Genomic DNA, 72,089 nt, shown 5'->3' on the forward strand with positions numbered 1-72,089 from the left:
CAAAGTGAGCCATTCTATTTCGAAAATATTATCTATAAATTGGCGACTCTATTTATGAATATAGAAGACATATAAGAGTTACATATTTTTAAACATTCTTATATTTCTATAAAAAATTTTTTAAATCTTAATTATCTATATATTATTAAAGTATGATAATAATTATAATAATTCTTAAGTTAAAATCATCAATTCTAGAAAGATTAATATAAATTCTAAAATTCTAGAAAGATTAATATAAATTAAAAATAATTACAAATGAATACTTATCAATCTTTCGCATAATTATTCTATTTTAATTTCAAAAATAACATAAAGCTTGAAAATTTATTTATTACATTTACATAAAAATATGAATATAAAATCCTAAAAAAATAAAAATTTTTAAAATAAATATATATACTTCAACATTAAAATTTTGCTAATAATGAAAATTAAGTTTGTACCTCGTACCTTTAGTCTTACTTCGTTGCCATACCAACAATAAACAAAAATTTGTGTGAGCATGCAACCCATGAATAATGCTAATCGAATACATCTTGCATCCAATTTTGATAGACTTATTACATAAAGATTGAAACATACGACAAGCATACTCATTAGAAATTGAATAGTAATAACCATTCTAAAATTCGCATTAACAAGAAAAGCCAATCTGAAACAAAATTCACAATAAGCACTATCTATAATACATAATAAGAAATTAGTTTTATTACATCAAAATATTAATAAAGAGTGAAAGTAAATATATATTATTTTCTAAATATATTCACATATTTTATACATATTTTATTTAAATAGAACATATTTAAATAGGATATTGAATCATATCATATATTATAAAAGTTAACCTAAAGATTTTACAATGTTGTTGGACGCAATTACGAAGACCATCTGAATGAAGCATGATTCTCTTCAAACGATATGTCAAAATTTCATATTGACAGCAAACATGAACTAATAATCCACAGATGAGACTGTCACAAGCGACGTTTACTAAAGCACCCATAGTTAAACCTATCAATTGATGAATGTATAATATGCAAAATAAAGTCATAGATGAATATTCGAATGGCACCCACGCTCTATATGTCAACTTTTTTTGACCAAAATTTGTTAATAAAGATGTAATCGTAATAATGACGCACGTTACCATACACATAGCTGTATAATGGAAAGTGTTAAGCCTGTAATATAACTTTAAACATATTTTTTTTCTTTTCCAAATATTTTTTCTTTAGAGATTAAAAAACCTTATAATTATTCGCTTAAAAATATGAATAAATCTAATTAAGAAAAATTTATTTAAAACAATGTAAAGTCAAGAATAAATTGATGTCGAATAAATTTAAAGGATTTATAACAAGAAAAATTTTATTTAAAATAATTAAAAAATTAAATTAAATATAAATTGATGTCAAACAAATTTAGAAAACTTACAGAAAATGTAATAAAGCCATACGTTAACGTACTTTAAAATAATTTTGTAATGATATCATGTTAATTATTGTTTGCTAAATACTTACTGTATGCTATTATCAAATTTGTAATAAATCTCTATTTCATTCAGTTTCAATGGTTTGCAAGGTTCTTTCGTCAGAATATCAATCAATTTAATAATATTTTTGCGATTTGCCAATAAACTGAATAATTTAAAGCAAGTTATAATCATAGGAAGTAATATGCAAAAGTTGTCACAGAAATCGTCCGTATTATCCACAATGAGAATTATATCCATGAATTGCGATAATGTAAAACTATTTACTATCAAAATTATTAGAATTGTGTACATTCGATACATTATACGTTTATATATCGATGTCCATGATTGTGGCTGCCAACAACCACATATTGTCAGCACTTTAAAAGGAAATTCCAACACATTCATTTTTAATTTTTTCTGTTCACCAATATCCGTTACATGATAGTAAAAATTGACAATAATCGAATATTGTAAATCTGTTTTCACTTTTTTTTGGAATTATTGTTTATATTTTATCTAATTTATTTTTCTCAAGTATTGCATTAAATTTATCAATATCTTGCTTTTTCAATGATCAGATATACAATACATAACAAAGCTCACTTTATTATAAATTATTTGTGCTGCGGATGCAGCTTTAGACAAAGCTTTAACATTTGAGATAACTAAAATAAAAAATTGTATAATATAAAAAATTTTTTATACACGAATCTAAAAGAAAGACATGAAGTACAATTCGTAGAACAATTGCCAAAGGTCTATAATTTCTGCCAATCTTCTATGAAATAGTGGCTTTCTTTCGTAATCGATAATCTATTTATTTCTACAACAACTGTCCCTTATAATATAGTATTCCCATGAATCGATAATGAAGCAGAGTTTGCATGGCAATCTTTGCATGTCCGCTAAAGACAGATTGAATTAAAAAGAAGAATATTTAAATATTAAAACGTCGCTTATAATACAGTTTGGCATAAATTATTTATATAGACAAATTATACTTTTGCAAGAAAACATTTAATTTAACGTTGTACGCCGTAATATCACATTACATTATATTTTCCTTTTATATATTGATGCAGTCGTTAAAATTTCTAATGGAGGAGTTCAAAACGCATGAGTATCTATATCAATAATATGGAAATAAGTGAAACATACAATATAATATAATAAAAAATATTGCAGAATATAAACTGTCATATTATTTGATTACTAATGTCATAAAAAAATATAAAAATAAACTATATTAAAGTACATAATATAATATACAAAATATAGTAAAACGTACAAAATTAAAATGCGAACTGTTTGTTTATTCATATGTACTCTTTAAAAAATTATAAAATTTGCTACCAATTTATTATTGATTTAGCTCAAATTTCACAATTGTCAGGAATCATTTTGCTTTTATACTTATCTTCCTTTTTAGGACTTTTTTCCTTTTAGACTTTTTTAGATACTGAGAACTTTCACCAACGTTAAAGTGTTTTTCCATGTTGGAAGAGTTATATATTATATAATTTTTTTTGTAATATGTAATTATATAATATTTCATTATAATTTTTTTTATAATTAAAACATTAATCTTATATTATTTCAACATAAGCAAATAAATACATTTAAGCCAAAATAAAAAATAAATATTAGGGTATTACGTTATACAAGACTATAATTAGATTTACTGATATCCTACGATAAATTTTGATTGAATAAATCTTGATAAGCAATATAAGTCGTGATGAACTATATATTAGAAAATTTAAGTGTAAAGTAAATTAATTCATTGACGTAGCAATATATTACGATGCAATACGATTAAATTTGATTGAAAAATTCTGTTTTTTGGGAATTTCAAATTAATTATTAATTAAATAACGAATAATTAGTTATCGCGCGCCTCGGATTATTTAATATTCTGTAATACACACATTTAGGCTAAATATTTTGCATTCTGCCGCATTTTAAATCAAGATGGTAATCAATTCATGTAGTCATTATTGCATATAAAATCTAATATTTATGTAAAAAATAATTTACATTAATTTGGTCAGAATAACTATTTATATTTAAATTAAATTAATATTATTATTTTACGCCAAATTTTCGAGAAGAAAATTTCTTTTCTTAAATTTGAAAATTTTTTATTGTAGTTTATTATGTAATATATAGTTTAAGGAAACAACGCGTATATAGCGCGTGCTTTGTAATATTCTAATAAGCTAACAATATAAATATTGTAATATGAATATATAAATATAATCTAACTCTTTTACCCAAATTAGTTGTACTGCTATTCCTTCATTTGTTGAAGCAAATTGTAAGTCGAATATGATGTCTTAAGAACCTACAAATAAATATATGTATATATATATATATATATAAAACTCTTACATTTATGTACTGGTATATTAGATAATTTTGTCAATAATGAAATATAACAAAAAAACATTTAAAATACAACACCTAAAAAATGTTTTAATCTTTATAATCTTTAGCTCTGTCTTTTAATGTAATTAAGTAAAATTGTACTGAACTAAAGCTATGTTAAATTTGATATTATTAATGCAAATATTTTAAATGTAATGAATATAATATTGCATTTTTTTAAATTGATTAACACATCCATTAAAACATAAAGCCATTGCTTATGTAAACTAAAAACTTGAAATTTCGTTCCAAAATCAACTTCAGTCACACATTTGATATTTTTATACTTACATTCATAAAAGAATCAAGATTTAGAGAGATAGTATAGGCGCTGGTAATTTCAATAGGCATTACTGTACGCTTCATCATTATTATTAAAGATTTTTTTAAATTTTTATCCAAAGTGAGCCATTCTATTTCGAAAATATTATCTATAAATTGGCGACTCTATTTATGAATATAGAAGACATATAAGAGTTACATATTTTTAAACATTCTTATATTTCTATAAAAAATTTTTTAAATCTTAATTATCTATATATTATTAAAGTATGATAATAATTATAATAATTCTTAAGTTAAAATCATCAATTCTAGAAAGATTAATATAAATTCTAAAATTCTAGAAAGATTAATATAAATTAAAAATAATTACAAATGAATACTTATCAATCTTTCGCATAATTATTCTATTTTAATTTCAAAAATAACATAAGGCTTGAAAATTTATTTGTTACATTTACATAAAAATATGAATATAAAATCCTAAAAAAATAAAAATTTGAAAATAAATATAACTTCAACATTAAAATTTTGCTAATAATGAAAATTAAGTTTGTACCTCGTACCTTTAGTCTTACTTCGTTGCCAAACCAACAATAAACAAAAATTTGTGTGAGCATGCAACCCATGAATAATGCTAATCGAATACATCTTGCATCCAATTTTGATAGACTTATTACATAAAGATTGAAACATACGACAAGCATACTCATTAGAAATTGAATAGTAATAACCATTCTAAAATTCGTATTAACAAGAAAAGCCAATCTGAAACAAAATTCACAATAAGCACTATCTATAATACATAATAAGAAGTTAGTTTTATTACATCAAAATATTAATAAAGAGTGAAAGTAAATATATATTATTTTCTAAATATATTCACATATTTTATACATATTTTATTTAAATAGAACATATTTAAATGGGATATTGAATCATATCATATATTATAAAAGTTAACCTAAAGATTTTACAATGTTGTTGGACGCAATTACGAAGACCATCTGAATGAAGCATGATTCTCTTCAAACGATATGTCAAAATTTCATATTGACAGCAAACATGAACTAATAATCCACAGATGAGACTGTCACAAGCGACATTTACTAAAGCACCCATAGTCAAACCTATCAATTGATGAATGTATAATATGCAAAATAAAGTCATAGATGAATATTCGAATGGCACCCACGCTCTATATGTCAACTTTTTTTGACCAAAATTTGTTAATAAAGATGTAATCGTAATAATGACGCATGTTACCATACACATAGCTGTATAATGGAAAGTATTAATCCTATAAAAATATATAAACATATTCACTTAATATTTTTATTATATATTTAATATTTCATTTATTATTTTTTTCCTTAGTATTTATTTTTTATTAGTTTCTTATTTAAAGAATAGATAAAAATGATCTTATACAATAATTATATATAATAAGAAAATTGTATATAATGAAGGAGATAACGAATCAAATCGTGAAATAAATTTCAATAAAATTGAAATAACATAAAGCTAAAATGTTAAATTTAAATTAAATCCAAAGAATATTTACAAGACATACATGTTAAAATGATTATTAGTGAAATCAATAATAAATAGTGACAATTATTGATTGTTAATACTTACTGCATGCCTTTATCAAATTTATAATAAATTTTTATTTCATTCGGTTTCAATGGTTTGCACGGTTTTTTCATTAGAATATCGGTTAATTTAATAATGTTTTTGTGACTGCCCAGTAAGCTAAACAATTTGTAGCAAACTATGATCATAGGAAGTAATACGCAAAAGTTATCGCAAAAATCATCTGTGTTGTCCACGATTAGAATTATATCCATGAATTGCGACAATACGAAACTATTTATTAGTAAAATTACTAGAAATGTATACACTCGATATATTATACGTTTATGTACCGATGTCCAAGATTCCGGCTGCCAGCAACCACATATTGTTAACACTTTAAAAGTAAGTTCCAATATATGCATCTTGAATTTTTTTCTTTCGGTCATCATCCATCACATATGAATAACAATAGAAAAAACTTGATTTTTTTATTGTACTAATGTAATGCTTTCAAATTTGCTTTCAAATTTGCTTTTCAAATTTGTTTTTAATTATTTTTTTATTATATAATTATTACCTGATTAATTATATTATATCTTGTTTGCCTTATTAATATATTGTTAATTTTATATTGTTTCTAACAATATATTTCACGATTTATATTTTTTCACAAATATTTAACTATATGTTGTATATTATAACTGAAAATATATTTTTTCTTTCCTTGTGTAAACTACTTGTGCTTTAAATTAATTTTTAACAAAAAGATCAATTAAAATTGATATAAATAAAATAAAGAGAGAATGATTCAAATAACATTATCTTAAAATTTTTTACACACAAATATACAAAAACAATGTGTAATTCTTCAGCGACTAACGAAAACCTATAAATGTGCCGTTCTTTTCAGAGATAATATTTCTCAGAGAAATTTCTTCTTCAATCATTAGTCTTGTTCTTTGCAATAATCAATAGTCTTATTCTCTCTCTTTGTGTGCAATAATCCCTTACAACATAATATTTTCATGAATTTAAAATGCAGTATATAGATGCAGAGTTAGCATGGTTTCTAAGCGCATGTCTCTTAAAGACGGAAAGTAAAAGAAATAAAAAGAGGAACAATTGAACAGTCACTTATAATACATCTCTATACATATTTTACATAGATTAATTATATTCTTGTCTGCAAGGAAACGTTTTATTTTTCGATATATGATAGTTGTATCACATTGAATTTTTCTTTCATATATATATTGATTCTCAATATACAATTCTCAATATACTGGATACAATTTCTAATAGAAGATATCTAAAATATGACATTAATAATATCGAGTGAAAGATAGATATGTATAGCATGATAAAAAAATTCTCCAGGATATTAAACCATATAATTTGATTACCATAAAAGATAAATAGAGAATGTATTAAAATATAAGTATTTGTGTGCATATGTGTGTTTAAGATGAAAGATATATGTGTGTGAATATAAAAAGATATATTTACTTAAATTCCTTTTATTAATTTAAAATTGCGACAAAGAATCAACACTAATTATAATATTTTTCTATTTATATTTTTACGAATAATAACACAAATTACGAGAATAATACAACATAAGGATATTTTTATATAAAACGCATTTTTAATATAATAAACAATAAAATTTAATAAAATCATTAAATATTGCATAGCTAACAAAAATCTATAACATATTGAAATAGACTTGGCAAAAAAATATTTAAATTAATTTTATATGTTGCAATATTATATATATGTAAATTACATATGCAAACATTAAAGAAAAAATTTTTAACAATTATGATGGCATTTTTTGATGGAATAGTTTAATGTAATGGGAAATTTAAATAGTTTAATTTGATATTTTTATTTATTTAATTACTACTATATATTATACGTGATAAAATATTGACTGTTATATTTATGATATTAACAGCTGAATAAAATAATAATATTAGTGTACCATATAAACATAAGTCAATTATTATTATTCCATTTGTTGAAGTAAATTATAAGCCGAATATGACGTTTTAAGTATCTACAACAAACATAGATGTCCGTAATCCTAATTTATATTTATATATTGATATATTTAGTGATTTAACCAAAATAAATAATAATTAGTTAATGATAAAATATGATATAGACAAATATAAAATGCAATATTTCAATTTTTATTGGTTTAACATAATTAAATTTTAAATTTAAATTAATTAGATTTTATTAGATTTGACACAATTAATGCAAATATTTTAAATATAATAAATTTTCCTTTTCTTCCAAATTGATTAACAGTTTTATTTAAATACTGACTATCATTCTTATGCAAAATTAAAGAGCGTTTGCAAAAATCAATTTCTATCGTATATTTAATATTTTTTATACTTACACCTACAAAGGAATCAAGATTCATGGAGATAGTGTAAGCACTGGTAATCTCAATAGGCATTGTTGTACGCTTCATTATTATTATTAATGACTGTTTTAGATTTTCATCCACCTCTAACCATTCAGTTTGAAAAATATTATCGACGAATTGGCGACTCTACTTAAGTATGTAGAAAACATTTTGCTTATATATATATATATGTATATATATATATATATATATATATATATATTGTATATATGTATATATTGTATATTAGGTAATTATTCGGAAAATGGTACACCTCATCGATTTTATTGCTCTTTGGATATGTTGTGGAGAAAATTATTCTGAGTAAATCTCTGCAAAAATCAAGTGGGGGACGACATTGGTTTAGGAGATATAACATGTTAAAGTTTCAAAATTTTAATGCTTGTTGCCGCAATATCTCACCATTATACGACTCTATTTAAAAATGTAAACATGTTTAGTTTTGTGTGATATCGGTGTTATACATTTGCAAAATTCACTTCTATCATCCTCTGCTTTCGGTACTAAGCGAGGTCCACCTTTACCATCCCCTGCTTTCGGTACGAAGCGAGGTCTATAATTGTACTTTTCACGCGAAGCAAGGTTCACCCCTACAAGTACACGCCCAGACTGCACACCCCCCCCACCCCCCCCGTTGCAAACTCCATGCAAAGGAAGATTTCACATGGGTTCGCAACGGGGGGGTGGGAGGTGGGGGTGGGGTGGGGGGGTGGGGGGTGTGCAGTCTGGGCGTGTACTTTGTAACGCAAACATGTGCTTTTGAGAACGTAAACATGTTTACATTTTTGAATAGAGTCGTATAATGGTGAGATATTGCGGCAAGAAGCATTAAAATTTTGAAACTTCAACTTGTTATATCTCCTAAACCAATGTCGTCCCCCACTTGATTTTTGCGGAGGTTTACTCAAAATAACTTCCTCTACAACATATCCAAAGAGCGATGAAATCGGTGAGGTGTACCATTTTCCGAATATTTACCATAATAAATATTGATTTTTCTAAATCATTCTATATTAATTTTAAAAAGTGCTGAAGAGTTTAAATATTTCTTTTTTATATTTATATTCAATATGTTACATAAATATAAATATAAATATAAAAAAATAGAAATATTTTTAAAAATAAATAACAATTTTAATATTAAAATATTAAAATATTATACTAATAATAGAAATTAAGTGCTTGCACCTTTATTTTGACTTCGTTACCATACCAGCAATAGACGAAAATTTGTGTTAACATGCAACACATGAACATTGCTAATCGAATATATCTTGCACCTATTCTCAATTGAGTTAATTGATAGAGATTAAAACATACTACCAACATACTCATTAAAAACTGAATAGTAATAACCATTCTAAACGTCGCATTTACAATAAAAGCAAATCTGAAGAAAAAAAATATATAATACATCATTTTTATATTTATATTTATAAGATAGAGGAGTAAATAAAATATGTTCTATATATATATATATATATATATATATATATATTCTATATATATTATATATATTCTATATATATATATATATATATATATATATATATATTTACTTATTTTTACATAAATCATATTTAAAATAAAATAATTCAGTTTTATGGTTCTTCCATTATTATTTTTTTCATTAATTCATAATGCGTTTTATTTATTATTAATGTATAAATAATTTTTCTAATAAAAATAATATATATGTACGTACGTATAGGGCATTATATTACATTGAAATTAATTATTACGTATTGTTTTCTATATACTTTGGCATATCATATTTATATTAAATGAAAGATTGTTAAGTTTGTAAAATATAATATAAATATTGTATTACACTAACCTGAAGATATTGCAATGTTGTCGCACGCAATTACGAAGAGTGCCTGAATAAAGCACGATTTTTCTTAAACGATATGCCAAGATTTCAAATTGACAGCAAATGTGCACTAATAATCCGCAAATAAGACCATCACAAGCAACGTTCAACAAAGCACCCATAATCAAACATATCAATTGGTGAGCGTATAATATGCAAAATACGATCGTAGATGAATATTCGAACGGTACCCATGCTCTGTACGTTAATTTTCCTTCACCGAAATCCGTTAATAAAGATATGAACGCAATACTTGTGCATGTCACTAAGCCCAGAGTTGCATAATGCAAAGTGTTAACTCTATAAAATGACTGCACATTTATGTTTCCCCGTACTTTTTTGTTTAAGAGGTGCAGCAATTTAATATTATATCTTAGCATATATTATATATTTGCAAACTTAAGAAACAGATATTAAATTTAAATTTAAATTTAAATCAAGAAAAAAAATTATTAATAATGAGAAAAGACTAATAAATGTAAAAAAAATTAAAAGTTGGTATTTACAATTTCAGAGAATTTTTATAACTTGAAATATGTTACGATAATTATTTTCAGTGAACAATTAATAATATAGTTATTGTAATATAATTATTGTTGGTTAAATAGAACTTACTGTATGCCTTTATCGAATTTATAGTGAATTTCTATCTCATTCGGTTTCGATGGTCTGCATGGTTCCCTTGTTAAAATGTCAGTCAATTTAACAATGTTTTTATGATTTACCAATAAACTAAGCATTTTATAACAAGAAATAAACATAGGAAGCATAATACAAAAATTATCAGAAAGATCATCAGGATTGTCTACGATAAGAATTATATCCATAAATTGCGACAATGTGAAACTGTTTACTAACAAAATTACTAAAACTGTATACACTCGATATATTATGCGTTTATATATCGACGTCCAAGACTTCGGTCTCCAACAACCGCATATTGTTAATACTTTAAAGGTAAATTCCAACACTTGCATTTTGTAAAATCTATTTGTGTTTTCTGTTTAATTGATGTTATTATTAATTATATTAAATGCAGTAATATAATTTACTTGCGAAATACAATCAAATTGATTGTCTATAACATGTTTACATATTATATTAATAAAAATTTTTTCATATATTTTTATTTTATTTTTTTAATTAATTGTAAACTATATAGTTATATATATATATATATATATATATATATATATAATTATATATATTAATTTTTATCAGGAGGATATTAATTAAGTAATAAATAAAAGAGTAATATGAATGTCATTATAATTAAAATTCTTTATACTATATGCAGAAGAGAATAACGCGCAACACAATTCACATAGAACGACTGAAACTTTATAACTTCGTAGCTCTTTTCCAAAGTAGTATTTGCACTTAGTTTTTCCCCTCGTAATCAATGGTTTTAATATTTATTGTGCAACAATGTCTGTTACATAGTATTTCATTGAATCAAAAATGCAGGATACAGCTGCTATGTCCCTATAACGATTTCTGAGCGCATGTCACTTGAAGGCGGAACGTAGAGGAAATAAAAGAGGAAACGTTTAAATATTAAACAGCACTTATGTAAGCCATTCTAACGTAATAATCATATAAGTAAAATATACTCTCTCTTTTGAATGAAAACATTTTATTAACGGTTATACGCCGAAATGCCACATTGTATTAATCTTTCTTTCTTGTATGTTGATTCCTATAATAGAAGAATTTAAAGCATATGGATATATATAATCGATAAAATATCGAATGTACATTAATATAACATGATAAAATAATTTTGCAAAATATTAAGCTATTAAACAACTATTCGATTATTACTATTATAACGCATAAATAAAAAAATGTGCTTAAAGTATATAACACATAGTAAAAAAAGAATAAAAGAAACAGAGAAAGATCTAAAAAATGTATTTAATTACCTTTTATTCTTTCATCCATCAAAACTACATGATACAAGAATTATCGCTAATTATAATAATTCATTATGCTGGGTTATATTAAAAATTTAATATTACTTAAATGTAAGCAACGTAAGATTAAATTTATGTAATTACCCAATATATTGTCTTTCCTATACTTGCTGCAATATGTTGAAAGCTGAATATGAAGTTTTAAGTAACTGCAAACAAAAATATTATATATATTATAATAATTAAATATATTATAAGATCTCTCTTTGCTCGAATTATTAAAATGAAATCAATAAACGTTTCATATAATAATTTATTAAATTTTTGTATAATATATATGTTGTATATATATATATATATATATATATATAAATATATATGCAATTATTTTGATTGTATATATTTATTGCTAAAAGAATTGATTTTATTTTTTTTATATCCAGATTTATATATGCATTAAATATTAAATATAAATTTTTTGCGCTCGCCCGTTAATCTTGTGCGATAATAAGAAACATTTTATACTAACACCTACGAAAGAATCAAGATTCATAGAGATGATGTAAGCGCTGGTGAATTCGATTGGCATTGTACTACGTCTCATAATCAATAACAAAGCTTTCTTTACATTCTGGTCCAACATATACCATTTTATTTCAAAAATATTATGGATGAGTTGTCGGCTCTATATTTATTATAATATTATATAACATTTGCTTATTCACATATTAATTGTATATTTTTTTAACATATAAATAAATTATATATTTAATTATTATTAAAATACATAAAATTATGAGAATTCTATAAATATATAGATTAAATTATTAATTTATTTATTACAATTATTATAATTAATTGTTTTCTATGTGATTTAATAATCGTATACCTTTAATTTTACTTCATTTCCATACCAGCAATAAAAAAAGATTTGCGTCAGCATACTACACATGTACAATGCCAATTGAATATACTTTGCTTTCGTTGTTGTCGTTCTGGTTAATTGATATAGATTAAAGCACACCACCAATGTGCTTACTACAAACTGAATAGTAATAGTGAATCTGAACTTCTCATTGACCGCAAAAGCAAGACTGTAATTAAACGCGATCATTTCTTTTAATGCCTACAAGTCGAGAAATGGAATCGATATTTTTGCATCGATATTTTTATCGATGCAACAATAATAATATGTATAAATAGTGTTCTTGTAATATTAATTATATTATATATAAATATATGTACAAACTCGAAAATACGATTATGTTGCAGGATACAATCGTGTAAGATATCAGGCTCGCGTGCTATTCTTCTCAATCGAGATTCTAGTATCTTGATCTGACAACAAATGTGCACCAATAGTCCACAAATAAGACCATCGCAAGCGACATGAAGAACGGATCCCATTATCAAACTTATCAACTGATGAGCATACGTAATATAATATAAAAATGGCAATGAATAATCATATGGTAGCCAGGCTCTAAATGTCAGCATTCGTTTCCTGAAGTCCGTTAATAATGATGTCAATGTGATGCATACACAAGTTGTCTCAACCAGAATAGCGTAATGTATCGTGTTTGCCCTGAAAAATAACTGTAGACATTGTTGCATATCATTTGTTATTAGTGTTTTGTTTAATATTATAATTTTCTATTTTTTTAATATGTAAATTTATTATTAAAATTTTAATACGTGATATTTTTTTAATATATTATAGAACGATATAAAAAAAATTAGTAGCAGCATTAGTCAGAAATATTTAAATCTCAACTTTGCGTTTTAAAATCATGTCATACATTTTTCGTACCTGGATATTAATTTTAATATAACATTTATTATAAAAATTTTCATTTTTAAAATACTTACTGCACACCCTTATCAAATTTGTGATATATTTCCATTTCATTTGATTCCAATGGCTTACAGGGCTTTTCCGTGAGAATGTTGGTCAATATTGCGATATTTTTGCGATTCATCAACATACTAAGCATCTTACAACAAGAAACGATCATCGCGAGTAACATGTAAAAATTATCGGTGAAGTCGTCAGGATTATCCACGGTAAGAATAATATCCAATAATTGTGATAGGGTAAAGGTATTTATTAACACAAGTATGAAAACTGTATGCATATGGTATATTACGCGTTTACATGATGACGTCCAAGAATCCGGCCGCCAACAACCGCAAATAATTAAGAATTTAAAAGTGGAATCTAATATGTGCATGTTGTGAATTTTATATCTTTTCTTTGATATTCCATTTACACAGCATAAAAATTAAAAAATGTAGAAATTTACATAAAAATTCTAATATGTAATCTATATATATTCTTATATATTCTTATATATAATATATCTATATATTTTTTTCTATAATTCTTTTTTATAATCAGGTAAAGATTTAAATATATATATTAAAGATATATATAATTTGCTTATTCAATTTTCTCACACAGACATCTATACTAAAAATGAAATATATGAAAAGATTATCGATACAATTTTTTCAAGTGAAATTCTAAATGCGATGTTATAATCAAATTGCTCGCTCGAATAATAATCGAATGTACAATAAATTGTCTAGAAGAACAATCTTGAAATGCCTATAGAGCCACGATTTCTTAACGAACTCTTCGACTTTTACATATAATTTTTCCCTCCATATATGATTATCTTTATTATTAAAAATACAACTGTGTCCCTTGTATGAAATAACATTGTGAAATAATCGTGCAACACGGATATTCAATATAAAACTTTGTCTTATTGAGGAGAGCGAGAGTGTGTGTATCAATACAAATTTAAAACAAATTACATGTTAGCAAGAGTTGTCAAAGAAAAAATAACTCTCAAATGTCACATACACACGGTCCGTATACTTATGTTGTAAAATATTAATATTGGTAACTCCCATGCTTCTCTCTCTATCCCTCTCTTGGAAATATTTAATAAAGTTGTAAATTTACCATATCGAACAGATTTTCTTTCCCATATTGATTCATGTCTATAATTTCTAATTTAACACTCACATGTATATGCAGTCTCCAAATGATATAATCATAATCGTACTATTAACGTGCAATGTGTAAATAAAACTTATATTTTAACGTAAACAATAAAATATATGATACATATAATAATTTTTTAATTATAATTTTTCTTGTATAGAATTAGTGATATATATAATATATGATATGATAAATTATAATATCGGTATAAAATATTTTACTCTACGATGCTTATAAGCATATATTCATGACATAGATTTATATTATATTAAAAGATGCCACTATTTTTTTTTAATTGGTATCTAATATTATGAATCTTGCGTTTGCTGAAGTATATTGTAAGCAGAATACGATGTTTTGAGTAACTGCAATTAAAATTATTAATATTGTAATTTACAATCAGTTGCAGGTGTGTACATGATTAAATTTGATTACGCAATATAACAAAATGTTCGAAAATTTCGTAAAAAAATATTTAAAATATTCTTAATACGAAAAAAATTTTATTTTTAATAGATTACTTCTTATTAGTTACTTTTTTTATTGATTACTTCTTTTTATTAAAAGAGGCTGAATTAATATTTTCGATATTATAATTTTGAATACGATCTCTACTATTATTTATAGAACGACAATTAATTTTGATACTAACACCCACAAATGAATCAAGATTCATAGAAATAACAGAGGCACTGGTAAATTCTATTGGTACTATACCGCGTCTCATGATCAATAATAAAATTTTTTTGGCATTTTCATTCAGTTCGAACCACTCCATCTCAAACACATTATTCACCAATTGCCGACTCTGTATATTTAATGAGCCAAGAATTTTATTATTTATTTGTTCCACATATATATGTACTAAATATACTAAATGTTCATGTAAAAGAGATAGCACGTACTCTTAATTTAACTTCATTCCCGCACCAGCAATAAAAAAATATTTGCGATAGCATGGAGCACATATACAGTATTAATTGCATATACTTTGCTCTTAATGCGGTTGACTTAGTAAATTGATACAAATTGAAACACACTACTAGCGTACTTACAATAAATTGAATAAATATAGTTATTCTGAATTTATCATTTACCATATGAGCGAACCTAGAATTAATCGCAAACGTAACTCTCGAAAATTGAGATGATATATAAATGCGTATAAAAAATGTGCAGTATATCAGTAGAAAATATTTGACAAAAAGAATTTCATATTGCCGAAAAAATAATATACAAATTTATTTTCTCCTAACTTATATAATATAAAAAAATCACTTAACTGTGCTATAAAGTTATTACGCAAATATTAATGATGAAAAAATATTTTTATTTGTAACGTTAGTTATGGAAACGAACTTGAATATATGATTGTGCTGAAGAGCACAGTCTTGAAGAATTTTCGGATTACGTGTGCCTTTTCTTATACGACATTCCAATATCTCTAGTTGAGAGCAAATATGCACTAATAATCCGCATATAAGACTGTCGCAAGCAACATGATGAACAGATCCGACTGTAAAACTTATTAATTGATGAGCGTATACAAAGAGAAATAGTAGAGGTGACGAGTAATCGAATGGCAGCCATGCCCGAAATGTCAATTTGCCTTTTTTAAATTCTGTCAATATCGACGTTATGGTAACACACAGACACGTTGTCTCGACCAAAATAACGTAGTAAAATGTATTTGATCTGTAAAACGACTATGAACATTTTCACATTGCACTTTTTATTTAATATTTTTTTCGCAGAAAGCATTACATCTTATTATATGTATTCGCATAAATTAAAAGAGGAAATTGAATTATTTTGGTAGATAATTTTGCTCTAAATTTAAATGCTACATATTAAAATTATGCAAAAATCACCGAATATTATCAAATAAAGCAATAAGATTTTCACAATACTTACTGTATTAATCTCTCATATCTTTGTCGAATTTCCATTTCATCAGATTCAATCGGCTGAAGCGGTTTTCTCATAAGAGTATCAATTAACATATCAATGTTGTTGCGATTTATTAATAGAGCAAACATCTTGCAGCAAGAAACAATCATGGCAAGTAGTACGTAGAAATTATCGGTAAAATCATCGGAATTGTCCACAGTCATAATCAAATCCATCAGTTGCGATAACATAAACGTATGTATTAGCAGCAATATGAAAATTGTGTATACGTAATAGACTAACCGTTTGTACGGTGTTGTCCAGGAGTCCGGTCGTCCGCAGCCGCAGATCGTCAATATTTTAAATGTAAAGTCTAATATACGCATTATTATAACGTATCTTTCTTAACGTTATTTATTAGTGCTTTCCTTTCGAGAAAAATTATGTCAGATTTTACATTATATACCTATGTTTTATATATATATACATGTACATCAGTCTTAAAAATTGTGTATATAAGAATATATATAAAGATACTGTCAAAAATTTTTAAAAAAAATCTTGAATAAATATATCTTGAATAAATATATCTTGAATAAATCTTGAATATATATATATATATATATATATATATATATTTTTCTTTTCTAATTAATTGAAAAAAATGTTAAGCATTTAGTAATATAGCATAATTATTTAACTAATTTTTCAAAAATCTGTACAACAATTTAGACTGGTAGTCAAATTACATCTCAAACAATAATTTTCTGAAATTACTGTATCAAATAGTAATATTATGAAAATAAAAATATTTTTCGTAAAACAAATTGATGCGCTTAGATAAAATCTTATGGCAAACTGACCATAGAATGTCTATAGCTTCACTATATCTTCCATACAATAATACATTCCAACTTCCTCCTTTGACATCTTTTATTATTCAGATTGTGCAATTATGTTCCTCGAATAGATATTATTTTTATGCAATCGTCTAAACACATACTTGATATTGCGATATTATAACATAATAATGCTTCACTAGAATTTTGCTTGATATTACATGTCATGAGGAATAAAAAAATAATAACTCTTGAATATCGAAGCTCTATGTACTTATTGTTAAAATATTAATGATTTATACTTCAGCTATATACTTAATTCATATAGGTGTGACACTTCCACAGTAAACTACATATTTTTCTTTCTTATAATTTTTTAACGGATGCTAGAAAAATTTTTAAATGATACGAATATAACTGAATTAGCGTGCAAAATATGTAAGTAAAAATATCACATTACCAAAGATTATAATATTGTATATAATCATTATTATATTAAGTATATAATCAAAGTGACGCGATAGCGTTGTGACGCCTGGTATATAAAAATTTCTTTCTGGCTTGTCAACTGTTTTGCCTATGTACAGGAATATGTACACGATGCTATCAAGTAGCTTATTTGAAATATAACATAATTTATATATATTTATATATAATAATAATAATAAAACAAGAGAACCAAAAACAAGTGTACATATATATACACACTAATATTGGTTAAAGTAATATAAAAACATGTATTTTAACTTCTTTAAAAATTTCTTTCTTTTTCTTTTCTCTTTTTCTCTTTATACGTGCATGATATAAATTCATATTAGTCTTATGACAAAATATAAATTATAATATTTTTTTAAAATTTTATCTTTAATATTAAAATTTTTACATTTGCTGAAGTATGTTATAAGCTGAGTATGATGTTTTAAGTAACTGCAATTAAAATTATTAATAATGTTATTTAAAATAAGTTAAATATATATAAAAATACCAATCTTTTTTTGTAATTATATTATATTAAAGTTGTTTTAAAAAGTATAGAAAAATTAATTCTTACGTTCAATATATAATAGAAAGTTTCTTTCATCAATACATATTAAACTCTTCTTATTTTATTCTTAATTGAATAATTTTTTTTCTTTAAAAAGTTAAACAAATAATGATAAATAAATTTTTATATATATATATATATATATATATATATATATATATGGCATTATAATATTATTTTATATTTTAGATTTTGACTGTTAATTATGTCATTTTAATACTAACATGCACAAATGAGTCGAGATTCATAGAGATAACATAGGCACTAGTAAGCTCAATTGGTATTGTACCACGTGTCATAATCATTAATAAAGATTGTTTAGTATAATTATCGAGTTCAAACCATTCCATTTCAAATATGTTATTGACCAATTGTCGACTCTGCGTTTAACAATATTTACATTTTATTATTTACTTAATTTATGCACAGTATATCATACAAAATTTTCAAATAACAAATATATATTGTCTGTTTCAAAATATATGTTTGTTTCATATATATATATATTTCTTTCAAAAATACAAACCTTCAACTTAACTTCGTTTCCATACCAGCAATATAAGAAAATTTGCGACAGCATGCAACCCATATACATTATTAATTGCATATATTTTGCTCTTGATGCAGTTGATTTAGTAAATTGATATAGATTAAAGCACATTACCAATGTACTCACAATAAACTGTATAACGATAGTCAATCTAAATTTTTCATTTATTAAGCGAGCAAGCCTGAAATATAACTACATGATTTTAAAATATAATATAATTATGAAAATAATCACATTAATCGCATAACAAAGTTAAAAGTTTAAAAATATTTCAAAATTCATAATAATTTATTAATTAGAATTATAGGAACAATATATTAAGTTCAAAGAAGTACAAGGTCATGAATAAATAAATTAATCGAAAATTCTGTAATTAATTTAAAATTCTCTAGTACGCAAAGTATATTTTTATATTTGATATTGTTGAAACTATTCTCTCAATCTTTTTTCTTTTGAATAATATAAACACAATTATAATATATTGATAACGAATATATTGGTAATCAAATGCTTGCAAAATATTTTTATACATATAATATTAGCTGCAAAATACCAACTTGAATACAGTATTGTGCTGAAGAACGGATTTGCGAAGATTATCTCGATTGCTTCCGATTTTTCTCAAACGGCATTCCATTATTTCAATTTGACAGCAAACATGCACCAGCAGACCACATATCAGACCATCACAACCTACATGGAGAACAGAGCCGGCAGTTAAACCTATCAGCTGGTGTATATATACTATGCGAAACAGTAACGGCGACGTATAGTTGAATGGTAACCATGCTCTGAATGTCAATCTTCCTTTACTGAACTCTGTCAGCAACGATGTCACGGCAATGCATATACACGTTGTCTCGACCAGGATTGCATAGTAAAGTGTATTTGTCCTGTAAAATGACTGTAGAGATTTTTCTGTTTCATTTTTCATTCAATTCTTGCTTCGACGTTAGCTTTGTTATTTATATCTCTCTTCAATCAAATACTTGTTATATCAAAAACAGCTTAATGTAGTAATCAACCAATTTTTAAAATATAATTTATTTATAATTTTAAAAAAAATTACATATTTTGATGTCATAAATATTATCATATATTAAAAATTATTGTAACTATAATAACACATATAATTAGCTCTTATTATATAAATATACTCACTGTATAAGTCTATCAAATTTCTGCTGAATCTCGATTTCGTCAGAATAATCTGGTCTACATGGTTTTCTTGTGAGAATATCGATTAACATTGTAATATTACTGCGGTTCATCAGCAAGGTGAACATCTTACAACAGGAAACAATCATGGCGAGAAGCATGTAGAAATTATCAGTAAAATCCTCAGCATTGTCCACGGTTAAAATTAGATCCATCAGTTGCGATAGCATAAACGTATGTATGAGTAGCATTATAAAAATTGTGTACACATGATAAACTAATCGTTTGTACGGTGTTGTCCAGGAATCCGGTATCCAACACCCGCAAATCATTAATATCTTAAACGTAAAATCTAACAGGCCCATATTTAAATTCTAATTTACTTTTCTGTCAAGATTATTTTAATATCCGTTCTCTAGAAAAAGCATCGATCATTAATCATTGTTTCAAAGATATTACAGCATTTTTTAATTTTCTTCTTTTAATTAATAATTAAATGTGAGATTCACAATATTACATGATACAATAATTATTCATATACTTGAAAACTTAACTGATAGTTAAATTATATTTCATCGGCGATTTTTTCCAGTCACGCAAGCTCAGATAGAATAAAATAATGAAAATGTTTTTCTGAAAAATATTATGAAGAAATCTTGAAAAAGACTGACAATCATAGAATAGTCTCGCGATCGTCCCATAATAATACGTTTATACAACTTTTCCCCTACTTTCCCCCTTCATATACGATAACTTTTATTATTTAGATTGCAATCTATATCCTTCCCATACCTCAACAACCCTTTATAGAATGCAGTCATTAAATATAGACTCAATCATAGATTACGATGTCATGATATAAAATGATATCTGAAAATAATAATAAATCATTAAATTATATATTAGAAGCTATATAAAGAATAGAAAATAGAATATTTAAAAGTTCTTGATAACATGATTGTTCTGCACTAATATAAAATATTTAATTTATTGCTTCTTTTTATTTTTGCAATATCTGTAATCAAACATTTTAACATTATATGGAATCTCACATATGTATTAACATAGAAACATAAATGGAAAATGTAAGTAAAGGAATTTGTGCATACATATTAACAAATATAAGCAATAAATTACATAATTTCTTATATATATATATATATATATATATATATATATATAATATATTAGAAATATATATTGAATTATAATATTAATAATACATAATATTAATATTAATAAAACAGTTCATCTCAATATTCTTAATTTTACATATATATTGTTAAAGGAATTATATAAAATAAAATAACATCGTTTTATTTGTCTTTATTATTTGGATCTTGCATTTGTTGAAGTATATTGTAAGTCGAATATGATGTCTTGAGCAACTGTAATAAATAAAATTTTCTTATTTTTTGTTTTAAAGATCTTTATAAAATATAATCATAGCATAAAGCTAATAAAACAATAACATTATATATATATATATATAAATTAATAATGACTATTTATATGATAAAATATAATCCTGACATAAAAATAATATTTTGCACTAACACCCACGAATGAATCCAGATTCATAGGTATAACATAAGCACTGCTAAATTCAATAGGCACTTTACTACATATTATAATTGTTAATAAATCCTTTTGTATGTTTTGTTCTAGCGTAAACCACTCTATTTGATATAGATTATTGATTAGTTGTAGACTCTATGTTCAAAAATCGAAAGTACATTTTAATCATTAATTGTAATTAAATAGAAAAATTAATTATGATATGATTAATTTTGATATTACTTATGTATATTACTTTGATGTAGGCATTTTATATAATTTTATGATCTAAAATTTCATACTTCTATATAAAAAAAGCTATATATTTGATATTTAAATGTGTTTTATTTATATGCAATGCAGAAAAAAATATTTATGTTAAATAAAAGAAATATTTTTACTTATTACATGAACTATATAATTAAACACATAAAAATATTGCAAGTGATAACATTTGTTTCAAAAGCACATACCTTCAGTTTAACTTCATTCCCATACCAACAATACAAAAAAATTTGTGTCAGCATGCACGACATATACATTCCTAATTCGACGAATTTCCCACTCGTTTTCGTCAATTGATATAAAGTGAAACATACTACCAATGTACTTACAAGGAACTGAAAGCTGATAGTAAACCTAAATTTTTTATTCAATAAGAAGGCACATCTAAAATCAATTAGAGGTATTTTTTAATATATTTAATTATCGATAAAAATATTAAATAAGTATAATAGTGATATAGAAGAATATAATGATAATAATTACAAAATCGAGTTAGCATTTCTGATTCACATATAAATATATATATATACAAAATAAAAAAATTAATGGAAAATATAAATTTAGACTACAAGTAATTATTCGCATGTAACATCATTTTGTCAATTTATTTATATAAAATTTAATTAAAAATTGTGACATATAATTATACAAGAAAATGTAAAAAAATATAGCTTCTTATCATAATATTAATAATAAAAACGAACTTAATTATATGATTGTGCTGAATGACGCAATCACGAAGCATTCTCGGATTATGTGCGATTTTGTTCAAACGATAACTTAATATTTCTATTTGACAGCATATATGCAATAGTAGTCCGCAAATAAGACCATCACAAGCAACATGTAAGACAGATCCAACTGTCAAACTTATTAATTGATGAAAATAAGTAAAATGAAAAATCGTTGCCGAGGAATAATAATCAAATGGTAACCAGGCTCTGAAAGTTAACTTTTCTTTCTTGTAGTCCGTAAGTAATGACGCTACCGCCGTAGATGCGCATGTCAATTCTACCAGAATCATATAATGTAAGGTATTCGTCCTGTAAAATAGCTGCAGATGGTTTTGCGTTTCATTAATAATTCGTTCTTTTCTTTAATATTAATTTTTCTTCAACATGAAACAATTTCAATTAAAAAACAACTTGTTCTAATAATACCTCCTAAATGTTACCTTTTTAGTACATATAATTCTGGGTAACAAAATATTTTAAATATTAACTCATTGCAAAGAAATATTACCATTTATTAAAAGTACATAGTAAAGTATTTAAAAATTTGAGCATCAAGAATTATAATGCTGCATTTAAAAAAAATTAAGTCAATCTTCAAATTATAAAGAATATAAATGATTTAATTTTTAGGTAACAATTAAAACGCTATTACTTTGGAATATTTACTCAATGAGTTTATCGAATCTCTGTCGTATTTCTATTTCGGCTGGTTCCAGTGGTCTGCACGGTCCGCTCATTAAAATGTCTGTTAGCATTGCAATGTTGCTGCGATTTATCAACAGACTGAACATTTTAAAACAAGAAACGATCATGGCAAGTAACATATAAAAATTATCCATAAAATCGTCTGGATTGTCGACAGTCAAAATTATATCCAAAAATTGCGATAACGTAAATGTATTTATCAATAAAAGTATAAAAATTGTATATACGTGGTACATTAATCGTCTGTAGAATGAATTGGTCCAAGAATTCGGTATCCAACAACCGCAACTAGTTAAAATTTTGAATGTAAATACTAATATGCTCATTTTAATTTTCATTGTTTTTCCGTCTATATTTTTCATGCAAAAATAATAAATAAATATCCACAAAATAAATTATTAGATATATAACATTCTCTATTTTTTGATTTTGATAAGATTGCGACTATATTTTTACATAATTACTTATTATGTACATTAATTTGCTGCAAAATTTGCAATAAAATTACGTATGTCACGTTATTGTTATAAATTGAAATTAATTCAATCGATTAACAATTATTTTGAAAGTAGCTTTAGTTGTTGTAGCGAGATGATCGATTATATATCAATACAACGCACAGTGAAGTCTTGAGAGAGACTAACGATTGTCTATACCCTCGCAATCTTTCAATTTCCCCTCTTCATATCCGATGATTTTTATTATTTAAATTACGAATGTGTCTTCCGCATAATAATATTTTTATAAGTAGTACAATCATTTAATGGATTCTTGATACTATATTATGACATAATAATATCTCATAAGAAAAATATTTTATGAAATTAGATGTTAGAAAAACTTAGGTTAAAAAAGTAAAAAACATTAGATCTTTTACAATCGTCTATAAAATGCAGTATTTTATCTTTCTATATCTTTTTCTTTTTCTTCGCTGAATGTCACAAAAATGTGGAATTTATAATCATATTGAATTTGATTATTCTTTAATTAAATTTTTTAATATATATCGAAAGGATAAACAATATAGAATCTTGCATATATATATATATATATATATATATATATCTTGCATATATATATATAATACTACATATATATCAATCAAATCAATTCAAATACGGATATATTGTAAAATTTAAATCAAAATAATGTACAAAACCATATAATGCAGATAAAATCATCATTTAAATCATTTTCCTATAGATACATTATAGAATGTAATATTATATGAGATAATTCTCTCCCACATATTAATACACATCGTTATAATATTGTGAAAATATCATTTTAATTTCTCTAATTTTATATCACATTATTTCTACAATATATGAGATATAACAATGTTAAATAACAATTTATTTACCTTCGACCGCTTCATCTCGCATTTGCTGAAGTATATTATAAGTCGAATATGATGTCTTGAGTAACTAAAATAAACACTTTATATGTTATGTTTAAAATTTTATATATATTCATTTTATAATTTTTACATTTTAAATTTATACACAATAGTCAATAATTGTATCGTACGAAAAATTAATTATATTATGAAAATAAATTTATTATACTAACACCCACAAACGAATCGAGATTCATGGGGAAAATATAGGCGCTCGTAAATTCGATGGGAAGGATACCGCACCTTGTAATTATCAATAAATCTTTCTTTACATCTTTCTCCAATGCAAGCCATTCTATTTCAAATAAGTTATTGATCAACTGCATACTCTACATCAAAAAATGCAAAACATTTTTTCACATTAATGTAGAAAAGATAAATTAATCTAGAATGAATTAATTTTAATCTCTTCAATATGTTACTTGACATAATAGTATTTGAAAACATTTTGTGCATATGAGTATGTATATATATTTTGTATGTTTTTTGTGTGAATTAATTATATGTGTGTGTGTGTGTGTGTGTGTGTGTGTGTATTAACATATACTAAAATGAGGAAATATTAATGAATATCTCTAATTGTAAGTCATATAATATAACAAAATTAAAAGAAAAAAAAACCGAATATAAAAAGGATATAAAAAGAAAATTTTATTCTAATAGCATACCTTTAGTTTAACTTCGTTCCCATACCAACAATACAAAAAGATTTGTGTCAGCATGCACGACATATATAATACTAATTCAAGAACTTTCGCATTTGTCTTAGTTAGTTGATATAAAGTAACACACACTACCAATGTACTTACTATAAATTGAACGGTAATGATTAATCTGAACTTCTCATTCACCATAAAGGCAAACCTAAAACAAATTTTAGATGTAAATTTTAGATATTATATTGTTTAATTTTCACTATATATAAGTGTGTGTGATATTTTCTATACAAATTAAAAAATCTTTTTTTTGCAAAATTATAAATAAGATTAATATCTAAAACATATTAAACACAATATTATTTTTTTAGCATTTTCTTTATAATTTATTTTTCATACACTATTAATAAAAATACTATCACATGTGTTACATGAAAATTACAAAAGAAATATACAATTTTAACAATAAACTTCTAACTATATAAAACAAACTTGATCATGAGATTATGTTGAGCGACGTAATCACGAAGAATTTTTGGATTATGTATAACTCTTTTCATACGAGAATTCAATATTTCTATTTGACAGCATATGTGTAAAATTAATCCACATATCAGACTGTCGCAAGCAACATGCAGAAGGGCCCCTACAAGTAGGCCTATCAACTGATGAAAGTACATAAAGTGAAAAAGTACTGTTGAAGTGTAATCGAACGGTAACCAGGCTCTGAACAATAACTTTCCTTTCCAGTAGTCCGTGAACAATGATTGTATCACTGTGTATAAGCTTGACAATTCAACTAGAATCGCATAATGCAGCGTATTCACTCTGTAATTGACTATTGGCAGTTTTACATTGGTTATTTATTTACTTTTATAATTATTATTTATTTTTAATTTTTATTCTCTTCAATACCAATTATTATAATCGCTTTCTTTCTAATAATCTTGTTTAGAAGAAAGTTGCTAACAAAATTGTAAAATTTTCAGATTGAAGAATATATATTATTATTACACGTATAATAAATAAATAGATATGTACTTACTCGATAAGTCTATCAAATTTCTGTCGAATTTCTATCTCATCTGGTTCCACTGGTTTACATGGTTTTTTTGTAAGAATATCTGTTAGTATCGCGATACTGTCGCGATTTACCAATAAATTAGACATTTTAAAACAACAAACAATCATAGTAATAAGCATATAGAAATTGTCAGTAAAGTCGTCCGGATTGTCCACGATTAGTATTAGATCCAGGAATTGCGATAGTGTAGACGTATTTATTAATAGAAATATGAAAATTGCATAAACATAATACAGGAGACGTCTGTAGGAAGATATCCAAGAATCCGGTGTCCAGCAACCACAGAGTGTTAAAATTGTAAATGTAAAGTCTAATACTCGCATTATAACTTCGAATTACTCTTACTATCTATTTTTTAAATATAAAATTTTAAATATAAAAAATAAATTACTCAGCTTACGACAATTTTCTTCTCTTAAATTACAAAAGATTGTACACTTTATAATCATTTATTATATGTAAATATTATAGATAAATTAGTGTCTCACTTTGCGTAAATTAACGATTGAAACCTAGTTGCTAATCAACAATTTTATTTAATATACTTCTTTAATTGCTGCGGTGTTAAAATCTTTTTATAGTGGTCTTTTTATACTGGTATAACTTGCTATAAAATCTTTTAAGAGACTGACAAAATGTCTATAGTCTCGCGGCTTCTTGACAATAATATTCTCCGCTTAACTCTACCCTTCTTTGATAACTACTTTCATTATTCAGATTGTAATTGTGTTTCTCAGATATAATATTCTTATACATCAATCATAAAAAGCAAAGTCCTCTTAGATAATGGTTTTATATTATGACATAAACTATCGTAAAAAGAAAACCATGTAAAATGATATCTTAGTAAGTGCAGTCGAAGAAGAATAAAAATGTTTTTTCATTTTAAATACTTGCATCATTTATATAAGATTATATCCTTAATTTATCTCTTTTTCTTCTTTATGACAACTTGCACTTTTTTATTAAACCAGTTAATGACTATTATCTGTTAATAGTGAAAGTAGCATATTTCCTTATTTTTTGAGAATGTCTTTTTTTCTTTATATGGTTATATTTAGACTCTCTTACATATATACCAGTTAATTTAAATGCAATAAGATTTATTGAAGGCTACGATCCTTCAACCATAGTATTTTTTATGCACTAACTAAATAATACAATTGTTAAAAGGAGATTTAATATAATATCATGACATAATAATATCTTATTAAAAAATACTTTGTGAAATTAGATGTCAGAGAAAAACCTGAGCTGATAAAAGTAAAAAACATAAATCTTCCAAATCGTCAATAATATAATATATCTCTGTCTTTCAATCTATATCTCTTTATGTCTTTATATCTTTCTTCATTTTTTTTTGCCGAATGTCAGAAAAAAATGTGGAGTTCATAGTCATATTGCATTTGATAATTTTCCAATCAAATGTTTTAACACACACTCATATTAGGGTAAACTATGTAGAATCTTGCATATATATGTATATTAATCAAATTTATCCAAATACGAATATACTATAAGATATTGATATATTATAAATCAAGATAATATATAAAAACATATATCATCATTAAACATATAAATCATTTTGTTGTAATACTATATATGTAATATTATTTATGAAATATTAATTACATAACATATTGTTTCAATATCGAGAAAATATTATTTTAATTTCTGATTTACATCGCATTATTTCTACAATATAACAATAAGATATAACAATAACTGAATAACAATCTTCTATTTACCTTCGACATTTTCATTTCGCATTTGCTGAAGTATATTATAAGTCGAATATGACATCTTGAGCAACTAAAATATAAACAAGTTATTTTTAATAAACTTAATATTTTATTAATTTTATAATTTTTTATTTTTTTTAGAATGATATACAATAGTCAATACTGATTGTATCGTAAGAAATATAATTTCACTGTGAAAATAGATTTATTATACTAACACCCACAAATGAATCGAGATTCATGGGAAAAATGTAAGCGCTCGTAAATTCGATGGGAACTGTACCGCATCTTGTAATTGTCAATAAATCTTTCTTTACATCTTCTCTCAGCATAAACCATTCTATTTCAAATAGGTTATTGGTCAATTGCATACTCTGCATCAAATAAAATATTTCTTCATTTTAAGCTCAAATGTGAAAAGAATAAAAAGAAATTAATCTAGAACAGATTAGTGTTTTAATTTCTTTAATACTTTATCTGACATGGTATAAGTATTATTTGAAAAAGTTTTATATTTATTAGTATGTATGCATACATCTTATATGTATATTATATACATATTAAAATATTTAAAAAATATTAATTTTTAATTTAAAAAATATTAATATGTATGATATTACAAAATAAAAAAAATCTTCATGTAGAACATCAAAAGAATTTATTTTAATGCACACCTTTAGTTTAACTTCGTTTCCATACCAACAATACAAAAAGATTTGTGTCAGCATTGATGACATGTACAATCCTAATTGAATTATATTCGCATTTGTCTTGGTCAGTTGATATAAAGTAACGCACACTACCATTGTACTTACTATAAACTGAAAGGTAATGGTCAATCTAAATTTCTTATTCATCATAAAGGCAAACCTAAAATAAATGTATAAATGCATGATATAATTTTCTATGCATAAATGTGTATATGTCAATGTTTTTTATAATAATAAGATCTTTTATTTTACAAAATTATATATAAAAAATTAATATCCAAAATATATCAATGACAATATTATTTTAGAATCTTCTTTTTAATTTATTTATCATAGACTATTAATAAAATTACTATCATATTATATTTATATAGAAGTTGCAAAAGAAATAAAAATTCCAATAATAAAGTACAAATTTTATAAAACAAACTTGATCATTAGATTATGTTGGATGACGTAATCACGAAGAATTTTTGGATTACGTATGACTCTTTGCATACGATAATTCAGTATTTCTATTTGACAGCATATATGTAAAATTAATCCACATATCAAACTGTCGCAAGCAACATGTAGAAGAGCCCCTACAAGTAGGCCTATTAATTGATGAAAGTACATAAAGTGAAATAGTATTGTCGAGGAATAATCGAATGGTAACCAGGCTCTAAACGTTAACTTCCCTTTCCAATAGTCCGTGAGCAATGATTGTATCACCGAGCTTGAGCTTGAAAATTCAATTAGAATCGCATAATGCAGCGTATTCACTCTGTAATTAACTATTGACAGTTTTATATTCATTATTTATTTACCCCTACAATTGCTATTTATTTACTATTTTCTTTAATCTTAATTGTTATAATCTTTTGTTCTAATAACCATTTAGGAAAAACTTGCTAACAAAATTGTAAAATTTTCAAATCGAAGAATATTATTGTAAAGTTATGTTGTATCACATACTTACTCGATAAGTTTATCGAATTTTCGTCGAATTTCTATCTCATCTGGTTCGATTGGTATACACGGTTTTTTCATAAGAACGTCTGTTAGCATCGCAATATTGTCGCGATTTACTAACAAGCTAGACATTTTAAAACAGGAAATAATCATGGCAAGAAGCATGTAGAAATTGTCGGTAAAGTCATCCGGATTGTCCACGATTAGGATTAGATCCAGAAATTGCGATAGTGTAAACGTACTTATTAATAGAAATATGAAAATTGTATAAATATGATACAGGAGACGTTTGTAGGAAGATGTCCAAGAATCCGGTGTCCAGCAACCACAGATTGTTAAAATTGTAAATGTAAATTCTAACACGCGCATTGTTACTTTAAGTTACACTTACTGCCTATTTTTCAAAAATAAATTATTTAACTAACGATAAACACCTTCTCTTAGATTAAACAAATTTGAAAATATATACGCTCTCTTTATAGTTATTTATTAAAATTAAATTTCATAGACAAATTATATATGCCTCAATTTGTGTAAATTAATGATTGAAATACTTAGATAGTAGTCAACAATTTTATTTAATATGTGTTTAATTGCTACGATGTTAGAATTGCTTTTATAATGGTATAATTCACTGTAGAACTCTTTTAAGAGACTGACAAATGTCTATAGTCTCGCAGTTTCTTGACGAAAATATTCTTCACTTAACTTTCCCTCTTTCCTTATAACTTTCATTATTATAACTTTCATTATTCAGACTTCAATTGCGTTTTCTAGATATTCTCATATATCAATCATAAAAAATAAAGTTCTCTTACATACTGGTTTTATATTATGCATTATACATAAAATTTTTTGTGGAGATAAGACTACTTAAAATGATATCTTAGTAAGTCAGAGGAGAATAAAAATATTTGTCATTATTAAATAAGTAAATATTTATCATTTTAAATAATTGCCTCATTTATATGAGATTATATCCATAGCTTATCTCTTTTTCTTTTTTATAGGAACTTGAACTTTCTCAGAATTTATCCATAAACCAAATTAGTGACTGCTGCCTGCTAGCAATAAAAATAGTATTTATATTTCCTTTGTTTACTTTTTGTGAATATATTCTTCTTCTCTACGTGATTTTCTATATTCGGGCTCTCTTTTTATATAATACATATGACAATTAATGTTGATGCACAAAATTTTTTGGAGGCTACTGATTTCTCAACTGTGACAATAGTTCGGATTTCTTAAGCTGATATTCAAAACATGAGCTTCTAAGGGACTATAGTTTATTTGTATAGAAAAATAATATTTGAAAAGTGCTTGTATCATATTGTGTGAATCTTGTTGATGGTAGTAAATTTTTCACATTAACTTTTTTCATTATTTCTAATCAATATAAAATATCTTCAATACGTAAATAAAAAGTGATCAAATAATTTTTTAAACAATTTCTCATTAGGTTAATCATATCATTAAGATAATATATATTATTAATATGTGAATAAAAATACTTTATATCAAGAGATATCTATTGTATAAAATAATAACAAAATTGAGAGAGAGAGAGAGAGAGAGAAAGAGAGAGGGAAAGAGCATCATTTTTATATTTATCTATTAATATTATTCAATATAGAAGAACATTAATTACAATGATTTAATTCATTTCTATACATATATATTTTCATATGCCATGATTCATATAAACGTGGGGTATAGTATTTTTGTTAAATTTGTATTTTTGCTTCAATTCTGCATCTGTTGAAGTATATTATAAGCAGAATACGATGTCTTGAGCAACTGTAATAAAAGGTAAAACAAAGTAAAGTCATTTGATTTACTTTAGATGTATTTTTTTAATAAATTAATAATCTTTTCCTTAAAATACAAAATCTAACAACACAAATAATAATATGTCAAACTTTTAAATATTGAAATCTTAAATTTGTATAAATTTATAATTTATTAAATAAAAGCGTTAATAAAATTTCATGTTAATCTACTTAATAGTTCTATTTTAAATGACTTTATTATCATTATATCTACGTTGAGATATTAGAAAAATCTATAAATGAGAAATTATAAATGTGAAATCGATTGAAAGTAAAAATAAATTTTTATACTAACAGTGACAAATGATTCAAGATTCATAGAGATAACATAAGCACTGGTGAATTCAATAGGTATCATACTACGTGTCATAATTATTAACAAACTCTTTTGCACGTTATGATCCAAAGTAAGCCATTCCATTTCGAACACGTTATAGATTAGTTGTTGACTCTATACTTAAGAATATGAGAAAATTTATTAAATATTTTTTTAATTAGTAAGATAAGATAAATATTTAAATTGCATGTATTATTTTGCAGGTTAATTCTATATATCTATACAAAAAAAATGAAATAAAGATATTTAAATTGATTTTAAATAAAAATTAATACATTGATTTTAAATAAAAATTAATTAATTATGCTTTTTGGTGTATTTCTAATGCTTTTTATGTTTTGTATATTTCTTTTAGTATATATCTAATGTTACATTAAACTTTAAAATACATGCATACATGATATAAACAAATTCAAAATACCAGAAAAAATAAAACATAAGAAAAAAATATAGAAAAAAATATAAAAAAAGATATTTTTTGTTTTTTAAAAAGTGCATACCTTAAGCTTGACTTCATTTCCATACCAGCAGTAAATAGAGATTTGTGTCAGCATGCAACACATATATAACATTATTTGAATAGATTTCGCATTTATGGTCATCTGTGTCATTTGATATAGATTAAAACACACTACCAACATACTCACTACAAATTGAACAGTAATGATCGATCTAAACTTTTTGTTTACCATAAACGCGAATCTAGAATCGATCAGAGACATATAACTTTTAAACATTTTTAAAATTATTTTATACACAAACACATATATATATTTGTATTAGAAGAAAATTCTTATTAATAAAAAACTGACTTAGAGATGCATGTGTGCTGCATGATGCATTCACGAAGAAAATGCGAATTATTTACGATTTTTCTCAGATGACATTCGAATATCTCTATTTGAGAACAAATATGCATCAATAATCCGCAAATTAAACTGTCGCAGGCAATCTGGAGGACCGATCCAGCCGTCAAACTTATTGACTGATGCACATAAGCGATTTCAAATAACATCGGTGAAGAATAGTTGAATGGTAACCATGCTCTGAAAGGTAATTTATCCTTTCTGTAATCTCTAAAGAATGATGTTACTAATGCAAACGCGCATGTCAATTCAACTAAAGTTGCGTAATATAGTGTGTTTTTCCTGTAATAAATAGTTATATTTTTTAGATTTTACTATTTAATGTATTTATAATGATTGTAACTTTTTAATTAATATAAAATTAATAATCTAATTTATCATTATGTAAAAATTAATTTCATAATCTACTTTTTAAAAAGATTGCACTGTATACAGAGAGAAAATTTAATTATATAGAATTTCTGTATTTAATATCTTTTATGTATTTTATGTATTTTCTATAATATATGTAATAGTATCTTTCAAAAAATAATCCTATATAATAAGTGATTACATTAATTACTGAGCATTTTGCATAATACTTACTGTATAAGTCTGTCGAATTTCTGTCGAATTTCTATTTCATCAAGTTCGATGGGCAGACATGGTTTCTTCATCAAAATATCAATCAGCATCGCAATATTGCTGCGATTTCTCAATAAACTGAACATCTTGTAGCAACATACGATCGAGGTAAGCGTCATATAAAAATTCTCGGCAAAATCGTCGGTATTGTTGACACTCAGAATTATATCCATTAATTGTGACAACATAAATGTACTTATTAACAGAACTATACAAACTGTATATACAGCATACATAATACGTTTGTATCGTGATGTCCATGAATTCGGTGGCCAACACCCGCAAATAATAAGAATTTGAAATGTAAACGTGAGAATACTCATTCTTTTTCTTTTTTTTTTTTACTTATTTGGCAATATTATATTATAAGAAAAAATCTCATTATGCAAAAATACACTTGATAAAACACTAATAAAAAACACTTTGTATCACTTAGCTTATATTTCTTTATTTTAATGCCATTTTTGAAAAGAATGATTATTGCATTATATAATATTGCATGTTTATTTTTGCATGTTCATTTTTCACCATAATTTACGATATAATTCCCGATTAATTAGATAAATAATAGTAAAAATTATACAATTGTAAAATAATTAGATACAATAAAATTTTGAGTTAAGGAATTATCCGTGTATCGAAAAATTTGAGAAACAAAATAATGAATTTCTAACACAATATGTTATAATTATTATTATTAATTTGTAAATTATATATTAAGCGCATTATAATAATATTCAAATTATTTTTTGTAGCAATATGAAAAAGGGAGAGAACGAGAAAATTTCACTGACAAAATACAAAAAATCTACAGCCTTTTGCAATTCAACTTCTGGAATTTCTGCTTCGTGAATGCATTATATTATTACAGTGGTATAAAGCTACCGTCTCGAGGAACACAATATTTTCGCGAATGTTTTAAAATACATATCTTATATATGATCTTATGATGTGAATGTAATGCCACATTTATGTCCATATCATTTATATGACTTACAGCCCAACGTCATGTCATATAAGCTAACTATCAATTATGGTATATGAAATCTTGATGCAGACGACTTTTATATACGTACAGTTTTAAATTATATTCAATTTATTGCTGTCGTACAGAAATGCAGTTAAACGTTTCAGCACGCGTATTCTAATACTTATATATTCAATTCTTACATCATCTATTATTGCAGAAGTCAAAGAGAAAACATACAATTTATAATAACTGAAGAATTATTTATATAATTTTATTAACAAAATGCATCGAAATTAAAAGAAACATGCACATTATTAAAACAACGTAAAATAGTAAGTAATAGCAGCATATAATATCAAGTTCAATTATTGGAATAATATATTATATGTTAGATTTTATTACTATAAATTAAAATTGAATATAAGGATAAAGTTTATCAACACATATAAAGCATATTACAAAACATATAAAACATATCGAAATAAAAAAAATGCACTCTCAAATATATATATTATAACTATTATAATCATAATTATAAAAGAGATTAGATTATATATATGTCAAAAAGTTTCCGAGTATTTAATAATATTTAATTTTTTGCTTGTATATATATGTGTGTATGTGTATTATACATTTAGATATTTGCTTATTCTTCATTATTTTTTATTATACATAATACATTTATATATTATATTCTTATTCTTCAGAAATCTTCGTTATATATAATTTTGTAAAAAATTATTGGAATTGGAGTTAGCCTATCAAATAAAATTTATTAATTTCAATAATTTCAATTTTAATTTAAAATTATCTAATATACATACATTTTATTTCTTATCACTTTATGATATCAAGAAATTAACAGCCGGTTATTCATCGACCGGAGGTAACAATGTTAGTAAGAGTATTGAACCAACCTGTCGTTGACAAGATGAAAACTCAAGTAATGTTTGAAGAATAAATTTGCCAACTGATAATAATTTGTTTTATCGATAATAATAATAAAATGTTATAATTGTGAAAATTTTTAGCTATTCTTTGTTATTATCGAAAGTATAATTGTTATAAATCTATATTATTAGGCAAAACATACTACATTTTTCATATTTTTATATATATTTCTAATATTTTTTAATAATTTTTTTTATAATTATGTATTTATAATTATTTTTATTCAAATCATTAATATATATATATATATATATATATATATATATAAAATCGTGTTAATATGTATCGTGTATGCATAAAATCTATAACAATACTATCTCTTATGAGATCTGCCAACAGATGACTCCGTATTTTCAAATGCTCATAGTATTCAGGTCTCACATACTCTCTCTTATTACAATAAAATATTAATCAACACAAAAAATTAATTTTTTGATTAAATTTAATTTAATGTAAGTTAATACTATGTTAATTATGTTTAATTTATACAAAATTAATATTTACATTTTCTCAAAAATAAAATTATTTGACGTAAGAATTTTTTATGCAGATTATTATTTATTAGCTAAAAGCTATGTTAATTACTTATAGATTTTTACAAATTAATAATCGATATTGTCGATAACAACTATATCTTTGAGAGTTAATATTCTATCAAATATGGACTAAGTCAATGCCCTGGTTAAATCAAGATCTGTTATCGACCACATAAGCGGTCTCATATATCACATCTGCACGGGATGGACCGTTGCCGTGTGAAATTCCAACGAGAGGGCGAAGACAAGGCGAAAACCCAAGGGTGAAGCGGGGTGAATCTGATCGCACTGAAAGAGTCGGGGTTGTCAGTGTTACGATATAGGGTCTGTCCTTATCTGCGAAATACAGGCAATGTCTTCCCCCTCTCTTCTGGTACTCGATGTCCCTCGTGTTCGTTGTCCTAAGTCCAGGAGAGAAGAGCGAACAGTATACGCCATGATGAATCGGCCATATTGCCCTAGACCGTTTCTCGAAAGAGGGTTAATCCTGCTTGTTCACTGTTATTTTGTCAAATATATTCTCGCTTTTTTTCTCTTTGTGAATGAAAAGATTTTAGTAAATTTAACAGCAAAATATCCTTGTTTAATTGACAGTAACATTTTCGATAAAATCAAGGCTCAAATAATTATTTAAAAAAATCTATTTTTTTAGCTTTTATTTCTTTTTTAAATTATTATATATTTTATATATAAGCTTCTTTTGAAAACAAACTTGTATTGAGTAAAATAAATTATTGAAGCTTGTAGATAAAATTTGAATTAAAATTCGGAAAATAGACTTATTGCAAATATTAATTTTATTATAAAATTACATTACAGACTGCATATATCTCTTTCAACATATACAGCTTTCAAGTTTTACAGATAAAAATTTTGTAATGTTTATGATTATAATATTCCCTATGATTCCCATCGTAAAAGATGATAAAAGATGATAATCACCTTATCAGTAACACAGAACGTGACAACCTTGCGTGGAAACTGATTCTCTGAAAATATGTATCTTTTATATTCTCGAGTCATGCTTTAACATCAGTTATGACCACGAGCAACGGATTTCATATTCGTCTGCGCTGCACGGTATATACAGAGTGTCTCAAAAGTACCGTGTTTTATTTTATTCCTCTACTTAATCTTACTTTTTTTGAACAATTTTTTTTCTCGTATTTCGGATTATGCGATCGTTCGAATCTCATTCATCAATCGTGATGGAATCTCAAAGAAAAAAATAAATTTTTCGTTACTTTGTTCGTTCAGCGTTCGTGTTAATATTTAATTGAGTGTTATAACGAGACCTCAATTATTATCTCGCGTTTTTACTTTGGACTCGTTCCTCGCATTCTTCGCGAGTCGGCCACCGAGTACAATTAACGAAACCTACCGTCTGGTCAGCTCCTGTTGTCCTTAGTGTGAACTTTACAAGACTTATATAATGCATGCGTAAGAAGAATGGACCACCCATGTAGAGAGGTCTCTCTCTCTCGACTCGGCCTCGAGTGCTCTCCGGGGTTGCGCGCGCGGACGAAGCACTCCATCAGAAGAAGTAGTCGGCCGGACAGCATACCGGGTAGAAAATGACACCAGTCTCGAGATGTACGTTTCGTATCAGTCGAATCGAACTCTCGAATTTTTCTTCAACGCGAACCGCGTTTTCCCTTTTCGCATTTTTGCGATAATAGAAATTTTTTACGTAAACGACGAGCGTTGATTTTAACTGGCATTTTATAAAGATTTCATGTACTGTTTTTGTCGGGTAGGCATCTTTATCTTCTTCATTTTTCTTGTACTTATTTTGAAAGAAAAAACAAATTGTTAGTTCACAAAAACCAAACAAAAAATAAATAATAATTAATAATAATTAATAATAATTATAATAAGAAATAAATAATTACCATTGCTTTTTGTATTTTTTCGTGAGTTTTGCTGTTGAGGTGTCTTAAGAAATTATACTTGGTACGGGTTTCAAACTCATATGCATTACAATAGAAAGTCTAAAAAAAAAAATTTCTTTTCTACTTTTTTTAAATAGAGTCTTTAATTTTATACAAAAACGCGTCAATTAATCGCGCCCATTTGATCAACGAGCGACAGCATCCATACGTTGCAACGGCATGGACGCATATCCTGTGGAGAAAGCATTCACACATTTTTCAGCCCAAAGAATAATTGCTAGAAAACAATATTCGCAGACTAGAAAGATATGTGAGGCTGAATCAGGAATTGAACGCGAATTTTTCACTTTCCGGGCAACTGCTCTAGATCACTGAGCTATCCAGACCTCACACCTAATGCTGCTTTTTAACATAGTGATATGCGACTCCAGAGCGATGAGTGCAATGCTGATGCTATAGAGGATCCTTGAAAAGGTTACTGACCAAATAAGTGCCAAAAAAACATGTATTAAATATACTGTAAACTTAACATCTAATATCTTAATATCATCGGTATGATATTAATCATGATAATGATTATAAAATTTCTCGTGTATCTACATCAGCAAATCATCGTTACGATATTTTAAATATAAATTTTTTGACGCATTAAAAACAATACTTTCGCCGAAAACTAAAAACACTTTCTGAAATCAACGCTTGCGAACGTGAAGAATCCCATCGTTCTCTGTACACGATTTTCGGAACACGTTGTATAACGCAAACCTGTAGAAAGTACACCTGAATAACGAGACGCGCTGCTGTTCCTTCGAGAAGAGTGGCAGAGGTCGAAGATTTCAGGTCACTACGTCTCGAGAGCATAATGCATTGCAGCGAGGGAAAGAGTTGTGTAAACGAACTTTCATGAACTTCCGAAAGTCGTCGCTTTTTCACATCTTCACTGTCGTTCCCATCCTCGCCACGATCTTTTCGTGCGTTTGCGAAGCGTGCATAGTTTGTACAAGTTGTAACAATATCAGTAAAAGTTTATAAATTCACGCAGGCAATAAAGGAGAGAGTCCTGCCGAAAAGAAGAAGGCTTACTTTAATAAATCCAATTGTGTGAATCTTCAAACGAAATATCTTTGAGACACCTGAGATAAAATAATACCTCTATCTGTGTAATTTAACGCATAGAAAGAAAATTTGATTGTATATTCGTTAATATACTATACTATATGTATCGCTATTTCTACTATTTCTCGTCAATAAACGACAATTGTATTTGATAATACACTTTTACTCAATCTGTTCCAACCGAATCCAAATTTTTCTCCAGCGAAAACCGCTTTCTAATACGCGGAACTTGAAATGCGTGTGGTCTTCAGAAGGTGTTAATCGCCTGGCTCGCTACCGTGTTGCTTCTGACCGGCCCTTCAATTAGTACGTGCCACACATGTTTCAATCACGTGATACAGCGTTTCAGTCTCATCAGGTACACAATTTTATATCTCATCAGACATATAATTTTAAAATAAATGTTAAAAAAAAAGAAAAAATTAGAAATATACAACAATCCAATGTAACGTTCGATTTTTCCGTATTCTGGTCGGATCGCCGTCGGACAGCCGTCGATCGGGTTCGAGAATTGAAGACACCCTAGTTATGTGTACAAAAAAAACAATTTATTACGTTTAATTTACAAGTGTGCGTATTCAGGTGTGTGTGTGTGTGTGTGTGTGTGTGTGTGTGTGTGTGTGTGTGTGTGTGTGTGTGTGTATGTGTTCGGAGGCGCTTCTCGGATCTTTTTAAATCGTCGCGACATAATATAATATCTGTTCGTGTTCGCTGTATTTACACACTGAAGAAAAAATTATCTTGAAATAAAAAAATTTTAGTTAACTCAAGAAAGTTATTTATTCGGTGGGTACTAATCACGTATTTACTTGTATTTAAAACGTCTGTTTGCTTAAGTTAAGTATTTATTTACATATGGTTAAAATAGTATTTATTTACATATGGTTAAAAAAATATGTGTTGAAAGAAATATAATTTTTAATTAAATATTTTTATTTTAATTTTACAAAATATTTCTTAAAATGCATTTTTTATTCTCAAAAATTTTAAATTTTTTAATTTTTAAAAGTAATATATTTAATTTAATAAATTATTATTTAATAAATTATTATATATTTTACGAAAATAGTATTTAAATATAAAAAATATATAAATGAAAATAATGTACTTAATATAACATGCATATTTAATTAAAATTAAATACTTTTGCTTAAATGAAATAAACAATTCCTTGTATTTAAAGCAAAAGTTTCAAGAAAACAAATTTATTTGATTTAAAAAAATTTTTCCCTCAGTGCAATATTATGCTGGATAATGTGTTCGCCGAGAGGCTGTGTCGCGTTTTTGCGCGATGTTTTGACGCGACCGTCAGCTGAACCGGGATTTAAATCGCGCTCGGCGTATATTAAATCGCGATTATTAAGCGACGTTTAGATTTAGATGGAATTGCAGGATGCAACATTGCGACGATAGCAAGAGGCGGCTCGTATTCCATCCCTTCATAAGGCAGGATGTATGGATGTACAGATGCAAGGATGCCCTGGGAAGTGCCGATATCAATCGGCAGAGGCAGCGTTCACACTACCTTCTGACTCCGCTTTGTGCTTCTTAGGAATCTCTCGCTTGTCTTCAGACTAGCTCGAGAATCGAAAGGATCTGGTCACATTGAAATAAAGATTTAGCTGCTATTAGATCTGACTGATATATTTTTGGATATTTTTTTTATGATAATTTCAATATTTTTTATTATCTTGTTCATATAAGTTGTAGCAACAGTATTTTATTGCGACTACTGCAACTTTTGATTTTTTAAAATCGCTGAAACTATCTTCTAAATGACAGTTTAATCTTCCATAAATATTCACAAATTAGTAAGCAATACTTTATATTAGAAGAGTTTTATTAGTTTCACTTCGCAAGCGCGAGTGCAGAATCCAAAGCCCGAACGAGAATGAACATCGAGGCGGCGAAATCGCCGTGGATTCCGATGCCGGATAAACTCTTTAATCAAACAGCGAAGCCAATCGTGCGCAAATCGTCTGAATGAGCTTGCTTTTTTGTTATAGTTTACCGGTCGGGCACCTGTCGCATGTGTGCGCAAAGGGGTGTGGATCCAGAGATGGCGAATGTAAGAGAGAAGGAGAGGGAGAGAGAGGGAAAAGGGGTAGAGAAGAGACACAGAGAACGAAGCGAGAAAGTGGGGGTAGAAGTGTACGGGAGAGGAGGAGGAAAAGAGGATAGAGGGTGAACGGAGGAACACGTGGTTCTATTTGCAAAAACAAAGTTTGCGCGGGACAAACACGGGCAGACACTAGCCGGTCTAGTCGACTTCGGGGTCAAAAGCGCAACAAAGACTCAATTGCATTTCGTTCCCACCCGTGAGCGTGGAATTCTCTTTTTTCTGGCCTAGTTTTATCCTTTCCCCCTCCTCGTTGCACAGTCGCTAATCGAATGATAAAACGCTGTTGAACGTCGCCGACCGATTGTCCCGATTCAATTTCCGAACTTTGAAGATTTGGGTAAGATAAAGAATTACACTCGACTTTAAAGAGCTTCAATATTTAGAATATGATTTATATGTAATAAATAAAATATATATTTTAGCTATATATAATATATATTAAAAATATTGTTATATATGTTAAAAATATTGCATTGCATTCAATGTTTAATATGTTTAATATATTTAATATATTTAATATAATTAATTTTTATATTAATTAAATTTAATGTATTTAATTTAATATCTTATATATATATATATATATATATATATATATATATTTAAGCATAAAACAACAATATATTTAAGCATAAAACTTCAATAATAATTTGCTCAAGATTATACCATATTTATTAATTTTTTAACGGAATCATTAAATTATTTCATTAACAGAGTGTTATGGGAAATCAAAAATTGTAATTTGCTGTCAAATAATTAATCATTTATATATTATAATAATATACATACGGTAGGCAATCATCGTAAAGTTCTATTGATCCTTATTTCGGACACGTTTACCCTTGATAGAAGTATCAAATTACTTCACGCTATCACAATATTGTTATCGGCTGCACGGGAGTGTCATAATGGATCTCAAACACTCGATTTCTCATCTCAATCTACGTTGTACATGTTGTCCCGAAATATCCCGTAAACTGTACATTCAACAAGAAAAACCAGAGATAAAGTAACAGAAAATAGCCTTCCTATTTTCTTTTTCTCTAGCTTTTATAACTGATCGATAAAATTATATAATTTCATATATATATATATATATATATATATATATATATATATATATGTATAATATATAATTTTTTTACAAAAACAAAATATTATACTTTTATAAAATAAAATATTTTGTGAAATATTTTGTTAAATATAAATACAAAAATTAGACTTCTGTGCTTTGCACATATACACATACACACATGTCCATTGAGTATAAAAAAGTTTTACAAAAACGAAAAGTTATGCAAAGTATCCATCGTAAATATAGACATTGTTACTTACATATATGTGTATCATATAAAAATATTATTATTTTTGTATGTTAATAGACTCCGTATAATGCAATGTAATTTACATATGGCGCCAGTCCTTCTCTGTTGATCCAAGTAGATAGATATAAATATATGAGAGCGTACCTGGGAAGCCTAAAACGGTGCTTAACCTTTTGCTTAAGTAGTTGTGGCTTGGTAGCTTTGATCTCATTGACTACGTTTCCTTGTGAGGAAGGTTTCGTATACATTCAGTATTCATTGTATTATGCAGAATCTCATGCAAGATGTCACTTTTAAATCATTTCAAACATTCGAGATTTTACAAATTTGCAAAATAAAAATTAACAATAATAATTAATTTCAATATTAAACTTTTGATTCGCGAAAAGTGTCCCTGAAAAAAATCTAGCAGATCTTTTTTATCATCGTCAACATTTTTACGAGACGAATCATTTTAACCCTTGCTCTTCAGACGTCAAAGCGTGTAATGAAATATGCAAGTTCTGAAATACTTTTGACCTGGCTGTGTGTACGGGAGAAGCGGAGGACCCAAGATTCTCAAAGCGGAACGTCATCGTTGCATTACCGGGGAATTTTCGCGTCTTCGGAGCATAACATCTTAAGGGTCGTCGTGCGAAAACGCGACTCTAAGCGGAAGGAGCGGGAAAGGGTTGGCGAATGGGATAGATGCGTTGACGAGACGGAGGCGGCGGCGACGGCGGCGGAGGTGGTTGACGGTGGTGGTGTATGCCGCGACAAATATTTACCTGTCAACACAGAGAGGCTCGCGCTACCATCCCGCTCTATCCCTTGTACGCGCCGCAAACGACATGCATAGTCGAGGGAGGGACGTTTGACGAGAGGTGCGGGAGGACGAGGACCAAACGAATCATAAAAGGGCCCGATTGAGAGACAAAGTACGGAAGGATGAAGAAGGGGACGAGGGGACGTGAGATAAGAAGATGAAGAACTCGATTCCCGGCCCGATCGCGACAGTTTATCAGCGTACTAAAGCGTCATGATAAGCGGGATCTCGAAGGTGTTTGCGTTGCTGGTCGCTGAGTAGCAAGAATCGAACATCGCGAAGATAAGAAATCATAAGAGAGCTAGATTGCATTATCAATCGTGTTAAACTGTACAGAGTACTTCAGAATTAAATTACTTCTGCTCCGCAAAATATAAATAAATAGATATACAAAGATGCGGATGAAATGACTAATCATGAATAAAAAACTCAGTGCGAAATAATTCGAAAAGTTGTCTAATATCGCAAATAGTTTTCCTTGTTTATTGTTCAGTTCTCTGTTCAATTTAAAAGCAAGCACAAACTCTACTCGTTCATTCATCCTTCAATCTTCTCTTATCTAGCAATATCTGCAATTTACAAAATATCTCTATTATATAAAAAGATATTTTGTTTAATATTATTTATCAATACAATCACATTTCAAATTTCATGATTAACTTAATAATTATAATGGCAGAAAAAGACTCTGTTTCAAAAGTACATGAACAAACTCGGTATCCGGAAACAACCCGCACGCTCATGCTCGATCTATTGGCGGGAATGGAAAATATTCGCGTAGGTAGGAAGAGTCTCTTCATTCACGTAGATCTTTTTGGGCGAGGAGAAGAGCGAGTGACACGGACGAGGAAGAAGAGGTAGAGGGAAAGATGTGAGGGAGAGCAGGGAAAACGATGGCCACCTACGATCCGTTCCTCGCTCGCTCGTTCATTCACTTACTCACTCTCCTCTCTCGTTTCTATTCTCTCTCCTCTCTGTGTGCTTTTAATTTACCGGGCGGCAGGCAAATGTTTGCGCCACTCCCCCTCGATCGTACAACCCGTCTCTCTCCTGTTCTTTCTCCTTCTCCACCTTCGGGCCTCCAGCCGCCACTTCCTATTCCCTTCGCCATTCGTCCCTCTTCCCCTTGCGACCGTTTTGCACCCTTCTCCATCATCCCTTTACCGAGAATCTCCCTCACCCCCTTCTTTATCGTCCCGAATATATTGACTGACTCTGGCCATCGAGAATCTCCGCACGGATAGCAAGGGAGACAGAGAAAAAGAGAGAGAGAGAGAACAGAGAATTCAACGGTAATCTAGGTAATACACCGAGGTCACTTATCGAGAAATCACCGTATATATCGATTGCGATGGAGGGAAAAGAAAAAAGAACCGTAGCCAGTCAATCGATCGCAGTTTTTATTAATCGCAAATTAGTGGAATGTATGCAAAATGTGCAAATTGGCGCGGTAATAAAAATATTAGATACAGAACGACACACGCTGTCGACAGAAAGATGTATAAAAGAAACGAAAACGTTCATCAGCGGCATCTTTAACGTTCAGCAAATAGAACTCGCATTAATCCTAACTTTAACCTACCTTTTGCGTTCGATTGAGTTTCATAGGAAATGATTTTGCATGTCAAGGAAAAGGGGAAAGAGAACGAAATTGAACGACGCGAAGAAATTAAGTGCAATCGATTGGTATGAAATTCCCGGGGCCCTCTATATTACATCGCCGGCTAATCTGAATTCTAGTAACCGAATTTTGTATCGTTGAATCAAAGAATCGTGATGTCGCAGTCGTGAATTTTGGTCGCACGCGCGCTCGCGTTTCACTCTTGTGGCTTTTAATAAATGGCATAAAAACGAGATCAAATATTTAATCGGGAAATATTTGAGTGCCTATTATTACAGGGTAGTGGCGCGGTATAGATACCCATTGCGGTAACCCCATGGTGCCTCCGCCGCGCCATTCCGTTTATGTCTGGCAAATATACATAGTTGTCGCGTTAGATATACATAGACATCCGCGCGTCGATTTAAAGCGAGACATCGGCGAGCGAGCTCCACTTTTCGCTCTTCCGCTTTTTTTTTCTCTCGTATAACTGGTCCATCGTGCCGTCGTTGTTGCTCCGCAAAGATACTCCGGCTAATTATAGTGTTTGAGGATGGAATTGAATAATGTATTGACCGATTGAGAGAGTTGACAAGAGTTGACAAAAATCCTTTGGGAAAAAACGTGCGTGTCTTTTGCGGACGATGACATGAATTCGCAATGTCTTATTGCATTCATAATAAATGTCGATGAAAGATAAGAAGGATAGAACGAAATGAAAATTGAATAGCGTTGAAAAAGAATATCGCTAGTATCAGATTAAATATTTTAATTGCTTCTTCTTCTAGTACATAACTTATTAATTGTATTAATAAAATTTACCTAGAATTATCGATATGATTATTTCATTCGTGGATCAAAATCTCAATTCTCTAAAATCGATAGTGCAAAATATATTCTAGAGAAAAGATGTGAAAAAATAAATTACAATTATTTATATTATAATTATTTAATTGTTTATATTTTAATATAATAAAGCCTAATTATTAATATACCATCACACCAGCGAAATAATAAACTCTCATTCAATATTAAGTACCAGTCAACGTTTTGCTCATACATATAAATTATTATGAAATATATATATTTTAATATAACGATTTAATTTATCAAGTTTACATTAACATTATATTACAATTTTGTAATTCGATTATTGTGAATTTATTTATTGTGCGAGGTGGAGAAGTGTATTCACCAACAATCTCGCTGTACTAGCTGTACCTGTACTTTTTTTTCACGGCGTTCACGTAAGGGTGGCATCGCGGCGTAACCTGGGAGATGCCGGTCGAGCAAAATATTTGCGCTGGGCAAATGAAGCAGGACCGTGTCGCGTGGGAACTCAAAAGATTCCGTCGCGAGCGGTTTACACACGTCGATGGAGGGAGGGGGAGACACGAAGAGGCAAATAAATTAAGCGGCCCGGTCCGCGCAATTAATGCTCGCGAACGACACGTCGTCCGTGTCCGCCGACCAAGTAACGGCTATAACATACGAGTGACACGAATGCCATGTTCGGAATCCGCCACGTAGCTTCCAGGTGAGGTGCGCAATTACGAGTTGCCGCCACGCGCCAACGTCCTGATATACGGCGCCTAATGAGGGTGGTCCTTCACTCATTTGACCCTCTTTTTTCCGGCGGTGGCCACGTGACCGGAAGCGAAAACGACGAACATCGAGGACATCGTAGCCACGTGTAAGCGGCGATGCTACGTAATAATTAAACGTCGCGTTAAGGCGCCAAGTGAACGAGACGGAAGGGGAAATCGTGAGATAGGACGACGATTTATGTGTTTACTCTGTTCATAATAAATATTCGGAAAATATTAGGAATTGAAATCTTTCAAAATTTTGCCCGAATTAAAATTGCCTAATTAAAGATTCGTCCTAAAAAAATTCGAAAAATTACGAATTGTGTCTTTTCACTTAAAAATATCTTACTGCGATAGCAACTTTAAATTAAAAACTGAAAAAGATAAATGATTAATAAATATCGTACATATTCTGTATCAGTCTAAATAAAGATAGAATTTATATCTGAACTGTTAAAATTTAGAAAATAATCTCTCTGTGGAGCCTATAAAGCTAATCATATTGTTATAAATTTTGATTATAGTACACAAAAAATATCTCTCTCAAAGATTATTCCAGCTGCAGTATCGAAACTTATTTATTCAATAAATGATTAATATTTGGCAATGGGACCAAAATTTGTCTGAAGATATTACTAGAATTTGCTGCTATAAATTCTACATGTTACAATGTTTAGCAGATGCAAGAAATAATGACAAATTCTTGTTACGACACCTAAAAAATCTAGCTGCATCAGCAAAATATTTTTTTGATTGTTCTCACGGTCAATCAAGAAGGTCACGATCGAGTGCATTTTGGCCATCGAGTATCGAGGAACGTTGCGACCAGATTTTGCTTACATCCATATACGTAAACAAACTCAAAGCTAACACGCGGATAATTACATCGCGCCGATGATCATAAGCGGCGGCTCGATTGAACCGAAAAACAAATAGCGGCTGCGCAGCACTTTTTCGCACCGCTCTCCGCACGACCGAGTACACAGGTACGTACGTACGTACGTGCATACACAGCGGTAGTCGGAGCGGATCGTAAACGTGCACGCATGTAATTTGCACCACGAGTGTACAATCTGTCTCTCTCTCTCTCTCTCCCTCTCTTTTTCTCTCATAGCGACGATGGTGTAAATCACGTCTCCCAAAGCCAGGTTTATTAGCGATCCAGCGACTGGCAATGTTTATCTTACAATAGGACGATGTACAAAGAGAGAGAGGGAGGGTAGAGAAGGGGCGCGAGATGAGCGAAGCAACCGGGGCACATGGCGGAAACGGAGACTTAAAGATCTTCTACCCCCTTCTCTCCCCCGAAAGTCTCGTCTACGCCGCCCTGCAATAACTGTCGCGTTGTGTGTCGAGAGAAATTATGCCCCAATAAAGGCCTCTCCGAGGAGCCTTCGTTGTGCTTGGTCGGCAGATAAAGCACGTTTATACCGCAAGATCCGTTCGCTCTTGCTCGCCTAATGATATCGCGAGTGTGGATGAAAGGCACAAAGCGAATTATAGCGGTTATTAATGTACTTTACTTTTATTTTATCTTTGATTTTAATTTTTCGATTGACGAAAATAACAAATTGCCACTCTTTTAATTTTAAATAATAATTATTATTGAGGTTTCTATGTGTCATATATGTGCATATGAATAATAAAATAAATAAAAATATTTACCTTAAATTTTAGTTAAAAAAATTTACATAATTATTATATTAATTCTTATATTAATTCTTTGCATTTATATTGTATTATATATTGCCTACTAGATAAGAATTCTTGGGAATTTCTGTAATAATAATTTAATTGAATTTTATACATAATAATTTAATAATAATTTGATTAAATTTGTATAATATTTTAATTGAATTTTATATATAATAATTTAATAATAATTTAATTAAATTTTATATATTATAACAGGTAAAAAACAGAAAGCGTATAAATACAACATAATAAGTAAATTATAAAATATTTTTTAGGTATAAATATAAAAAACTTATAGAATCTATAATATTATAATATTATAGAATCTATAATATTAAAGCATTTTATATGAATAATTATCAACGTTGTTTAGAAATACAAATGATTAAAGGAAATTGAAATAGCAATATTATATTTAGACTTTCGTTTGTTTTTAGCTTTCCATAATTCCGCAATTATCTTGTATCACCGGAAACAATTACCACGTACGGCACGTATATGTATGTATGTGCGAGGATCATCTCTATGATACATAGTTGAAAACACTCGACGAACGGATTGGAGATGTTGCGGCTACAATAGGCGGTTCTTTCACAGCGAGACGAAGAGCCCGGGGAAGGAGTGGAAAATCTCGAGGTTGAATGTCGGATACCAGAAGGCGGATGATTATACGGTGTCTTTGAAGCGGATTGAATTCGCTCTCGAAAGGGTGAAGTTGAGAGAGAGAGAGAGAGAGAGAGAGAGAAAGAGCAGAAGTAAAAGAGGAACAGGAGGAGGAGGAAGAAAAGGAAAGGGCGAGAGCGATGGAAAAGGATGATAGAAAGGGCCGAGCGAACGAACAGTAAAGCCGCCCTTTGAAGCGAACTGGTTAGTAGATGAATTCGAACGCTTTCGATCTCTCTCTCTCTCTTCCTTCCTTCCTTCCTCTCTTTACGAAAGAGCATATGGAAAGGGAGAAGCGAGGGAAAGTGGGCAAGTGCGCGCGCGGGGGTGGGCACAAACACGGAGATGGTAAAAGTTTATTAATTAGCTGGAATTAAGCGGCGGCTGGTTCGTGAATACCAGCGAGAATTTCTCATCAAGGCGAAAGGAGAGGGAAAAGTGATGCGAAAACAAGAAATCGAAACAACCTTTATTTCTCGCCGATAATCTCGGAGCGACTGATCGATCCTCTGAATATTCGAGATATAATTGCAACTTCTTTCAGACATAAGGACGCATAAGAGAGAGGATTACTAACATCTGCACGCATTGTCGAACTCTATTTGCACATCTTGAGTAAAGAATGTCGTAATATCACAAATCCCAATGACTGATTATGAACGATTATCAGACTTATCGCTCTTAGATCATTTAATAATATATGTTATATTTAAACAAATATTGCACTAATATCAATTTTCAATCTAACTTCACATATTGCATATATTATACTTGTACGTCGTATGATAGTTTTATCCATTTGATCACATGATCGAATTACAGGTGTGCCTGAATTCTATGAAAATGCATCACGCAGACAAACGCGGGTCGAGCACGATGATTCTCTTCCAATTACCTCATACGAGCGCCATTAAATGACCATTTGTCTCATCGGTCGGACGAGCCATGAGAATCGCTCGGTCGATCGACGTGTTCTGCCTATTCATATTTTATTCACGCGGTACGTCAAGGGGGTAGTTACGGGCGTCGATCGCGTAGGGGTTCGCCACGGTTAAACGTGAGATATTATACCGCGTTTCCGGACGACTTCGCTCCATTGTTGTCGCATCATTGTCGATAATTGAAGGGCAGAAGCGAGGTAAACCACCCTCCTCGTTTGCGAATTAGTATAACGCGGGACTTACGTGTTTTACTTGTTTAAGTAGACTGTAGTATTGATCTTCTAAATCTTCGGCATTTCTCATGTTCATATATCCGCTATTATTGTTTAATCGATGTCGAATACAATTGTCGATATTTTATTTCTCACGACGTACAACTTTTTTCCTCTTTCTATAAAAAAATTAACATACTTTGTTAATAATGAAAAAAGATAAAATAATTTTTTTAAATAATTATTTAAATAAAGGAACATTTTAATGTCATACATTACTTGCTAAAACATTATAATTTTATCTAAAGTAGTTTTTAATCACTTAAAAAATATTCATGATTGATTTCTCTTGAATAATCTAGAGATGATATGAGAATCTGCTCCAAAAGTTCTCTAAAAGTTGAACTAAAATCAGATTTATAATTAATAAACAATTAATCAATGCACGAGCTATATAATTTTCTAACGATTATATATTATTTCTAAAGAATATAAAAGATGAGCGAGAGTAGTCACATGTACTATTAGCGTCCGCACAAACATACAATCACATAATACTAGATAAAACCGAGAAATCTAGTGTTTCTTCTTCAACCTTGCAATCGTTCAGTCGCATTAGCACGCACTTGGGAAAAGGGATGCCGCCTCATAATTAACGTTCGAGACGATGCGGCTCTCGCGAACAGCACGAGACCGGGGATTGCGTTTCTCCTCCGCGACGCAACGGGATGAAACGAACGAGGACGAGAGTAGCCTGCAGTCCCTCCTTTTCCAAACAAGAATTTGCACTCTCTTCGTTACGACGGCCAGGCGTCTCTGCAAACTGCGCGAACGCTGCGATAAAGTAACGTGGAGTAACGCGGCGTATATACACCGGGTGGATGTATACATCCTCCCACTCCCCGCAGGCTCTCTGGTCTAACCCAGAAAGAGGCGAGAGAGAACGAGAGAGGAAGACAAGAGGAGAAAGACAGAGAAAGAGAGAGGGAGAGAGAAAGATTTGCAGGCCCCGTGGGCTTGTTTGACTTTACTTGCAGCTATGTAATTGAATATTATACCAGGCTACCTCGCTGGAAGGGTTGGAAACTCTTACGGAAGGGTAGAGCTCGGCGGGTTGAGGATCCAAATGGTGGACGGGAGATAGCCCAGGAAGCCCGGAAGGAGGAGGCGTTTGATGGAGTGGTCCGTGAGAGAGAGAGAGGAACCAGAAAATTAACTGAAAATCTCACGAAATCGCGAAGGACCCTCCGCTGCTCCGGTGAATGTGTTTACCCTTTATTATACCCGCGCATCTCCTCTCTCCTCCGAGTCTTCGTTCTCTCCGATCGGACTATCGGACCCTTTTGAGTCGCCTTTAAATCTTTCTCTCTGCCTCTGTCGATCGAACATTTTCCCATGCACATTTTATCGTCTTTTTGTTCTCATTATAGCTTTTGCGCGGCTCTTCCGCAAAGACTATAAAGTATGTACGAAATTAGAAAATTTATCGATCATCTTCTTCTTATTTATTCGAAAAAAAATTTTAAATTATTTGTAAACTATTTGTAGGCAATTATAGATATTTTAATTTTTAAATAAATTAATTTTTTTTAAATTTGTAACTTTTATAGTAAATTTACTTTTTTTTGCAAAGAAAAAGAGCAAGCCTTTTACGTAAAATATGTTTTATACATCTTTCTCTCTCTTCAAACACAAAATCTAAATTATAAAATTTAATAATTGAATAAAATGTTAAATATTAATTAATTCAATCTTATTGTGCCATAAACTACTACTTCAAATTAGATTACTCCAAATTTGATAATATTGTACAAACTTTTTCACAAATCATGTCTTTTCAAATGTTACATTCTGTAATAATGTCTTTAATTTATTATATATCAAGCATTGTATGGCGCGAATATCTGGACTGCAAAGCAAATTTGCAAGTTAATTTTTGGCCATTTATTCGATTTCCTAGCTCTTTCTAAAGTAAATATTTCCAGTTACGCGCTTTATTGAATATGGCGCTTAGCTATATCAATTGTACGCGAATATTGTTTGAATTACGTTTAAAACATACTGCTGTTCGGCCCGTTGCCTACGACGCACCTTCGGTGAGAAAATACGCGTGCACATGTAAATCCCAATTTCAGTATGTAATCTATATATGTGTGCGCAAGCTTCATTTATAGTTTACATTTCCTATATAAAAACTAATGATAAAAAAGAATTATAATCCCGTATGCATATATTATTCACAATTTAATATCTGACATTAATTTCCCAAGAACGGAATATTTCTTAAATGATCAATAATCGTTTGCAACCCCATTCGGGACACGCGATCCTATTAATATGTATCACACAATTAGATGTCCTCCGAAACCGATTACAATCGATTTCGAGTATTATCGAACCGGGTTAAGTTTATCGCGGTGCTTCAAACTCAAGCCAACCAATCTTGCCTAAATAATTGGAGATGATAAAATTCGCCAGACCAATCCGATAAAGGATTTTGAGAAAGATTTATGCACACTCTCGTTTGTCTGATGCACTGCAGTGAAGTCATCATTTACACAAGATAAGAGAGAAAGATGCATAAAAATTTTCACTATATTTTTAATGCCATTTGAGAAATTATTTAAATTTGAGGTATTAGAAATAAAATAAATGTTATATTTAGATGCAATTTTTCTCTATATAAACATTCATTAGAAGAATTTAAAATATATATACAATGTCATAATAATATTTTTTCATGTACAATATTTATGATTTAATTTAGGAGAAAAGACAAACAGTTCAAGAAAATAGAGAAGATTCTACACTTTATATCTTTCTAAACAATTCTCGTTAGGATGTATGCTCTCCAATTAATTTTTATTTGTACATTTTTTAATTTCTTTTTAATGTAAAATTTTCTTTTTATTATAATTGCGATTATTATTAGAGATTTATGTAGACGTAAAATTGCTATATTTTTCTCTATCCTACATCTTCCAAAATATGTATCCGGATTGATCGTCAAAAGCAGATCGTACAAATTCACTTTAAGAAGGAGGCGAAGAGTCGACACTCTTTCTATCTATTTATCTATCTATTTATCTATGTATCTATCTATATTTCCCTCTCTCTCCCTCTCTTCTCTCTCTCTCTCTCTCTCTCTCTCTCTCTCTCTTCCTCTCTCTAAAACGAGAGGGGATAAACATACCGTGGGATGGTTGGTATACAGCGGAACGGTATAGTGCACCCTGCTGGTCGATGGTGCGGCCCGTAACGCCCAGCTACTGCGCAACCAATGCGCGAGTCCACCATGTTTAATGCCACGAATTCGCTCTCACCCTCGCCGAGGGGGGTTTCACCACCCTCGTTCCCGCGGCGCTCCCTCTGGTATCCGAGCGCGCGAGCAACCCTGCCGCTGACTCTAAACCCCGTCCCGGTCTCGTCTCCTCCACCGATTCTTCCTTCCATCGTCCTGTCCCTTCGTCCCCCTCCTCCCCGGGGCCGCCCCGTACCTGGAAGGGTCGCATAACGTACAACAAATTCCCGTATACACGTGGCTTCAAACCGCATCATCAGTCGCCCCCGTGCGAGCCTCGCGGCTTCGCGTCCCACCCCCGCTGCATCTCCCGCGGATCCTATTTTATCCCTGTTTATTCCCGTTAATCTCTCACCGCCGCGTTAATCGACCTATGTCGATCGCAGTCAAACGGTGCGCTTTTAACGCAGTTTTTTTTCGCGAGACCCGACCACGATTGTGCTTTTGGCCGACAAATTGCAGCGCGTCATTAGCGAGATGAAAGCATCCGTGATGCATCTCCATTAATCGCGACTACGTCGATTCGTCGCAGCGTTGATTTTCCGTTCCCGTATATATTGGGACTTGATTGAAAAAATGAAGGAAAGAAATTTTATACGAGACAGCTTTAAACGAAAGATCAATTGAGTCTCTCTTCTGTTTAAGGAAAAGAAAAAACAAGATTTCAAAACTTAAGCTCACTTTAGACGATCTCTAGTTCGAATATTTATAATTATGTTATAATAATGTTTATATATAAAATCAATAAAATCTACAAAATGTATACAAAATCACTTTCATAATCATAAATATCGTCAACATTGTTTATGCATTATTTATGGATCTGTAAATATTCTGTGTCAGACTCATATTGATATGTTAATTTTAAAATGTCAATTTGCATTAAAAAGTGAATAAATTAGAATCACAAAAGAGTTTCTTGCAAATCCGTAATATCGGTTTAGAAAAAAAACACAAATTTTTTCGTTTGCTTTTAGCAATGGGAAAAGAGAGGAATAGAAGGATACTCGAGCATCGCGAATTATAAAAATTTTAATGGCTCAGATAGAAACTAACTAAACTATTTTTACGTGATAAATCTCTGATAATAAAAATAAAAATCATTTTTCTTTAAAAACTTCTGCATACTGTTATTAGGATTGCCAAGCTCCGAATACCCCGACACGACAATCGAGTATTGCTCCCGGAGGTCACTGACGGTGGCAGGACGATGAGAGGCTGCGAGAGGGTGGAATACGCGGGCAGCAATAGGACGGTGCATCGTGGAAAGGGGCGCGAGGCAGGGATCGGGCCGGTACGGAGAAGCACTAGTAACGAGTATTTGCAGGCCGGCTCGATGCATAGTTAATGATTTGTCAACCGAACCCCCTACTGGACCGCGCCAAACCTGACTGGGCCATACATTATAAGCGGCCGGATACCGGGGTGACCGGCCCGCGTCGCGGCACCACGTACGTAACGCGCTAATCAACTATTTATTTCTGCCGTTTCCTCCTCGCTCGATTCCAATAACGACCCTCCGCAGTTAACTTGGGAAATAAGCGCCAATAAATCCGATCGTTTTAATCAACGGTTTCTTCATCCGCGAATTACGTACGTAATATTTTAAATGTGCATTCGGGATGTGCATTTCAGATTTTACATCCAATATTCTTGCCTTCTACCTCTCTCGTTTTCGGAAAACAAAAGTTTAAATTATGTATCCCTTATGGGTATTTATAAAACTTCAACATTATTTTATATTTGTACATACATAGCCTGCCATAACTAATGTATCAGAGAGTTAATGTAATTGATACGCTTGTCCTTCATGCTCGCATGTTCATCTACCATGCGTCACGTTTACCTTGGTGCACAATCTCCATCCAACCAATGTTTCCAGCAAAAACCGTGATCAGTCACGCCGAAATGGAAAATCGTATATATCTATCTAGTCGTAGCGGTTTCGATTTACGTTTCGCGACGTGCCGTGCGACCGCGCGTGAATTTGGATTAATCGTGATTTCGAATATTTCCACATATGTCTCAAAGAGCTATAACCGGGATCGATCGACGCGATCCTCTGCGATAGAAATTCAAATTATACATGGATAAACACCACTTTACAAATGAAAAAATAGTCACAGATGAATTGATTGTGGAATATTGAAGGGATAAATCAAAACAAACGATGTGGACCGAAAGATAAGTGGATATACGAGCGTTGACTTTTCTTTTTTTTTTTTTAATTATTAATTTTCTGTGATGATTTTGTCGCACAGATAAATTTCCTGAATTAAATATCGCTGTTGTAATTAATCGTATTATATATTATTACGTGATTAAATTATACACTGACAATTGGCATAGAAATATAATAGCTTTTGATAGAGCCCTAACAACCGGTTAATGGTTAACCACGGAAGGACTTGCGGCTTTTTACAAAGCCTTCATCCACCCAGAAGGATTGCGGTTTACGATCACGCATGGTTAACCCGAAAACTAAAATCGCCTTTGCGTGTCTCTATGTCTTTATGTCTGTTTGTATTAGTTTTTATACAAAGATATTAAAACTCTGATTATATTTATACGTTTTTTAATTTAAAATTAATTAAGAGAATTTATTTCTCGATATTTGATAATTCATTGAAAAAAAATCTCCTTTTTTTTAACGAAAATTAATAAAAAATATTGTTTAAATGAAAAAATATTTATTATAAATTGATGATTGTTTCAAAGAATATATTAATTTAATTTATTTCATTTATCATTTTATTAAATGTTATAATTGCATTGTAACTTATATTATTTTATTCTTGTTTCTGTTCATTAATATAACTCATATTTAGTAAATTTGAAAGTTATTAGTCAAGTTTCCATCACATGTTCTTTTCCAATAATTCTCGCTCCAAGTTTCTTTTGTAAATCTTGAGAGATGAATAAATTTATCTATCTAATATCTTTATCTTTTTAGCTATTGTACATTGTTGATATTTTAATAGCGATTCCTTAGTGTAAACCACAAATCGTCACAATATTGAAACGCGCGATTTACATAGAGTAAATCGACGTTTTGCCTCGCGGATTATCGGAAGAATAATCGTAATAAAGTCAGCGAACGCCCGCGAAGCGTAAACAGCGCGGCTAAAGTGACGTTTGCGTTAAGGCGTATTAACGCCCCGGACGTTAGTGCACGTCATTAATTAAATGTAAGAGCCGATAGAGTGGTGCGCGGTGGTTAGAGGCTGTAGACAATCTCCAAATATTTGCGAGGACGAATATCTTACCTAAACATCGGCACCGCGACGGGCGACGGCAGTTTGCGACGTGCAGTTTCAGACCCGGGCTACAAACGGACGAGCCCGATTTCCGATCCGATCCGATCCGATCCGGACCGGACAGGAGAAATCGGCCCACGATTTTTGCCATGCGATTTTGCAGCGCGCAAATATTTGGGCCAAACAAAAAGCAAGCTCGACGTATCAAATCGCATCAGCATGGTCCAGAAATTTTCACTCAGGGATTTATTTAAAACATTACGCCAAGTGCATGTGTACGTCACTCGGCCGAATAAAACTAAACTTTTCCGATTTTTTATTATTGTCATTACACGTAGACGCATTGTATAAATATTATCACATTTTAATGAAAATGTTATTACGTTGTATTATTATTGGTTTTTTTTTATTCTTCTAATCTTCCTTGGCCACAAAAATATTAATAACGTCATGAAATGCGATAAAAAAAATTATGTTATAAATAATATAATAATATCTAAATTGCAAGCGTTTATGTGGGCCTTTGAATTTTCAAATATCTAAGTCTCATATAATTTCTAATTCTGATTCTCACATAATTTTTGGTATGTGTACAAAATGATCATGATATACCAACTGCACAGATATCTTTCGTGCGAATCGACCCGAGACTCTTTCAGGAGAATTCCCACTGCGTTCGTGGTGCGTTTCATGGTGTTACGTAATTGTTCGCTTCGCAGCATGGGACCGGCACGCCCCACCTGGCACCAGGTCGCCCATTTATCCTGGCGCAGGATCGTGCCAGGCCCATAACTTCGTCCATAATTTGTCACGAATATCCGGAGATTATCGGTGTCGTTGACAGCCTTTTGGCTACCGTTTACAAGCGCGGCTGTTACTTCTCCCTTTGAGGTAAATCTGTGATCTTGTGACGGATTAAAGGGATGTTGCGCTGATCACCTCTCATCATGGGTAGCAGACCGAAAATTTCATCTATTGTAAAGGCGATCGAATGTGTTTAAGTTAAGTACCGAATTTAACGAACAACGTGACACATTTGAAATGTTTAGAATAGTCAATTCCGACAGTTTCTCACTCGAGAGATTTGAATAATTACTTTAGATCCGCAATTATTTCATACTACATTAGATTTCGATTATATAATTCTTTCTCTAGAAATCAGATATTTTGATAACAATTTTTTATTAGGAATATTTGTAATAGGTTTATTTTATAAATAATAGATATATAATTAATAAAATTCAAAAAAATTATATGTTAGAAAATATGTGTGTGATAATTATTTATTACTAGAAAAAAAATATTAAAATAATTAAAGAAATTGTACAATAACATGTATAATTACAAGAAATACGTCATCTTGATATTAAAAATTAATTATTAGTGTTGTCTAACAATTGAAAAAAATTTTATGTGCAAAAAAATAAACTGATAAAATCCTGTACTTTCAAAAATCTAAGAAAAAAAGTCCATTACGTGCTCTTGAATATTTCTTTCATCCGATTTCAAGAACTTTCGTACTAAGCACTGTGTCTAATGGGCAAAACAGTTCTGTATGCAAATTCACGATCGCAGCGAGCCAGTCAGCGAGTCGACGAGTTCACGAACTTCTACAGTAAGAAACTTTTGCGTTCATTCTTCGTTCTTGGAAGAAAAGCGTTGCGACGCCGAGCGTCGTTTGCCGAGCATACAACGCGATTTGATTCACTCGCTCCCTCGGCTTCTTCCCGTTTTCGCACGAGTATTTGTCTGTGTGTGTGTGTGTGTGTGTGTGTGTGTGTGTGTGTGTGTGTTGGCCCGCGCGCACTATGCATATACATCTATATGTATGTGAGTAATACGGGTCGTAGTGTCACGAGCATGAGGAAGAAGTGAGAGAGGAATAAACAGGCAGATAGAAAGAGAAAGAGGGAGAGAAATGGCGCTCGCGCGAACAAGGGTGTACGCGTGCTCTCTTTGCTTGTGTGCACGATGTCAATATTATACGACAAACACACTTAAATAGGCTTAAAATACTAACATCCATCTCGCCTCCTCCGCCGTTGTGTGAATTATCCGCGCTATGTGTGCAACTTTATAAGAGTGCGTATCCTTACGTCGCTCTAGTGCGGAAATACTCGTCCGAATTATACCGCCCCCGCAACCACTTAAGTCACATATTCATTTTTGTCGACATCTTTGCTTGAAAGAGAGCTTGACAGTAATATATTGATAAACCGACATGTATATAAACCTATTTGTTTTTGTTTCATTAGAAAAAATAGAAAGATATACTCTATATCTTTATATTATAGGATACATATCGTAATCATATAAATCAAATATTATTTAATTATACAGGTAAAGCCTATGTGTGATTACGTTTTTAATTATTAGAAAATTAACTGTTATCTTCTGGAGTATTGTTCTGGAGGCTCAACGAAGCTCATGTCACCTGCTCGGAATTCGGCATTCAACTGACTTCGCTAGAGACCAGAAAATAAATCGCAAAGAAGAGAGAGCAGCTCAGTAGAACTTCTGTAAGCAAGAGGAAGATCCCGTATATATCCCCTATATGACTCTGAGCTAGCTGATTGATCGTAAATAAAATTATTTCTATGTGATCAGTACGAAAAACTTTAAACTCTCTCGAAATCACATTTTTCAAACCGGCGAACATGATCTCTCGAAAACCAGTTGACCAATTGAATCGGGTTTATGCACATCTTCAGCATATAACTATGCTATAATCCCTATCAAAATCAAGTCAAAAAATATTTTTTTTTAATTTTTACAGTCCTTTAATGATGAAAAAAATGGCAAAAAACGGAACTTAATTTTCTAAACGACGCTATTTTTTAAATTTTCAATATTTTTTTTCCTTTTGATACTTATTATAGGCAAACTCATACTAATTAAGAATCTTTTTAATTTTTTGTTTCAAATAAACAGAACAGCCGGAATCATGGACGCCATGGACTAACTTTCTTTTTCACGGTCTTCTTTAATATTATATACTAAGCTTATTTATAATCATTTTTTAATAAAAAAAATTTTTTAAGGTACTTTAAATATGTAGAAATATGTAGGAAAAAATCTTATTCTAAAAAACCTTATACCTTTTTTAAACAAAATTCGTAAAAATAGCATAAAAATTCGACTTCTACTCTCTAAAAGTGAATAAATGAAAATATCATTAAAATTAAACAGTAAAGTAAGATTTCACTGAAAATCAATGAGTGTTTTACTGATCTTCAGTGGAAACACTTATTTTTTTGTTATTTTATCTTATATCTCACTAAGATTAATTAAAGTAAAATTCACTGTAAAACTAATAAATTTCACTGTAAAACCAGTAATTGCAAGTTCCTTCGTTTACCGCTACGATCACCATCTCTCTCGTATTTAGTTTTAGTCATAAGAATTACATAAAGTTTGCAAAGAGTGACAGATAAAATTAGAAATATTATTTCGATTTAATTTCTGATACAATCTCAATAGAGAGGCTTCAGATGTTAAATAGATCTTATAAGTCGGACAAATAAATGTCTGGCGACTTAATAAAAATTATTCGTTCGTTATCTATTTAAAATAACAAATTCAATATACATGTAATATAAATAAAATAAAATTTTTAATATAATAAATATTTAGTAAATATAAATAAAATTTTTAATTTTATATGAAATAGATAGAGAGATGAATTGTAATTTAGTATTACTGACAATAACGAAAGAAATATTACTGATATTGAGAAATATTATTGAGATATTACTGATTGAGACAGGCAAAATTATTAACTGATTCTTTCAATAAAATATCACTGATTTACAGTATACTTATAACTGCTGTAATCAGTAACTATTTACTGTTTTTCAGTGATAATACACTGATTCACTTTTAGAGAGTAGACTAGAATACCCCCTTAATTTATAACTGTCCGCTCATCTTGAATATTACAACAATTTATAATTATTCTCATAGGTTTTATTAAAACAGCAAAAAGTTGCGTTTAACTACTAATCTCGTGCTTTCCAATCTCGCAAAAGTAACTCAAAGTTACAAAGGGTTGGTAGCTCCGAGTTTGCAATTAAGGTGAAGTGTAGTTGCCTCGAGGAAAGCAGACGAAGGCAGGAAGGGCCAAAGGAGAAACGGTGCGCAGCGTTGCGAATTCAATGGCGATGTCTACCGGTGCGTGGAACGCAACATTGAAGTTGTAAGAGCTAACGAGATCAATGCTGAGGTTCGGGCACTGGTGACTGGCTGTTTGCTGATTGGCTTAAATCAACGTTAAGCTGATCCAATCCAATCCGCACTCTGACGCAGGCGGCCCCTTTTCTGCCCTTTCTGTGGGGCCGAAAACTTTGGGGTAAAACGCTTGTACATCTCGATACACGTACATACACGCGCAAACCAACTTAAGGTTACAAGATACGTTTAACGATAGGATTAGAAACCGAGATTCTTGTGCAGCTACTAGGTCGAGAGCTCGATCAAGCTCACATCCGTCGATCCCGACCTCGCGATTCGTCAGAGATGCCCTGCGAAGTGAATTTTTCGCAGAGTTACTTGAGACGATATACTTTATATTCTTTATGTATTTAAAAAAAATCAGAGATGCGTTTATATTTCAAAGTTTACGTTAAAAGCAATAATACATATATCGAAAAAAGGGAAAAATATAAATTTTAAAAAATTAATAACAAGTAACAAAATGAATGAAATGTATAAATGAAAAAATTAATAGAGAATAAACTGAACAAAATTAATTTTAAAAAAATTATTTTAACATTTCCGTGAAATGTTACACACATTACTTTCAATATAGTATAATCAATTATTATAATTAAAAACTGCAAACTTTTCCAAATTACATCAACAAAAATGTAAACGTTGAAATATCCCGAAATAATAATGTTTTAAGACTTGTTATCCTCTGTAATCCACTTGACAATTTCCGTTGTCGATGTAAAGCTCTTTTGGGACACATTGAATTTTCCGGTCGATTTTCCATCGTGAATGGCAAATAGGAAGCGTCTTCGAGATCAGGATCGTGAACATCGTCCGGCGATGTAAACGTCCTGAACGTAAGATGCACAAGGCGAAAAGAACGGCGGAAACCTTAATAGGAACCCGGACAAAAGTCAAACGTCCGGATACAGAACCGCATTGTAAGCGATTGAATTGCCGAATGAAATACATGTTGTGCCTTTTTCGTAAATTCCTTTGACATATTTTCTTTCAATAAATGTGACTGGGCGCGTCTTCTCGGACTCGGACCTTCTTCGCGAGATAAACGAGGCAGAGGCAAGGTGACCTTTGAGGAGGGGGTGTGAATCTTGTACGCGATTTGTATGAGATCGGTGATTGATTGTGAGAAACCACGTGATCGTACCTGTGCAGAAAATATTTATTCCCGACGAAGAATGCCGCGTTCTAAGGAGCTGAGGGCTTCGAAAAGATTCCCTGAACAAATTTGATCGACAATTAGCAAGTTTGTGATGAAAGAGAGAGCGTTAAGAATAAAGAATATATATTTATATTTTTCCGGAAGATCTCTCGAATAGTTTTGGCTAAATCAAATCAAATTTCACAAGTATTAACGTATGTTCACCTAAAGAAAACATTAATATTAAAAAGTTTATAAAAATGTAATAAATTATAATCATAATAAATAATAATAAGTTTAACTGCAATTAATTGTTGCAAAGATATATTTTCTGAAATCTATCAACATTACGTTATCGCAACATGATAAAATAATTAAATAATACATAAATTATAATAATAATGTAAATAATAATAATATATGTAATAATGTAAATAAAGATAATTAAATAATAAATAATAATCACGTTACGTACGAATATACGTGATTATGAAAATATTTTAACACAAGTTGTAGAAATTCTCGATATGATTTGATCAGCTTGTTCGATGGAAAATTGCGACGTTACCGAAAATCAATCTATAGAGTCTTTCCCAGCCAATTTGTCGAAGCCGTCTGTTACATGGTGAATACCCTTACACCGCCCAAATCGTCCCCCAGGAAATGTCAGTATTCAAAGCATAACGCCTCTACCAACCCCTGATCGTGCAATTTCATCGCCAGCGCTCTTATGAAACTAATGTCGATCGTATATCGTCGGGGCGTGGTGCCTGAAAGGATGTGTACGTTACGGAATGATATATCGACATCGAGCTGCAATAGTACGCAGAAAATGAGCAAACCTATGAGAATTCTGTCCGGTACTTCCAATCGTTGTGAACAAGCTTTTAATACTCTTAAAAGCTACGTGTATGTATGTCACGCCGAGAAGGAGTGTAACTTTAATTTTATTTCATTTTAACGTTTCTTCGAACTGAACGACTTGCAAAATATTTAGACAGATAGATAAATAGATATTTCACACACACTCAATTAACTCTGGCAATGTGCAAAATATTTATACTAGTAATTACATTATCATAACTTCGTCTGAAATACGCTAACCTTTTTGTGTAGAATATCTAATTATGTAAATTTTCTTTTGAAGAGAAATAGAAGAATATTTTCTTCATATATATGTCATATATTCAATATGCAAAATTTTTAAAGCTTAAATAATTGAAAGAGAGAGAGAAAAATAAAACTAAAAAGTAAGAAAACTATAATTTCAATTCTTGCCAATATCGCCAAAAAATAGCATTCTATAATATATATTTAAGTATGATGTAATGTCTAAAAGTATGATGAAATATGTCTTGTGACATTATAATAATATTTATTGACGTTTTCCTTTTCATCAAAACGGAAATTGAATTTTGCCGAATCATTTCGGGAAAATGGAGCACAAAATGCTCCAGAACGAATCTATGAAAGAAGATCAAAGTTAGATAAGAGACATTCTTTACGCAAACAGCGACAAGACGCTGAATCTCCCATTGACGGCTCGTGTCGAGCTCGTTGCGAGCCACCCCGATGACTGCGTCGTCTCGCGAGCGCTAAAACAACATTTTAAGCGGACAAACGTGCATGGAAAATGGTAACAAAAGGCGTGACCAGGGCGGAACACATGTCCAAACATTAGGTACAATGTCCTTTACCGGTTTAGAATTGCATCGAAAACTCACCCCCGGTACCTTTCCCCGCTTTCCCTCTTCCCCTTGTATGCCCTTCTTTTCCTCTTCCCCTCGTCTCGCCGTCCGACTGCGTGTTGCCAATGGCAAAATGTTTGCAATGCGTTACACGGGCATTCAGAGGCCGGGAAACGCACGGTAAACGGTGCCTAAATGCCATGCAATGGTCAAGAAATAGCCGAGGAGAATGACCGGCGACTGGTGTCACACTCATTGCTCAATGGACCGGGGATTTCATTGGCGCCCGAGTCCCTTGCTCAGCCGAATCTCATTCACAAAGGTCGTCCGTCGCGCCACTCGAATAAACATCATAAAACTGTTACTCATTTGACAGGGATATGATATCCATTGATGCGCCGCGTCATGATGATACTTGATGAAGGAATTTTAAAATAAAACATAAATATTGGCTCATCATCAGATACGCACACGATTTATCTCATCTTGCACTGATACTGCGTATATACAATACTTATAAATAATTTTAGATAATGATAGATACTTATAAATAATTTTATAAATAATTTTTACTTAAAAATAATTTTAATACAAATATTTAATAGAAAAATGTATCTTTTTCTAGATTTAGTTAGAAAAAGCAGTCTTTTTTTAAATCTCTTCATTCTGTGAAATACTAAAAGTGGAGGCAAGTTTAAATAAAAATGTTGCACTTTTTCATTTAATTTTCAGCTTCATTCATGTGGTTCGTTTTTGTTCAGAAACACGGAAAACGCGCATTTCCATGCGTGCGTACACGCGACGAAATCCCGAGATCTTGGCAAAAAGCGATCCAAAGTCCAAACAAACATCCCCCTCGCGGGGTCCTTACGGGGTGCACTATTGAAGATTCACCGCAGACTACAACAAGGTCGACGCTGCTGCCCTTTCGTCGACATAGAGCGAGGTCTCTCCTACATCTCCGGCTTTCTTTTCGGGGATGCCTCATCGTATCTATCGACCCTTTTTCTATTTCGAATCCGAGGCTACACATTGCCGCTTTCGCCCCGGGGTTATGAGATTTTATGAGAGCCAAAGCGGTTTACTGCGCGCGCTGGATCACCTACGATCTGCTTTTCTTTTCATCTCCCGATTGCGAATAGTTGGAGTCGCAAGAGTACTCCCGCGGCTTGAAGAAGTAATAATATCGACACGTCGATTGAAGTTCGTTTAACAAGGAACGCGTGGATGACATTTCATGAAATACAGATTTAAACCACGAAAAAATAGAAAATCGTTAAGAATAAAGTGAGAGAGAAAAGATAAGAAGCAGGAGAAATATAGAATAATAAAAAATTACATAATTATTATACATACATTTTTTATAGTTCTTTCTTTGTCTCAACTTTATGGAATTTAATTTACTAAGAAATTCTAATTAATCCAAATTAATTTGCATAAATGCGATTTAACGAGAATTCGCACATGGAATTTCCAAAGACGCACACTATCCATGTAATCCATTCGCGGAATTTGACGGTCTGGGTGTGGTAATTTCCCGTAGTGTATGCCCGATATAGAAACAAAGAGAGAGAGGACCGCAATTGTTTGACAGGATATGAGCAAGGAAGGATGTGAAATAATTGTCTGGTCCCAAGATTCTTCATAGAACCGATAATCGAATACGATACAGCGAGATGAAGTCACAGCGACAAGAGATTAAAAATCGCTTCTCCCACGGGTCTTAGGCTTTAGCCCTATCTCTTATAGAAAGTCAAACACGATTGTAAGCGATATCGAGAAAACATGTGCATTACGACACTCGACAGCAGTAACCTCGCACGGTGATGGAGTAGAAAACGTCAAGAGAAAGCGAAAGAGAGAAGTAGAGAGAGAAAGAGAGAGAAAGAGAGAGAGAGAAAGAAAGAAAGAGAGAGAGAGAAGGAGAGGAAGAAAGATGAGAGGGGGGGGACTATTTTTCTTTCCCTCGTTACGTCTCTCCGCTTTTCCTTCGTTACCACGAAGAAGGTGGCACGACGCGTTCTCCGTTTTCTCGGCTCTTCGAGACGTGGACACTATGTGGGTCGTTCCGTCTCATCTTGTTCCGCGAGCGTTTCGTTCCGGGCCGCCTCGCGAGCCCAACTTGCGTCAATATTTGACTCAAACACGTTAAAACAATACCCGTAGCGCGCGCGCGCGCGCGCGCACGGAGAGTCGTTTCGACGTGCTTCCCAGAATTTTATCTCGCGTCGGAAAACGCCTAACGACTTCCCGCCGCACGGTGAATTTTCGTTGTCGTCGGTGGATAGAAGAAGGGGCGAGGGGAGAGAGGCGCGGGGGCGGCAAAGGAATTATTCACGACGAGTCACGGGGAAGGAGAGGTCACCGGTTAAAGCTCGCCGCCGGTTAAAACTGCATCCTTTCCCCTCGCCTTCTCGCGCCTCCCTTTAATTTTGCGCACACCTCCCCTTCTGCTTCTCGCTGCGAGATTCGTATGCTTACCAACCAAGTGGTACACGGTGTCACACGTGCGTGCGCAAGAATAAATTAGGTAGTAGTAACGGGAAATGAAAACACGGCCCTCCGTGAAATCGAATCATCGCGCAGTCGTTCACCTATTTATCAAATTTCGGAGCTTTACATTCGCGCAATTGAATGCATTTATGATACATGATTTATGATTAGTATTTATTTATGATGATTTATGATTAAAAAAATCGACGAGAAAGAGAGAACTTATTTCATCAAAATTATTTCGGCGGCCTAGAATCGGAAGAGAGGGAAAACTCTTCGACTGCGAATAATAATTCATAATTTGTCTTTAAATTGCGACTGCGAATAATAATTCATAATTTATCCTTAAATTGCATAATAAATTGCACATCATTTGCAAGCTGGAAAATCTGAAAAATCTCGCACCCCGATGATGAGAATCATCTAACGCGCTTAGATTCGCGGGGATAGGAATAGAGCGATGAGACAAAAGATGACACCGCGAAGGGAAGAAAGGAGTCGCGCGCTCCCAACGTGAGACGCAATAATACCGCATTCTCCTTGTGCCCTTTGAAAGACGCGGAATATTGTCCTGCAGTGCAAACACAGTCCCAGACACATTCCGCGTTCCACTTTGGTGCCGGAGGCTGCTACGACAAGACGCGACTCGCCGCGGCGTGTTTGCCCGCAGGCAAATGTGTTTCCTTAGGCTGTCCGAAATGTTTGGACGGGCCCGTGCGCGCTCGCATAAGTGTCCAATGATTCAATGGTAGGCACCGGCGGTGCGGATATACAAAGGAACCATCGAGAGAGAGAGGGAGAATGCCCATTTTTTCGAGTACTTGTAGAAATTCGCCGTGATTACCGACCCGAGTCGCGAAAAAACGAGCTTAAATTGACGTTATTCTGATCAAACTCCATCGATTAATCTTAAAAAAAGACACATGTATGTGTGTGCGAATCGATAACACGATGGCTGAAAACAAAAACGACGTATGTAGAGTGAATAAAAAATTGCAATTTCCGCGGCGGTCGATGTGTCGGGCAATTAATGACATTTGATACATTTCATACAAACACATCTAATATCCGTAGACGTAACGTCCGCGATAATTTGAATAAAATGAAGAAGGCGAGAAAGACTCTTGATATTGACCTAAATAAATAAAAAAAATTTCAATTTCCTACATTTCTTCAGCATTTTTTTAATTTCAAGACTATCGCGCGTTCTCCGTTTCGTATAATGACGGTATTTCTACCTGTCGCGATATCGTTTAATTTCGCTATCGGCCATCGCTATATTCGCCTTCCGCACGATTATAAACGTTTCGCGAGACGTTCGATGTCATGATAGCGGGTCGCGTATCGCGGAGTGATATCTAACGCTAATGGCGCTTCACGCCCACGCGCCCGATCTCGCGGGATCTCGAGGCGGCGGACGTCACACACAGCCGCTGTCATCTTACACGTCGTCACGTCGGCAGGTATACGGGTATCCGTCCCATTTGCAACTAGTCGCATTATTGTTAGCCCGAGGTATCTCTGCCATACCGCGCGGTACACACGCCGCTTGTGTACACACGTATCTCCGGCTCAGGTAGGTAGGTAGGTAGGTAGGGTAGATAGGTACCTACGTACGAGGCCGCCTCGTCCTCAGACCGGGTGGGTGTTGTGCCCTCGCGCGCGCACACATACATGCACGCATACGCATACATAAACCCCGATAGCGTGACGACAGGTAAGGGTTACGTATGTGCGGGTGAGCGGGTGTGCTCGGGGGGTGGCGTAATATAGAGAGCGGCTAAAGGCGGACGTAATTTCCTGCCCGCCTGACAACGCTGCAGACATGTTTGCGCAACTAACACACGCAACCTACTTAGAGCCTACATGTGTCCCTACGACAATGCGCCAACACACGGCTAATCTATTCCCGGCAGGTACGCGGGAGACGATGGTGGGTGTATTGCGCATGCGTATGTGTGTGTTTCGTGCACGCGTGTGTGCACATCCGTGTGATAACTGTGCACCATTGCGCGCGCGCTAGCTTGCGATCCGGTCTGCAACATCTAGCCCGAGGGTCTTTGATCGAAGCATTGAGGAAGGATATCCAATGATGAAGAGAGAGAGAGAGAAGCGGTACAATGAATGCAAGTTTGCGAGGAAGTAGTTAATATTAATTCGATCGCTCCTCAATCGACTTCGACATAATATATTGAGGATGGTATATTAATTCTTCAGCAATTCATACAGGTTTCTGTAAAATGTCTCTCTCTTTTTAAATATAATATAAGATCATTTTATAATATTTTATTAGAGTTGATAAACAAATTGTAGATGTGTCGAGCAATCACTTTTATCATTTATTTCTTAACGCAAATTTTTTGAGCTTTTCATTGCGATGACATCCCAAGAGATTCACCATCAATCTTAACGTTTCATTGCTATAGATATCCATCATATTTACATGTCAATTAGAAAGATTTTTTCATGAATCTCGGTGTTTTCAGTTGGGCAAAACTGATGTATACTTCTCGTGTCTGGCGTGCGCCGGTTGCAAAGAACGATGTCCTGGGGTGTAAGCTGGTGAAAGTTGAATCGCACGTTGGCAAGGAGCACGGGGCTCTTGTCCAAATACTGACTCACTGCGACAACAGCGGATCACTACCACTATCTTCATCTACGTCATAAAGGCGAACAGCGGGGTCGAAAGCTCAGCTGATTGCCTGGTATTCGTGGAGAAGAAACAGCCGGTTGTTTATCGTCACGCGCGAAACGAAGCGATATGTCGATTAGTATAATCAAATATCCGATGAAGAGGAGAGAGAAAGAGAGAAACATGATGTATGATTTTTATATTTTTATCATAAAAGAATAGTTTTCAATTTACGTAAAAAATATGTCCGTCAAAACCTTTGTTTAAATTTCTCCGAGGATTCTTCGAAAATCCTGCAAGAACAATGTGTCATATAGCGTGACAGTCGAATCCTCGAAGCAGGGTTGTGCAAGGGCTTAAATCGTTAGGGCGCGTGTTAGGGTGAGAATTAAGTGTGTCGGCTTACAATAATATGAGCTAATGCTATGCAAAACAGAACCGTCGCACGAGTACTTCTCACTCGATACGAACTTCCAGCGGATCCCTCGATTTTTAAGGAACAATTTAATTGCGTCTTCTATAAAAAAAAAATAAGAAATACAGAATAGAACTTCTGGTTTCCTCCGTTATATAAACCGTATAAAAGTAAGCGTACTCTCTTACAACGACTCTTCATATATTTTCCTTCGTGCGACTTCCCTGCGAGAATATTCCAGGATATTACGGGCAATTCCAGGATATCTCATCTATTTCACTCGAGCGCACAGAGGAGCACACGCTATTGTTCGCTCTTTTAATGTTTCGGGGATATTCCTCGGAGGATATCTGTACAGCACCCAGAGGATGTCCTTAGGCTATTTGAAATGCCAGTGGCGTAACTGGGGCGCGGTTACTATGTCTCGAGTCGTAAATGTCAACTCGACACGGAGGCGTGTCGCGTAATATCAATTTGTTACCGTTACACGTAACGTCCTTTATGCTGCGCGATCCGTAATTAGTTGCTGCATCATTTTCGCTGCATTTGGTAAATATACATTATTTACATTCTTCATAGCCGCACATCATACGTCGATTACATTATTCCTCCATTAAGCGAATAAGCGAACGGAAAATTACATTCTCGCACGCAAGCTGCTCTTGTTCGCAATTTCGATACAATCCGATCGCCAACGATGATCTTTTCTCTCTCGACCGACACTTTTCTGCATCATACGTGCATAATCAGGCAAATCGCGATGTATAATTGGACTCCCCAATTGGATAGGACCAGTTTCCAGCTTCCAGGGCAACTTGGAATCCCCGATGCCAGCGCAATACCACCCGTCCTGTCATTATCTTTTTCCCCGTCGAAATGTAAATGCAGGCAATATCGCAATGTTGGCGCCAATGGTCCGCGCTCGAGTGACTGGTGCTGATTGATGTTGCGATGTTTGGCCAGAGGGTTGTTTCTGCGCACCCCACCCCCGAACGGACCCAATAAGCACCTCACGCATACCCGCGCGCGCGTGCACACGCGTCCACCTACGCCTGGCCTCCCTGAAGGAGGTGGTGCCATTGTTTACACGAGCTGCAGCCCGTCTGTCGCGAAACCTCTTCCGACCATCCTTCGTCATATCCCCCGGGATTGAGAAGGACGAAGAAGGGTGGTGGGAAGGGGAGCTGGCTTTAAACCACCCCTGTTCAACGGTCGCCACACGACCGACGACATCAATTTGTCGGATTTGAATCATAGCTGGCAACGAATTGATCGCCTACCGAGTTATTGCCGAGTTATTGTCGAGTTTGCGTGTGTCTTTCATGAAAAGCAGGCGAATCGCATTATTATCAATTGTCGATTCGATGTTGATAAATATTTTCAAACTTTTTTTTCGAACAACGTCTAATGATCAAAGTATCGAAAGTAGCGTAGGTTGATCTAACAATGATTGATGAAAAAAAAATATTTTTTTAATATCCTGTATAATCTACAGTAAATGTTTTCGCTGATGACCGAACAATCTTCATTAACAGAATCGCATGACGAAAACCGCATATTTATCAAGCAACTTTCTCTCTCTCTCTTTCTCTCTCTCAATAGCCCATTTCATCGTGTGGTTATCAAAGCGAAAAAAAAGGCAGCGATGAAAAAATAGATACAAATCCCAGTGGATGAGCGTGGAGATCGTTGGAGTGCGGAAACAGCAGCGATTGAATAAACAAAACTGTTTACCGGTAAACGCAATAATTGTCTCATATTTCCTAGCAGCCGAGCCACGCATGATTCGCTACGAGCATTATCTCAATCAGATGTTCCATGCTGAAAACACAATGCTCTTTAACGATTGATCAAATTTTTGAAAGAACTCCTCATGATACAGCTCTATTTAAAAAGAGATTTAAATGTACCAAATAATGTTCAAAAAATATTTGGTTTTTATTTACATTTCACGAATCAACAGTGAACCTTACAGTAATATTTCATTATTTTAGATTTTTAATCAGTGAATGATACACGATACTTATATCAAATCGTCCTGAAACATAAATAAATTAATAATTTAATAAAAATCTATGTCAATATAAATAAAATTCAATATATATTTAGGATATAAAAAAAAAATCACGTTCCATATCTTTGCAAATTAGATCTGTTAGTGACTATATTATATGAACAATGTCCGAAGCGTTCGGTGGCGCGCATGTGAACGATTCTCGCGACTGCAAAAACGATAATGAAATTCGCGCGATCGGCTATATGACGCCGAATTAAAATCGAGTTAAAATCACTCGCGCGTTCGTTAAAACTCGTCCAACGAATGACGATATATCGCCCCGATCCTGGTTTGACCCGAACTCATATGCCCTCTTCCCCGCTCCGCTCATCCTCTGCCGCCCGATCTGCATCCCGCCCGCTACCCGAAAGTGCATTAATTATACGAATGTGGACGTGCGCGTGGTACGGGAATATTTTAATCTACTTAAAAAGCCATCCGTTTGAAAGTAATTATCGCGATGAAATTAAAATGTCAACGGGG

The 72,089-nt window shown here is 31.2% G+C and overlaps 9 protein-coding genes across 10 annotated transcripts in view; all 9 read right to left on the reverse strand.

Annotated features, from left to right (window-relative positions):
* LOC105249985 (odorant receptor 46a-like) overlaps positions 1-1,975 on the reverse strand; it is a 2,556-nt gene extending 581 nt beyond the window's left edge. The window contains exons 1-4 of the mRNA XM_025410230.1: positions 1,527-1,975; positions 852-1,187; positions 454-655; positions 1-48 (exon numbers count right to left, since the gene is read on the reverse strand). The exon at positions 1-48 is cut by the window's left edge and continues 108 nt beyond it. Coding sequence (XP_025266015.1) covers positions 1-48; positions 454-655; positions 852-1,187; positions 1,527-1,888 — 948 coding nt within the window. The 5' untranslated portion in view covers positions 1,889-1,975. The remainder of the gene's footprint in view (positions 49-453; positions 656-851; positions 1,188-1,526) is intronic.
* A 2,522-nt stretch (positions 1,976-4,497) lies between these two features.
* LOC112638451 (odorant receptor 46a-like) lies at positions 4,498-5,842 on the reverse strand. Its single transcript, XM_025410231.1, has 4 exons — positions 5,831-5,842; positions 5,157-5,492; positions 4,759-4,960; positions 4,498-4,503 (listed from the first exon to the last, which is right to left on the reverse strand). The coding sequence occupies exons 1-4, from the start codon at positions 5,833-5,835 to the stop codon at positions 4,498-4,500; spliced, it is 549 nt and encodes a 182-aa protein (XP_025266016.1). The 5' UTR covers positions 5,836-5,842.
* A 1,890-nt stretch (positions 5,843-7,732) lies between these two features.
* LOC109609915 (odorant receptor 46a-like) lies at positions 7,733-11,116 on the reverse strand. The gene is made up of 5 exons (XM_025410201.1): positions 10,699-11,116; positions 10,048-10,383; positions 9,399-9,600; positions 8,181-8,336; positions 7,733-7,829 (listed from the first exon to the last, which is right to left on the reverse strand). Exons 1-5 carry the CDS (start codon positions 11,058-11,060, stop codon positions 7,779-7,781), a joined length of 1,107 nt encoding a protein of 368 aa, XP_025265986.1. The 5' UTR covers positions 11,061-11,116; the 3' UTR covers positions 7,733-7,778.
* Positions 11,117-12,140: 1,024 nt separating this feature from the next.
* On the reverse strand, positions 12,141-14,230 carry LOC105249984 (odorant receptor 46a). Its single transcript, XM_025410200.1, has 5 exons — positions 13,869-14,230; positions 13,249-13,584; positions 12,889-13,093; positions 12,529-12,684; positions 12,141-12,208 (listed from the first exon to the last, which is right to left on the reverse strand). The coding sequence occupies exons 1-5, from the start codon at positions 14,228-14,230 to the stop codon at positions 12,161-12,163; spliced, it is 1,107 nt and encodes a 368-aa protein (XP_025265985.1). The 3' UTR covers positions 12,141-12,160.
* Positions 14,231-15,289: 1,059 nt separating this feature from the next.
* LOC105249983 (odorant receptor Or1-like) lies at positions 15,290-17,332 on the reverse strand. 2 transcript variants are annotated; one of them, XM_025410193.1, is made up of 5 exons: positions 16,927-17,332; positions 16,372-16,707; positions 15,918-16,122; positions 15,665-15,820; positions 15,290-15,377 (listed from the first exon to the last, which is right to left on the reverse strand). In XM_025410193.1, the coding sequence occupies exons 1-5, from the start codon at positions 17,286-17,288 to the stop codon at positions 15,321-15,323; spliced, it is 1,116 nt and encodes a 371-aa protein (XP_025265978.1). In that variant the 5' UTR covers positions 17,289-17,332; the 3' UTR covers positions 15,290-15,320. The 2 variants fall into 2 exon arrangements, with proteins under 2 accessions (XP_025265978.1, XP_025265979.1); XM_025410194.1 differs by lacking the exon at positions 15,665-15,820.
* Positions 17,333-18,620: 1,288 nt separating this feature from the next.
* Positions 18,621-20,883, reverse strand: LOC112638452 (odorant receptor Or1-like). Its single transcript, XM_025410232.1, has 5 exons — positions 20,498-20,883; positions 19,894-20,229; positions 19,313-19,517; positions 19,011-19,166; positions 18,621-18,668 (listed from the first exon to the last, which is right to left on the reverse strand). Exons 1-5 carry the CDS (start codon positions 20,857-20,859, stop codon positions 18,621-18,623), a joined length of 1,107 nt encoding a protein of 368 aa, XP_025266017.1. The 5' UTR covers positions 20,860-20,883.
* A 927-nt stretch (positions 20,884-21,810) lies between these two features.
* Positions 21,811-23,412, reverse strand: LOC105249982 (odorant receptor 49b-like). Its single transcript, XM_025410208.1, has 4 exons — positions 23,041-23,412; positions 22,525-22,720; positions 22,052-22,207; positions 21,811-21,882 (listed from the first exon to the last, which is right to left on the reverse strand). The coding sequence occupies exons 1-4, from the start codon at positions 23,358-23,360 to the stop codon at positions 21,811-21,813; spliced, it is 744 nt and encodes a 247-aa protein (XP_025265993.1). The 5' UTR covers positions 23,361-23,412.
* Positions 23,413-24,964: 1,552 nt separating this feature from the next.
* LOC105249981 lies at positions 24,965-34,310 on the reverse strand. Its single transcript, XM_025410233.1, has 15 exons — positions 33,941-34,310; positions 33,302-33,637; positions 32,990-33,191; positions 32,448-32,603; positions 32,068-32,120; positions 30,331-30,564; positions 29,334-29,529; positions 28,878-29,033; positions 28,666-28,729; positions 26,876-27,242; positions 26,323-26,658; positions 25,843-26,038; positions 25,348-25,503; positions 25,139-25,202; positions 24,965-24,972 (listed from the first exon to the last, which is right to left on the reverse strand). The coding sequence occupies exons 1-15, from the start codon at positions 34,300-34,302 to the stop codon at positions 24,965-24,967; spliced, it is 2,886 nt and encodes a 961-aa protein (XP_025266018.1). The 5' UTR covers positions 34,303-34,310.
* On the reverse strand, positions 28,615-30,768 carry LOC112638440 (odorant receptor Or1-like). The gene is made up of 5 exons (XM_025410192.1): positions 30,331-30,768; positions 29,800-30,135; positions 29,334-29,529; positions 28,878-29,033; positions 28,615-28,729 (listed from the first exon to the last, which is right to left on the reverse strand). Exons 1-5 carry the CDS (start codon positions 30,690-30,692, stop codon positions 28,658-28,660), a joined length of 1,122 nt encoding a protein of 373 aa, XP_025265977.1. The 5' UTR covers positions 30,693-30,768; the 3' UTR covers positions 28,615-28,657.
* Positions 34,311-72,089: the final 37,779 nt, after the last annotated feature.

The sequence above is a fragment of the Camponotus floridanus genome, unplaced genomic scaffold (assembly GCF_003227725.1).
Source record: "Camponotus floridanus strain SB8 unplaced genomic scaffold, Cflo_v7.5 scaffold30, whole genome shotgun sequence".
NCBI classification, from domain to species: domain Eukaryota; kingdom Metazoa; phylum Arthropoda; class Insecta; order Hymenoptera; family Formicidae; genus Camponotus; species Camponotus floridanus.

Excerpts from the sequence above, each read along its gene's own strand:
- LOC112638451 (XM_025410231.1), bottom strand. Across the intron at positions 4,961-5,156 it reads CAACATTGTAAAATCTTTAG|ATTGGCTTTTCTTGTTAATA; the intron begins GTTAACTTTTAT and ends ATTTTGTTTCAG.
- LOC109609915 (XM_025410201.1), bottom strand. The coding sequence starts at position 11,060 with ATGCAAGTGTTGGAATTTACCTTTAAAGTATTAACAATATGCGGTTGT. Across the intron at positions 10,384-10,698 it reads AAATTCGATAAAGGCATACA|AGTTAACACTTTGCATTATG; the intron begins GTAAGTTCTATT and ends GTCATTTTATAG. Across the intron at positions 8,337-9,398 it reads GTAACGAAGTCAAAATAAAG|AGTCGCCAATTCGTCGATAA; the intron begins GTGCAAGCACTT and ends ATACTTAAGTAG.
- LOC105249984 (XM_025410200.1), bottom strand. The coding sequence starts at position 14,230 with ATGCACATATTAGATTCCACTTTTAAATTCTTAATTATTTGCGGTTGT. Across the intron at positions 13,585-13,868 it reads AAATTTGATAAGGGTGTGCA|GGCAAACACGATACATTACG; the intron begins GTAAGTATTTTA and ends GTTATTTTTCAG. Across the intron at positions 12,685-12,888 it reads GAAATGAAGTAAAATTAAAG|AGCCGACAACTCATCCATAA; the intron begins GTATACGATTAT and ends TAATAAATATAG.
- LOC105249983 (XM_025410193.1), bottom strand. The coding sequence starts at position 17,288 with ATGCGTATATTAGACTTTACATTTAAAATATTGACGATCTGCGGCTGC. Across the intron at positions 15,821-15,917 it reads GGAATGAAGTTAAATTAAGA|AGTCGGCAATTGGTGAATAA; the intron begins GTACGTGCTATC and ends TTAAATATACAG. Across the intron at positions 15,378-15,664 it reads ATCTTGATTCATTTGTGGGT|TTACTCAAAACATCGTATTC; the intron begins GTTAGTATCAAA and ends TTTTAATTGCAG.
- LOC112638452 (XM_025410232.1), bottom strand. The coding sequence starts at position 20,859 with ATGGGCCTGTTAGATTTTACGTTTAAGATATTAATGATTTGCGGGTGT. Across the intron at positions 19,167-19,312 it reads GAAACGAAGTTAAGTTGAAG|AGTCGACAATTGGTCAATAA; the intron begins GTTTGTATTTTT and ends TGTTAAACGCAG. Across the intron at positions 18,669-19,010 it reads ATCTCGACTCATTTGTGCAT|TTACTTAAAACATCATACTC; the intron begins GTTAGTATTAAA and ends TTTTAATTGCAG.
- LOC105249982 (XM_025410208.1), bottom strand. The coding sequence starts at position 23,360 with ATGATTCTGGTAGAATTGACATGCGCATCTACGGCGGTAGCGTCATTA. Across the intron at positions 22,208-22,524 it reads GGAATGAAGTTAAACTGAAG|AGTCTACAACTAATCAATAA; the intron begins GTATGTGCTTTT and ends TTTTGAACATAG. Across the intron at positions 21,883-22,051 it reads ATCTGGATTCATTCGTGGGT|TTGCTCAAGACATCATATTC; the intron begins GTTAGTGCAAAA and ends TATTTATTACAG.
- LOC112638440 (XM_025410192.1), bottom strand. The coding sequence starts at position 30,692 with ATGCGCGTGTTAGAATTTACATTTACAATTTTAACAATCTGTGGTTGC. Across the intron at positions 29,034-29,333 it reads GAAACGAAGTTAAACTAAAG|AGTATGCAATTGACCAATAA; the intron begins GTGTGCATTAAA and ends TATTTGATGCAG. Across the intron at positions 28,730-28,877 it reads ATCTCGATTCATTTGTGGGT|TTGCTCAAGATGTCATATTC; the intron begins GTTAGTATAATA and ends TTTATATTTTAG.
- LOC105249981 (XM_025410233.1), bottom strand. The coding sequence starts at position 34,302 with ATGAGTATTCTCACGTTTACATTTCAAATTCTTATTATTTGCGGGTGT. Across the intron at positions 32,121-32,447 it reads ATCTTGAATCATTTGTCACT|TTGCTCAAGACATCGTATTC; the intron begins GTTAGTATAAAA and ends CTTTTATTACAG. Across the intron at positions 28,730-28,877 it reads ATCTCGATTCATTTGTGGGT|TTGCTCAAGATGTCATATTC; the intron begins GTTAGTATAATA and ends TTTATATTTTAG.